At 48.7% G+C, this 70,266-nt stretch overlaps 4 protein-coding genes across 16 annotated transcripts in view; 2 read left to right on the top strand and 2 right to left on the bottom strand.

Moving 5' to 3' along the window:
• The window catches only part of efna3b (ephrin-A3b), a 36,026-nt gene extending 21,906 nt beyond the window's left edge, over nucleotides 1–14,120 (bottom strand). Inside the window, exons 1-2 of one of the 4 annotated variants that reach the window (XM_029839306.1) lie at nucleotides 13,658–14,120; nucleotides 13,241–13,547 (exon numbers count right to left, since the gene is read on the bottom strand). In XM_029839306.1, coding sequence (XP_029695166.1) covers nucleotides 13,241–13,347 — 107 coding nt within the window. In that variant the 5' untranslated portion in view covers nucleotides 13,348–13,547; nucleotides 13,658–14,120. The remainder of the gene's footprint in view (nucleotides 1–13,240; nucleotides 13,548–13,657) is intronic. The other 3 variants (XM_029839307.1, XM_029839308.1, XM_029839309.1) reach the window with 3 other exon arrangements.
• An 18,300-nt stretch (nucleotides 14,121–32,420) lies between these two features.
• Nucleotides 32,421–56,849, top strand: efna4 (ephrin A4). Its single transcript, XM_011605821.2, has 5 exons — nucleotides 32,421–32,943; nucleotides 47,021–47,319; nucleotides 49,634–49,702; nucleotides 54,944–54,970; nucleotides 55,369–56,849. Exons 1-5 carry the CDS (start codon nucleotides 32,822–32,824, stop codon nucleotides 55,455–55,457), a joined length of 606 nt encoding a protein of 201 aa, XP_011604123.1. The 5' UTR covers nucleotides 32,421–32,821; the 3' UTR covers nucleotides 55,458–56,849.
• Nucleotides 56,850–61,720: 4,871 nt separating this feature from the next.
• flad1 (flavin adenine dinucleotide synthetase 1) lies at nucleotides 61,721–66,342 on the bottom strand. Of its 4 annotated transcripts, none has more exons than XM_011605819.2 (11): nucleotides 65,884–66,342; nucleotides 65,254–65,324; nucleotides 64,952–65,120; nucleotides 64,369–64,746; nucleotides 64,027–64,140; nucleotides 63,678–63,945; nucleotides 63,114–63,261; nucleotides 62,800–62,898; nucleotides 62,377–62,566; nucleotides 62,165–62,238; nucleotides 61,721–62,074 (listed from the first exon to the last, which is right to left on the bottom strand). In XM_011605819.2, exons 2-11 carry the CDS (start codon nucleotides 65,259–65,261, stop codon nucleotides 61,939–61,941), a joined length of 1,584 nt encoding a protein of 527 aa, XP_011604121.2. In that variant the 5' UTR covers nucleotides 65,262–65,324; nucleotides 65,884–66,342; the 3' UTR covers nucleotides 61,721–61,938. The 4 variants fall into 4 exon arrangements, with proteins under 4 accessions (XP_011604121.2, XP_011604120.2, XP_003966281.3 ...); XM_011605818.2 differs by having other exon boundaries at nucleotides 65,973–66,342; XM_003966232.3 differs by lacking the exon at nucleotides 65,254–65,324.
• A 777-nt stretch (nucleotides 66,343–67,119) lies between these two features.
• The window catches only part of shc1 (SHC (Src homology 2 domain containing) transforming protein 1), a 17,497-nt gene continuing 14,350 nt past the window's right edge, over nucleotides 67,120–70,266 (top strand). Inside the window, exons 1-3 of one of the 7 annotated variants that reach the window (XM_029839302.1) lie at nucleotides 67,120–67,325; nucleotides 67,868–67,941; nucleotides 68,035–68,136. The gene's annotated coding sequence lies outside the window, so the exon portion shown is untranslated. Of the gene's footprint in view, nucleotides 67,326–67,867; nucleotides 67,946–68,034; nucleotides 68,137–70,266 lie in introns of all 7 variants that reach the window. The other 6 variants (XM_011605814.2, XM_011605816.2, XM_029839303.1 and 3 more) reach the window with 6 other exon arrangements.

Genomic DNA, 70,266 nt, shown 5'->3' with positions numbered 1-70,266 from the left:
CGTTCTGTTTATTCAGCCTGCAGCCAAATTTGCTTCTGCATGCTGAATGTTTAAACCGTGATCCCGCACCGCCATATTTAATATCACGCAGCATTAATGCGCCATCATGGCCCCACGCAGCCATACGGCGACGACACACAATTGCTAACGAACGTACACAAGCTATCAGGCGCCGGTGGTGCTAAACGGCGACGGGCAATATCGCAGGCAGGCGACCTGATGAAGTGTGCAATAGCAATATTAGCTGAGCCCTTTTCCAGTTTACCAGACACTTAACGTCTGAACAAAGTGGCAGCATTGCTTCACCACGAGGATAATCACTTCCTTATACGCCGCAACGCACGGGCACCCGTGTTCTTCCCGTCACTGGACCGTAAAACGAAACCCTGCCTGCGAGAAACGCGTGTGCTGCGCACGTGTGAGGGCAGGGGAGAGCTTAAAATGTTGCGGAGAACAAGAGAGGAAGTAATACGATGAGCGGAGTGCGTTTGTCTGGGGAGAGAGGGATGATGGATGTCGGGGAGCAGCAGGTGAAGCCCAATGTCTTCCTACAGAATTGGCCATAAAGCAGCCTCCTCTCCGACAACACAATGGCAGCAAATAACTCGCGGTGCCTCTAAACACACACGCCAGAGGTGAAAGCAACATCAGCGGCTGCCGTTGATGCTCAGGCCGTAGCGTTTTAAAGCCTCCTTTAGAACCGGGGCTGACAGAAATATAAAGATGAACGCACACACACACACACACACACGTCTCTTAGACAAACAGACTAGGAAGTGCGCGGGTGAGAGGAGGTGAAGTAAGACAAACGAGCAGAGGTTGAAGGCGATGAACAAATATAAGGAGGAAGTGGAGAAAACAAACCAAAAGTGCTCCAGTGGAAGGAGGGTCACCGATGGGACAGTCCCTTCAGGCTGTGTGTGTGTGTGTGTGTGTGTGTGTGTGTGTGTGTGTGTGTTGAGTGTGTGAAAAACAGAGGGAGAAAGCAGGGGCGCATCAATCTCGGCGAATCCGATCGTTACTTTTTTCATAACAATAAAACCGCGGGTGAGGAATGTTACAAGCGGCATCCGTCACGGCGCCGTGACGCGGCGGCCCTTTCTCTCCTGACGGCCACGGTCAGCCCTCTCTGACTCCTCGCTCCTCGCCGTTGTTGTGTCCGCCGCCGTGTTTGTGCGCGTCCGTCTGCACGTGAGACCCCCCGTCGCTACACAATGCCCGTGGAATTTCACGCTATAATCGGTTGGGGACCGGAACGCACGGCCGACCACGACAGGCCGACACAGGCAGGAACCCTCAAAGCTTTGGCCTCTTCTGCCAACTGCTAATTACACGATCAGATATGGTTCAATACTCGCCTGCATGCAAAATGTATGTCAGGATGCCCCCCCCCCAGTGGAAACTTTCCATGGAGGTACAATCGTACAATAAAGGGTCGTAAACACAACCACCAGTGTTGACCTGAGGGCCAAATTAGGATTAGCCGGTACGGCGCTAACAGCGGCCTGGAAAATGCTAGCATTGACATGGAAATGAGATTGGTCCGCCACGAATGTGTTCAAAAACAGTTGCTTAAAAAGTAAATAAGAGTGCGTACATGCACATACGCGGAGAGGGAGATATGCATATGAATGGAATCTGAGGGATCCGCCCCAGAGTTTGGTTGTGTCTATCAAAGAGTCGAGGCCCAGCCTGACACACTTAGCATTAGAATACATCAATGGCGCAGCAATGGAGGCACGCAGGCTTTCATAGTCCGACAACCCACCTTCACCCTCTGTCTTCCCCCTCTTCACCCTTTATTTTGGTCCGCGCTCGCCCTCCACCCCCACTGTCAGCCCTCTCCCATTATCTCCTGCCCCTCTCCCACCCCCCCCCCCCCCCCCCATCTCCGTCTTAAGACTCGGCTCCCCCTTCCTCTTCAGGAGGAAGCCTTTTTAACCGTGACAAGAACTCAGAGGTGCATGGACCGTGACCACATAGCCATACAGCACCAAACCGTGTGTGTGTGTGTGCGTGTGTGTGTGTGTGTGTGTGTGTGTGTGTGTGTGTGTGTGTGTGTGTGTGACATACAATAATCACAGTTAGGCCACTGCTCGGTGTTTGAACAGGCTTTGGCCATCAACGTTCCCCCCAACATGACAAACTGACAAACTCCAGTTAAGGGCATCAAACCTGGGCCGTCAAATACGTGTAAGTGTGTGTAAGCGCATGGCTCTGTGTGTGTGTGTGTGTGTGTGTGTGCCTTTCCTTGTCGATACGCACAGGCAGCTTTCAGACAGAACGGGAGGGAGAGTCGAGACAACAAACAAGTCGGCTCTTTACGTCTAATTGCAAGCGACAAAGCTGGAACCTCGAGTCAGTCAGTCACCTGATGATGCATGATAAGCTCTCAGCTCTCTGCCAATACTCAGTGACAAACATTGTGTGTGTGTGTGTGTGTGTGTGTGTGTGTGTGTGTGTGTGTGTGTGTGTGTGAGAGAGAGAAACTGACAGACTATGGAAACAGGAGGAGCAGAAATCAAGCAGGCCCTGATCAAGGACGGATTTGCGTTGACAAAGCTAGACGCTCATCTACCGCCTGTCTTCCTCATCTTCCTCTGTCGGCTGCACATTTTGTTTCTCCACCCTTCAGTCCGAGCTGTGATCCCCCCCCCCCCCCCCCCCCCCCCCCCCCCCCACACACACACTTTCTTCCGTTAGCCATTTAACACTTTGGATCACGCTGAGGTTAGCTTGACACTGTCACTTTTTCACCGGGCAAAGTTTCTCTCGCTGAATTCTAACTCAAACCGTCCACGCTTGAGGTCATATCAGTCGGCTGTTGCACATTTAAATTCGTGCTCGACCACGTCTCATGGCAACCCAGCGCGCACCAGCCCTGATTGGTGTTCCTGCTCTCTGCGTCAGTCCAGAACTATACAGAAAGACCCAAAATGTGGGAAAAATAGCCCCAATCATCATCATGGGTGCATGGGTGCACGCTACTGGAGTGAGCTTCCACTCTTTCCCATTCACTCTTAGCATTGAGTTAGCATTGACTCCCCGCTGAATAGCCGTGTGAAGGCGCGGGGCGATGTTAACCGGGTGGCACTATCGCTAGCTGCCCTGCTTCTTGGCGGAATGGCCAAGGCGGCATTGATATGGTAATGCCAGGGACGTTCTGGGGCCAAAGCTTGGGACCGTGGGTGCTCTGTGATCCTCCAAAGCCTGAAAAAAAAGGACAGATCTCCAGGGCATTGTGATTCCCCCAGTCAAGGTCCTGAGTGATCAGGATAAGCTCGACCATGCCGCTTTAGTGCTGTCACTCAGGCGCTATTGTGGTCATGTGAACAGCCATTTTCATCACAATTGACCTCGGTTTTGGCAAACCTGTTCGGCAGGGCCCTCCTTTCTCTATTCTCCTCCTCCCTCCCCTCCTTCACCCTCATCCTCCATCAATGATTCTCTTTTTTTTACCCCCCTTTCGGGGGGTTTCTCGTTGCGTGCTCCTTTTCTCTCTCCGGCGACAATAGATCCCGACAGATACGACTCACGCGGAGCTCGGCTATCACCTCTGCATCCCCGCGGTGTCACCGAGCCTTTGATTATCTGTACTGATGCTGTAGAAAATTGTGACGTGCGACGCGGCGTGCACGCCGGCGTTCACCGCTCGCCTCAAGGTGGAGAGACGCCGCGCGCAACCCTTCACGGCACGCCGAGTGGGCAGGCGGGTGTCATCATTCCGATCCATTAAATTACGGTCTCACCGACGCGGGAGCGCGGCGCCGATGGTGCGAGTTGGGTCGCGTTCCGTGGCGGGCGTGCGCGGCGGCGCTTTATTTGATCAGAGCTGGAAGAAGAAAATAACAATGTACTCCCATGAGAAATCTGTGGGAGGTAATGACAGACATTGTCCCCGTGAAACGAGTTTTTTCGCGAGCGCATGTGCGTCTGCGTGCGAAATGGGGAGGTGTGGGGGTGGATGTGTGTGTGTGTGTGGGGGGGTGTATATATGTGTGTGTGGGGGGGGCGTCTAGAAAAGCAGAGGAGGCAGCAAAAGACGAGTATGCAAATGTATGGGCGTAATGCATGCGGGTAATGAGTGTGGGTGGTAGGCTCGGCGGCTGCGGGGCGTTCACATGCACCCCCCCTCGCTTTCTTTCCACCTTACACACTCACACACATTTGATACAGCCATAAATATGCACATATTAGGATGGGAGGAGAGTTTGCCCAGCTGCAAAGAACTCGGCTCCATCACCACAACACATCCTATTTCACAACATCTCCTCTCACGCGAGGGGGTCGCTGCACACACACACACACACAAACACACACACACACACACACACACACACACACACACACACACACAATCTCTCCCCCTCTTTGGGGAAGTGACACAGAATTCTTCTAAACTGCAGTACATTCATTACAAATCAACTGTGTGTGACGCCAGGCTTTCGTTTAATCCGTGAAAGTTGAGGGTGGAAGTCTGCAGCTAGCTAACGCTCATTCCCGTGCAGACCTACAACAGGCGGCCTCTTCCAGCTCCGGTGGGCGTTGAACCTGGGGCCGGCCGCCATCGCTCAGCTCTTCCTGCTGGGCTCTTCCTCCCAACGTACCGCTGACTCGTGGACGTTTCGGACGCATCCCAAACAGGCCGCGCGCGCTTTGATCAGCAGACGAGGTGGAGCGAGTCGATGGGAGCTGCAGTAGCTGCAAATCAGCGGCAGCATTATGGTAAATATGGATTTTTTTTCCTGGTCTTTTGTGAATAAAGCGTCTGGATTTGTCAGGTATAATTCAAGAGAGGCTGGTCATCCATCAGCGAGTTCTCAATAGCACGCAGAGCGGCCGGCACGGGCACGATTCCGAACCGAACAGAACCGGAATTGATGACCGACGTTGGCAGCTGAAGGAGACGTTTGTGCTTTTTGACCTATTTCCCCTCCCATCCAAATCACTGCGATGTGTTTCTGAGACAGGAAAACCGGGCCGCTCTCATGTTTCCGGCGCACATCTCGCCATGTTAAAGTGTCTTAATCACAATTAGACGCAACACAACCGTCTGGTACCGACACAGAGCAGGTTAAATGACCAAAAAACGGCAATATTTGCTGACACCAGATCTCTCTGAATGACGTGTGAGGTTGACATTTCGTGAACGTTCACGTGACACACCTGCGTCTCCATCTATAATAAAGTCGCATCACAAATCTGTGGCTGTTTGCTTTCCAAGTGGCTCAGTTTAAATAAATACAGGATCAGGCTACAGCACTTCATAACCTGAGGGCAAAACTCAATAATCAATGATCAACAGCCCAGATAACACACGCACACACACACACACACACACACACACACGCACACACACACACTGAGAGCTTGCTGTCTGAGCTGACAGCTCGATACAGAAGAGGACAATGAGGAAGAGGACGGGGCAGCGGGAGTGGTGGAGAGGAAGGGATGCTCAGCGAGGAGGAGGACGAGGGCTGAAGCATCCAGGAGAGCAGCGCGGCGCCCCGAGGTTGCCATCGATCTGACGGAAACAGACAGAGCGAAGACGGCGGTGCCGCTGACCACACAGTCGCGCGGTCACGTGACCACCGGGATGATCAGGGGTGGCGAGCGGTCGTCAGGGATCGCAGCAAACTCCAGCTCTCCTCCACACATTGTGTGTTATGAAGACTGTTATGAACATTATAGCCTCTAATCTTCAACACCCGCTGTTTACGCACAATAGAAAGCGCAGAGTAACATGTTTTCCCAGTGTGGCGTTCCTCACTAACGCGTATTAGGGAAGCTATAAGGCATTTACATGCGATATTCAGACTTCGCTTCAACTTCAGCAGCACTTCTGCTGCTGTTATTTCCGCGTCCCTCTGATTCCAGCGTCACTATTCCTCCACCTCCAGCGGAGCCCTTTAGCACCCCCACCTTCAGAGAACGACAGCCATCTGCAGCCGTTCTGAATGCACGAGCCGCTCTGTGGTTTACTGGGTTCCTCTGACACCCCCACCCCCCCCTCCCCTCCCCCTCCACACTCACTTTTACAGACTGTTGAGCCTCCCTGGCCTGGCTGGGACTGATTAAAGCCGTCTGCCGAAACAAGGTCATAATTCACTTAGCCATTTCCCCAATTTCTGCATAATTACCCTTCTGCCTCACTAACACCCCCACAGGCACGGGCGCGCGCGTTGACACCAGCGTTCCTGGCGCAGACGCGCTTCCTCTCTGATTTGTGTCATTACAGAGAAGAGAGCAGTTAAAAGGTTTCCGACTTGGCCTCTTAGTGACAGCCTAAATGGATAAAACCTCAATTAAAGACTTCCTGGCACTCGTGATGGATGGAACAGGCGTAATTTCATGTCCTCCACAGTTTGTATAAGACGATCTTTTTCTTCGCCACCCCCCCCCTCCTTGACTTCAGGATCCAAACGTCCTCAAAATCCCCCTCAAAAAGGTAACCGACGGCGACGGCGACGATGCAGCGTTCAGAGAAAGATCAGATCAAAACGGCGCCGTGCGGGAAAAGTACAGTAAATTATGATGAAGTGTTCAAACTATATATAATCAGAGCTCAACCACGAGCACGCTTCCATCACGCCGCCGCCTCTGTCTTGATTCCCCGCGCGCTGATTAGAAAAATAACACAAGAATCCGCGTGTTTTGATGTGAGGCCACGTTGCGTTCTCCGGTTGATTCCTAATTGCCGTGTCAGTCGTGTTTATTAAGGCTCGGCCAATTTTCTGTGCTGTGATCAGGCTCAGCATATGGCCGCGGACCGCCACAGCACCGCTACCATTAACCACATCACAGATACACCATGTGAGCATCTGGTGTGTGTGTGTGTGTGTGTGTGTCTGAGGGTTGGCAATAGTACCCACACACACAAACAGGCACGTACACACGCGTTCACTTCCCAAACCCCCGTGAGAGAGGCGTCACACACCCGCACTCGCCCACATAAATGCTGCAAAACAGCTTGTAAGCATCAGCGGCCTTGTTGTTAGCACCTGATTACAGCCGCAGCTCAGGCGCCAGCTCACAGAACGGCGCTGATATCAACAGGTAGGCCGGGCCTGCGTGCGTTGATGCAGTCCGGCGCCGCGGGGACCGTCCTCTGAGGACAGTTTGTTCAGCTTTAACACACAGCCACTTAAGATCGGCCTCCAACGTCTACGGTTGACGAGGGCGGACGCTAATTTGACACCATAAAAGCAGCCGATTCACTTTTCTTTGTAGACTTTGTTCACTTTCATTCCGGATTGTGGCCCAAATGTCTCAAAACTGAAGGCTAGACGGGCGCTGAAGAGGGCCAGCTGAGGCCGAATCGATCACACCGACACGCCAACGTCCCCCACGTGTCCCACAACAACCATCAGCTGAGGTCCAGGCTCCTCTCGCCACACGGCCCGGCTCGCCTCAGAACCCCTCAGAACCCCTCAGAACCCCTCAGAACCCCTAAAAACCCCTCAGAACTCCTCCTCAGACAGCAGATGTCCAGTATTTACCGGGTTGTCTTCAACTTCTCTGTCTCTATGTAAATATCTGTGCATCCCCCATTTTTTTATTGTGTGTTTATTTTTATTATTTTTCACTAATATGCCTGTATTATTTTATACAATTTACATTTGTCTAAATAGTATTTATAATTTTTTTAAATACACATCTTATTTTCCTGCTGCCAGGTCATCAGAGGAAAGGAGAGCTGGTTTTCCAGGATAAAATAAAGCCCAAATATAAAGAAAATACATTATTGTGCAATTGTTTTTCTCATTTCTAATTTGATCGTTGTATTACCTCTATTTTTAAGCCAGGGTCAGAACGATCGGGGATATGATGTCTCATAAATCATGTAAAAGAAAAAGGGAAATATTTTTGAGAAAATATAGAGCTAATAGAGAATTACTCAGCAGATTTGGAGTAAAGCGACAAAGAGAAACGAGACTCACAACTTTGCTTTTAACACTTCTTAGCTAAACATCTTTAGAGCAGAATAAAGGATAAAAGTGGACAAAACTTGGTCCAAAATTATTTGGATTTACACTCCAGCCAAACAGCACTTCAGACCTGTCGGAGTAAAAACCAGAACAGATAAAACTGATATAAATTGGTCACGGCTGTAATCCCAGAGATAAAGTCCTGTTATCAGCATTTTAAACACTGAAAAATCACCCTGTCTCCACCAGGCTTAGCTGAGCTCCAGCTGCTCAAAGGCTCCCCAGCAGGTGGCACATTATAGGATAAGCATGCACAGACACTTGCACAGATGTGGATATAATAAATAGGCCTATAGAGCAGCAAAGCTGAAACCCTGATCATAAAAGATAGGCTGGATTTTATAGTCCATATTTACTGTGACCGATCTGATCCACCTTTTTTTTTTCCTGGCATCAGATGGCACAAATTATTACCTGCCACCGAGTGCTGCTAAGCTATATTTCAAATAATGCATCAATCTACTCCATTCTGTGTACATCTGCACAGCATAAATATACGGAATTGAGTTTTTCCCTTGTGCGCAGATGCTGTTTTAGTGGGAATCATTTGTGTTGCGTCAGTCCCAAACAGTTTTGCCCATTAGTAGGTTGGCGTCAACATGAAAAATTCAGAGCGAGATTTAGATTCTCTTGTCCGTCCAACAGGATTTTCACCCACTCGTGCTATTGCATCTCCGGGTTTCATCATTTCTGCCCATTCTGGCGCAGTCCTCAGCTCCTGAATCTATTTACCACAGTCACCTCCCCCTCCCCGGAGGCTGACGACCAAAAATACCAGAAATTCCCAGCCAATGAGGAATCACCAGCAGCGACGTGCTGCACGAAACCTACAATAACGGCTTTGGCTGCTAATTCGGTTGCTGGAAATGTTGAATAAAGGACAACTAAAACAGCCTGGTGCAATCAAGGGCTGCGAAGCATCTTTGGAGTCGACCCAACTGGACTCAGTGATCAACCCAGTCAGCTCTCACACCTGCAGGACTGTTTGGTTTTAGGCGGAGCGCAGCTCTAAAATCAGAGCATCACAGCGACCCGAGGTCAAATCTAGATGGGACAGGCTCCGGCGCCGACCATCGATGGCCCCATTTCACAGCAAGACTTCCGATCAGTCGATCAAGCCAGCAAAACAGCGTTTGAGGAAAACGAAAGAGGCAATCGGGAAAAACACCAGGCACTCCGGATTCCCGGGCTGTTGTTTCCTGTGGATCAGCAATCTGAAAGGCTAAACACAGCCAGGGAAAAATGGGAAGGAAAAAATGCACATTAAAATACATAGTTCCCAGAATACCAGCCCCCCAAGAGTGCTTTCCTGTTAGAACAGGAGAGGGTGGAAGAGAAAGGAGGGAAGTGGGAGCACACTCCAGAAATCCAGCTCGTCCTGGCTAAGGAAAATAAAGATGGAAGCATAAATAGATGAATTATTCTCCCTCCCGTCCCTCTCGCTTCCTTCTGGTAGTTCTTTCTCATTACTAGGCTCACCTGGCAGCCAACATCTGTCCAATCAGAAATACTTATTTACCCCCCCCCCCCCCCACACACACACACACACACACACACACACACACAGACAAACCTCTCCATCTAATTATGCAATCTGTCCCTCATCCATCACGCAGGTGTTACCGATTGCTTTTCAATTAATGCGTCTCCACGCAGGACACCTTCTCACACCCACGCGTGTCCACACCAATCCGACCCCCACCCCCACCCCCACCCTCCGTCACTAATGAACTGTGCACACATAACTGGCACGATAACCGCTGGGCGAGCGGATGATGGACGAGCCGCGCACGTACAGGAGCGGCCTTGCGCCTCGTGATAGTGAGTGAGCGATGCTCGCCATTGTGGTGGCGTCCACAAATGTAAATGTTGTCCTGAGTGGTGCTGGCGGACAGATGGGTTGGTGTTGCTGCCGGGGGGGGGTTGGTTGGTCTCCTCAGTCCTCTGGTCTGCGTCTGCACACTCACACGGGACGAGGAATCGTCGTGGTGGCTCGGCGACCGTTATTATCATTACTGTGACATCCCGCCCTGTTTTATTAGCATTCAACAGGAAGTGCACCTGCGCGGCCCGATGGCGCCGCTCCGCCGGCCCGGAGGTTTTCCTCTCCCCTCGTCTCTCTCCTCTCCCAAATTCTTGCATTATTTCTCTCCCGCCCTGCGTGACATGTCTGTGCACACTCTGGTGGAGCTGGATGAATATAAAACAACTTCCACCTCGGCGTCGATAAACACACACACACACACGCATACACACACACACACACGCACATTTACGAGAGGCAAATTCTGCTTGCTATTGCTTTCTCTACTCCAGTTGCATACAGTGAGGTGACAGTGTCATTGAAATCTCTCTCTCTCTCTCACTCACACACACACACACACACACACACACACACACACACACACACACACACACACACACACACCATCACACAAAGCTTGTGTTAAAAAATGATTCTGTATGTTTGTTTTTGAGCTAATTACTTCCAACTGATAAATGAACAAATATCAGCAGATATCTATTATGCAAACCAGTTAACTGCAGCATTATTAGATTACATGCACGGGCGTGCACGCGCACGCACGCGCCCCTGCTCACAGCAGTAGATAATTGCCAGGTGGTGGAAGATAATGTGTGATTTAGCAGGCTGATGGATCTGTTTGGTGTTCCGGTCACCCACCAATGAGCAGAGACGCCCGTAATGGCGCCAACGCGCACGCGCCACTGTTCTCGCAGGGGCGACAAGAAACGGACAATGTTGTCGCGTCTCGATCAGGGATATCGGTGACATGTGACTGACAGAGAGTGGCAGCAGCCTTTGTTCAAGTTTAGGTTTAATAAGTAATAAAAAGACAGAGCGGAGAGAGGGTGTGTGCGTGTGGGTGTGGGTGTGTGTGTGTGCTCGGAACATGCTCATATAACCTCTGATGTGTTAGTAGCGTGCACGCATGTGTGGGGGCGAAAGAGTTAACACCCGTGGTGAGCTGATGAGTGGCTGTGGGGGGGTCAGAAGCTGGTTGAGAAACTGCAGAGTCCCGGGGCGTTACAATGTGTTTACCAGTCAAACTGACAGCTATACTAGAGCTTATTATTGGCCTTCTAAACCTCCACGCTGCACTGCGAGCTACTGGGACTCCGGAGAGGCCGGTTGCCATCGGCTACAGAAGCAGCAGCCAGCGCTGCAACTGCTGGCTGCTGCTTCTACCTGCTAATATTTGCATAAAAGCAGGGGGAAAGCATGATCTGTTATTGTTTGCATTCTCCTTTTCCAGTAAGAAGGATGAGCGCAAGAAAGTCGTCCTCACAAAGATAAACTGCCAGCGCGCGTGCATGCGTGCGTGCGTGTGTGTGAGGTGTGTGTGCGTGTGTGTATGGGTGTGTGGTGTGCTGCACGCTGAGGGAGAGATGGGAGGATCAGAGATGGAGCAGGTCCACTGAGATGCTGTGTTCTTTAATTAACCACAGTCTTTTATAAAGACGTACACACACACAGACACACACACACACAGAGACACACACACACACACGGAGTTGTTCTGCAGGGGCTGTAAACATGCTGCCGCTGGGATGAAAACTGTCCTGTCTGAGAGCCTGTGGACTGAGGCGAGACCGCAGGGCCGGGACAGGGCTCGGCTGCTCCGCACTCTCGACATCCTCCCGCCTCTTCCTAGAGAATCAGCTGATTTTATCTGGTTTTCAACTCCCAACATCCCTCCGTGCTGCTGGATTCACCAAGGTTAAATCTACTTGTGAGGCATCGATCCGACTGCACCGAGATCCTGAATTCACCCCTCCGCTTACCCATCATAGTGTGTTTCCAAATTTATTTTGTTTTATTTTTTTAAAACCAGAATTGGCTTCCACTAAAGGGAAATTATGGACATCATTTTGTTCTTGTAGACCAAAAAAATAGAGCCGATATAGAAAACGAAAGTAAAAATGACCAAAAAAAAGCCCAAAAAAATCACAATACTCGCTCGGGGTAATATAGCTAGAGAATTACAGCGCGGACCAGAAGCTGAACAGCCCAATTTCACCTCCTATTATTTTATGCAGTACTTCAGTACTATAATTCCATTATGGGGCTCATATTCGTTTGGCTCGTGTGGTTTTATTTCATGCTGTAATGGAACGTAAGATCGCTGGGACGAACACCGACCAGAATCTTTTCTCTGCTACAGAACAGTTTTCCTAAGGTTCCTCCTATTTAAGAAGTTTATGCTCGTTAATTCATGAACACTGTATTTTCTTTTCCCAAAGAGATGCTAAAATATAGCTGCTACAAACAAAGGCGTTTTTGCTGGATGAAGAAGGGAAGGGAAGGGAAGGGAAGGGAAGGGAAGGGAAGGGAAGGGAAGGGAAGGGAAGGGAAGGGAAGGGAAGGGAAGGGAAGGGAAGGGAAGGGAAGGGAAGGAATGGGGTACTAGCGGGTGACTAAATTTGGATTGTTCGTACTCTTAAACTCTGTAATTTTAGCCCATTTACCTTCCCAACATCTGGCCTGTAGCTGCTAATTTTACTATATTTTTGGTGAGGCGAATGCATGAGAATTAATTAGCAAATTAAAATGTTATATTCAGATTAGAACCCGCTCCGTTCTTTGTAAATATCTTTGAATGGCAACAGAGATGATCCTATAGAATGTGCTTAAAGATCCAGCAGCAGAGTCATGGATTCACCAGGACAGACGTAAAAAAAAAAAAAAGAGAGAGAGAAAGAAAAGGAGCTTTTCCCCTTGAATCAAGATAGAAGCGAGGGATTAGAGGGATAACAAAAAGACCAACGGACTGAGTGTAAACAAGGAAGGGGGATAGAGAGGGATAGAAGGGGAGAGCCAGTTGGAGAGGGAGCGAGGAGGAAAGATTGAATAGTGACACTGCTCCAACACAATGGGGTCAGGAAGAAGAAGTACTCCTAATTGAACCAGATAGAGGAGAAGACAGAGAAGAAGCAGTGAGAGATGGACAGAGGAGGAAGAGGAGCTCCGAGAGGGGCTGAGAGAGGAGGCCAGAGAATGGCATGTGACCCTTCCTGCAGTTAAAGGTAGAGGAGAAAGGAAGGAAACCACAGACAAGTGGCTTCAGGAGCAGCTCCAGATGGGGTCAATTCCCAGAATTTAATGCTTCCGAAGCCCAAAAGAAAAGCCCGCAAAACAGTGTTAGTGTGTTGGTGTGAAGTGCAAATCAGGACAAGTCATTGATCATTACGCACACGGGCATCAACATGAGGAGTGGCGGGGGTGCTCTTACTGTATGTTTGAGCTGTTCCAGTACACGGAGTGTCTGTTGGCTGACACCTGCAGGTCCGCCCAGGTGAGACTCGTTAACACCCAGAGAGACAGCGCGACCACGGCCATGATCCTCTCCTGGTCCCCGTCCCTTCGGTCTCTCCGCGGCCACCTCTCTCTCTCTCTGTCTGTCTCTGTCTGTCTCTCTCTGCCTCTGCCTCTCTGTCTCTTTCTCTCTCGGTCCCTTCACCCCACCAAGCAACGCGACTCAAACATTCCAGCAAATGCCTAACAGACAGGAGAATGGGGGGTAAACAGACGCTTCATGCCTGCAGACAAATGCAAAGAATCAATTGGCTTTGGTTAATGATTAATGGTGATAAAGCTCAAAAATCTATTGTGCTGAAAGTGAGGTTCCCCCTCCTCGCTACTTCCCCACCATAAATTCTGCGCACCCCCTCCCTAACAAATCCAGGGGTTTGTGAAAGTCCTGGTTTTTTTCCTCCTCTCTGCTGCGCCTGGTCCTCTCTTCTCACCGGGATCTGCAGCTGCGGTGCCAGCCGGAGGAGCGCGGTGGGGCCGGTACGAGGTCCGAGGGCGAAACGGTCCTGCACGCTGAATGATGACTTCTGCTTTTCTTGCGCAAAAAAAATAACGTTGACAAAACAATGCAAATAAAGTCCCGTTCTTTGACAAACTAGTGCCTGTCTCTGCGGGTTCTTTAAGTCCTTCCAGGGGTGAGAAAGACGCGGCGCACACCAGCAGACTGAGCGATTCGACCGGCCAGTTTCATTAGGTCTGCAAGACTCTATCCGACAACCATCGTTTACGGTGAGCAGGCTGCCCACCCGTCTCTCCTCTGTCTCTTTCTCTCCTCCTTCTCTTCTCACTCTGTTTGGTAGGCAGAGCTCGTTCACTTTCTGACTCCGCCTCCCGCGAGCGACAAAAGCGCATTCCTCCAATGCTGAACCCGAGACGCAGCACATCAGGCGCCCCTACGCCTCCAACTTCTCTCTCTCTCTTTCTCCCTTTTTCCTCTTCTCTATTCGGCCCCGGGTCTTGGTGTACCGAGTGAAAAGCTGTGTGTCCTACCTCCGTGAGACGGGTCTGTGAACCACAATCTGCAGAGTCACAAAGTCTTTACGCACTCGAATAATTTGCGCACGCACTCAGAACTGTTTAAAGGTAAACTGGACGGAAGTATACGATATACATACATATACGATATGCATTGCTGCTCCCATATCTGAAGGCCTTATTTGCACATTTTATCTTAAAATTCATTTTTTAGAATTTAGAAGGAAAATGGCAAGAAAGTAAAAATGGTTCACGGGTCATCGCCGTTCCTCCCCACTGTGCATAAACGAAGCAGACGTCTCAGCAGGTTCCCTGCTGCCATCTTGGTTGTGCCCTTTGCAGCCCGAGTCCCCAGTCAAAGATGGCACCTGGATGTCAAAAGCCTGTTTCTTAAATAGAAGGAACACACATACATCACATGATCAAAGCCGTGTGACATTTTCATAGGATTCTGGTGCTGTGACGGATGGTGATGGACAAGATGTCCACTCTGCTCTATATAGATCCAAATGTGTCAGAATTCTGCCTCTCCCATTAGGAACATATGCCAACCGCCTCATTAACGTCATTAATAACGCGTTTGGATGAGACAGAATCCCTTAATTGGTTCTCTTAGAGGATAAGATATTAAGCCATTCATTAGTGGCATTTTTCTGTAGGTCCATCCTGCAGAGACACGGTAACATTTTCAGCAATTTGCCACTCCTCTGTCAGCTCCACTGCCACAGACGGTGCATCAAGTGTGTGTGCGTGTGTGTGTGTGAGAGAGAGAGGGAGCAGAAGAGGCCAGAACAGGAAAGAGACATAAGGGGGGGGGGGGGGGGGGGGGGGGGGTGAGAAAAGGAGAGAGGTAGCAGCTCTGAAAAGACTGTTACAGTTTTCTTGCTGCCTGCTGGGAATGAGTTGGTTAAGGGGAAGTCAGAATGATTTATTGGGAGAAAAAAGGAGGGAAATAGGGAGACGCTGAGCAAGAGAGAGGGAGAGAGATGAGGTGCCATTGGGGAACCCCGTCGTCTTCTCCAGTCTTTGCTCCCCTCTCCTGCGCTGTCCAATCCCCCCTCTGTCCTCGTCTCCTCACCTTCTCCTCCCATTTCCAATGCTAACTTTGTCCACTGTGATCCGAGGCACCTGGCTCGGCTATCTTTTGTTAGCTTTGTCTCTGGTGGTCTGCCTGTCTCCTCCCGTGCTGCCTCTCTCCATCTCGTACCGTTACAGCACACATGCAACTTTTTAATGAGCACCCGTCTGCCTCCTCACTCCTCTGCCTCCTCTCCCGCTCCTCTGTCCATCAATCGTCGCCTCAGTTTCTCAACGTCGCGTCTCTGCTTATTCACACAGGGGATTTTATAGTAACACGGTGACACCGGTGCGGTCAAATAATCTTCCTATTAAGGTGCACAGACTGAGCACTAAAACCGTACCCGAGTTGCTTTTAAACCCCAGAGAGAGGCCTGCCGGGAGAGAGCTGAGCCATCTTGAGCTGGTGTCATTTGCAGCCAACGTCTGGACGGAATTATGGAAAAGCAAAGCCGAGGTGTTGATTTCGGCTTCATACATCTGCTCTCCAGACCTCAGGCCATCAGGCGTGATGATTCACCCCATAATTAAGTTGAAAAATGAACAATTTGTTGGAAGGTTAGTCCCCCTTTTACTGTTTCCAGTCTTTATTTACAGTCTGTTGCGTGTCCCGCACTGTTCATGTGTACCGCACGTGACCTGGACTACTCTTGGTTACTTAGCAACGTTACACTTGGGCAAGTTGCCTTTGTCAAAAAAAAAAAAAAAAAGTCCATGTAATATCAAATAGAGCGGGGGGAGGCAACTTTATTGCTTGTAAATATCCGGTGGCATTTCCCACCATCAGCTCATTAAAAGGTCGCAACTTAACAGCGTTTTGTTCCCAAACATTTTCATTTTCAGAACACATCCCTGTCAGGATGGGGCTTTTCCAGCCGCAGCGCTGTTGCATTACTTTTGCACTGGGGTTATTGTGAGGAAACGACCTCGGGGCCGACGGCGTGAGGCGACATGGGGGGGCTCTTATGACATTTCCGACGCAGAGCTGGCCAACTGCACATCTGTCAAATGCTCCTTTCTGAGAGCTCCAAATCAAATCGGAGCCCTCTTGCTCGCTGATAATCAGATAGCCGGTGCCCTATAGAACTCACATCCATGAGCGGGGGCCTCAGGAAGTAAACCAGTGCATGTATGGATGCAGCAGGACTCTCCCGTATACGTAACCTCATGCGAATGTACAGTAAACACGATATTGTTGTTTGTGCTCAGAGTCGCTCTTTCTTACTCCTCCTCCTCCTCGCTTTGTGTCTTGGCCGGCTTCGCTGTTCACTGTTGTGTTAGTAAATTGTACTGACACTCCCCCCGCCTCCCCCTGCTCCTCCACCACCTCTGCTGCCCACCCGCCCTTCCTGTCCCCCTCTCACCCGACTGACTGACACGAATTTTCAATCACTCTGTTTACCTTCCACCGCTGTGCCTAAAACAACAGTGGTGGCGGCTAAGAGCGAGTGTGGGGGGAGGGGAGGGGGAGCATGGCAGAGCATCAGAGGGGGGAATACACGGAGGAGGAGGAGGAGAGGTGCCGCTAAACTTGGATGGGGGGTAAAACAGCGAGGGGGGGTGCAAAAAAAAAGGAAAGAGGTGCAAAGAGAGAGCACAGGGCTCACTCTGTGTTTTGGTTCCAGAGGAATCCAAGTGGGACCAGGGAGGGGGGGCGAGGGGTTCAGGGGAGCAGAGGAGGAGTTGATACTTCTGAACAGTCACGCAAGCTGGCGGAGGAGAGGAACACGGAGGAAGGGAAGAGCACGAGCCCGAGGTAGATGGGGCACAGAAGATTAGGAGTGCAATGAGATAGAGAGAGGGGGAGATTGATAGAGGTGCAGAAAGACAGAGAGGACAGAAAGAGTGATGCTCTCAGGGAGGGTTTTTAAAAAATAAAAAAAAGAGAGAATCGGGATGGCGGAAGGATGGAGGTGAGGGCGTGTGTGTGGAGGGGGGGCTTAGAATAGATACAGTACGCTCTGAGCAGCATGAAATATTGAACGAAAGAGGCCGAACACAAGGAGGGGTGAAGAAAATGGAGGGACTGATAAAGACAAATACGTGTGTGTGTGTGTGTGTGTGTGTGTGTGTGTGTGTGTGTGTGTGTGTGCGCGCGCACGCACTAAATATGCTTGTGTTTCTTCTGACAGGAAGATGAGAAAGAATAGGACGCGCTAAAAATATGAAGACTAATGGCTGTGGCCAGACACAAACGCACATGTTCTTGTAGTTCTATCTTTGTGAGGACTTTCATAGACATAATGCATTAACCAGCACCTAACCCTAACCATAACCATAACCTAAACCAACAACCTTAAAACCCTCTCTGAACCCTCAAACAGCCCTTTGAAGTTGTGCAGACCAGCCAAAATGTCCTCACTTCCCAAAAATGTCCTTACTTTGGTAATAGAATGAGTATTTGGGGACTCAATATGTAGGAAATACAAGAACACACACACACACAAGCACGTATTCCTTCTGATTGCTGCCATGTGTGCATGAGCATTCCGTTGCGGAAACACCGTATGTTTCAGCACCACGTCAGCGCTCACCAAGCTCCGCCTCCAGCGCCTTCATCTCCCTGCTCGCTGACCTCCAGCACCTCTCTGTGTCAAATATTTAGGCTGTTTGGCAGGCTTGATCAATTATTTCACATCAGAGGTCCTCAGCAGTGAAGCTATTAGAGGATGATCTCTCTTTTTTTTCAGCCAACAAAGGGATCTGCTGAGCTTTCCATGATGGCTTTTTTGATTCCTAAGAATCTATTTTAAGAAAATGACAATAAAATTTAGAAAATGAGCTTTTTCTTTGCAAAAGTCTTCATGGTATAGAAGATGTGAGATGATCTTTTGTGGTTTGCTGATGTTTGATTTCCCCTGAATGAGCTCACCTTGATTCAAGGACCATACTGTCACACTTATATGGACGTGTGGCATCACGTTATTACAAATGATCCTCTTCTCTAGTTACGTGGCTCTACCAACCAAACATTCTCATATGACAGGTTTGGTTTACATTCAGGTCTCTTGGACATCTAACAGGTCTCCAAGGAGAGATGTTAAGGCTGTTAACGAGATGCTCGAGCCTCTTAAGTCGGCTTCACGGACATTGTCCCTGTGATCTTTGACTGAAGAGTGTTTCCTGGGGGTGGGGTGGTGGGGGAGGGGGGTGTCCACACCTGACTGTGACCCTGGCCGATTGGTCAAGCTCCAACAAAAGAATTCTGGTTTCACTGTCTGTCCCAGAGCTTGTTCAGTCGGGTATCTGCTGACTGAAAATAAAGGCATTGAAGGAACTATGAACTCTGAGAGCTGAATCTAGGTCATAGATCAATTAGATAAAGATAAGAGAGCACTTGGCTAGCAGGAAAATCATTGTTCCACATGCACAAATCCAAGAGTTTAGAGGATGGATCACAACAACAAACTTCACTTGATGAATTAACGCTACTTTAGCCAAACATGCTCAGTTTTAAGATAACAATAACCTATAAACACACACACACACACACACACACACACACACACACACACACACATCTTATTTTAAAGTCTGCAACAGTCGTGTTTGTGTTGCTCCAGGTTTGTCCACCGCTTTAGTGTTGTTTAAACAGATGTCCCAGACTTCATATATCACGGCTCAGAGCTGCATCCGTCCAGATGGAAACAATCCTGCCGACAGTTCACATGTGCACAGATGAATTCACCATCTTCTGACCTCCAGAGTCGCCCTCAGCCGCCACACATGGAGGCAGAATGAAGAGATGCGTCCTGGAACGTCCGACGTATTTCATCTGCAGCAGCCGCAGCTCAGGTGAGGCTAAGCCCAGTGGGCAGAGGGATTAGGAGGCTGGAAAGAGCTTTAACTTCCGCCATCATCTAAGGTCAGATTTGCATTTTCTTTTTATTGTTAAAGGTTAGGCATTCCGGTGGTTAAGCTGATCTGAGATCAGTGCCTAAAGGTGACTTCCAGACCGCTCAGCGGTGCTCCCGGTGGTGACATATGCAGTAGAGAACAGGAAGTTCACAGGACAAAGGGGGCATTTTTTGGGATTCGGGCTAGCGTTGGTATACAGCTGGTGTCCAGTTTTTGCTCTCCGCCCGCCCCTCAGTTTCTTGCTCGGCTCCTTTTTTCTTTCTCACCTGCAGCTTCCTCTTTGTCATTCCATCTCGCTCCCTTTATTTCTGTCCTCGCCGCTATCTCCGTAACCCATTTGCCCCCGGCTCTCTCGTTTCCCCCTCTATCTCGGCTCGCTCTCAGCCTCTCTCGCCGCAGAAATGGCGAGGAAGTGCTGTCAGGTGAAACCCGAGTATATTAACCTCTGACCCGCAGCGGGGGCTGAAACTGATTGGCTTGTAATTGCTATCAATGCTGTGCGAGTGTGTGTGTGTGCGCGCGCGTGTGTGTGTTTTTCCAAGTCGTGAGATTTTATGTGTCTTCTCCATTCGGCTTCAGGACGCTATCTGGTCGACGGGGGCGGACAGAAAATGTAAACGGCGAAACACATTCCAGCTTGTGCTGGTGCATTATGGGTGTAAATGGATCTTTGCTGTCCATACCATAGAAGATGGGAAGAAATCAGATTTCTGCTCCCCTCAGTAAACCCAGAGACTGCTGCATCTCCTCACGGGCACGCACGTGAGCGCGCACGCCCGGTGGGTAAAGGCTGCGTATATTCCATACATCTATACAGAACAGCGGCTCGCTCTGGTAGCGCTGAGTGGCACCTGATTTGTGCAGCAGCAGATACAGAGACTCTCTTCCTGCGGCTCTTCCGTTTCGGGCCTCCGTGCATGAGTGCCCATGTGTGCAGCGGAATATTTACAGCTGTGCACGTGCGCGCGCTGGGACGGGGCGCTGTGAAACTCCCAGCAGTCTTTTGTCACACTGACTGACTGACTGCTGAAAGCGCCGGCGCAGGAAAGCCATTTCCAGAGCGCGGGGCTAAATGATGGCAGGTACTCCGATCCCTCTACAATAACACAATACGGAGCCGTCATCAAAAGCGCCTGTCATCTCCATCTGTAAATGCACTTCAACCCCCCCCCCAACGACCCCCCCTCCGCTTCCTTTCCACTCCTCCGGCTGCCATTGAGGCATTTGTTCCCCAAATTGACGATATGTTGCCCCCCGCCCTCCAAAGGAGTCGGCCGCAAAACTTTGGCCACAATTTCAGGGTCTCTCGCATCCAGGGGAGGAACGTGGGGGGGGGGGGACGTGCACGCCACGGAGGGGCGCACGTGAAAGCAGGTCTGGTCCAGGTGGGCTTCAGACAGTCACTCTGTTATTTTAGGAGGGCAGGGTGGGGGGGGATGGATGGAGCGAGTGGAAGATGGATGTTGTTAATTAAGATGAGCAGGCGGCGCAGACATTGTGGAATTACACAAACACTAATTAGAGTCTTCGTTAGGGGGCACGCGACGAGAACAGCGCATTCATCATCCTTCCTTCCTCCCTCATCCCTTTCCTGACGCCCTCCATCGCTCACCGCTCTGCTGGTCCATGCCTCGTCCCCGTATGGCCCCTGTCACATCCGGGTCCCCGTCACTTCCCATCACACCCTGATCCCCCCCCCCCCCCCCCCCCCCCACTGACCTCATCAGCACTTAACTAAATAGGAGTGACGTAACAGCCGTGGCCGCCTGCTAAATGTAGGATTTTTATGCCCCCTCCAATGTTGCCCTCACATTCAGACACACTCATCAACGATACACTGTCAGCACTATTTTTATTGCCTCCCCAGCCCAGCCAGTTCCTCCTGCCCCACTCACGCGCATCAGTAACATCCACTCAGCCTCCTCTTTTCCTCCTTCCTCTCACTCCTCCCTTCCACTCATCTACGCGACGGCCTGCAAACCCTCTTGATCATTTGTCTGTCTTGTCCCTCATTCGCTGCCCCGACTGAGGAGCCGATCGTCCTCTCGCTGTTGTCGTCTCAAATCCCTCCCTCCCCCTCATGATGGGGGGAATAATTGGGGATGTGCTGGGTTCTGATGGTGCTCCGTGCCAGTGTTTGCTTCTGGCTCTTGCTCAGGCAGCCCGTTGAAAACGCCCGCATTGCCCGGTAACACAAAGTGAAATGGCTCTTATTTTCTATGTTGGACATAGTAATATATGTAATATATGAGTTTTCATGCACGTACAGAATCATAATGGACTGCTTTTAAAATTTTAGTCCACAATTTTGCGGGTGGTTTTTGAAGGTTATGCCACAAAGATACTTCAATGTTATTTTAATATTGTATTTTTTACATTAAGAGATTTGAGGTCTGAACATATTATTTTACAGCATATTTAAGTTAAATGAATGCGTTAAAATGCAAAAGAATCTCATTTGCATGATTTAAAAAATTCCGGCTTCTGTCAGCTGGTAGCCCACGTATGGAGGCTGCAAAGCGGATGTGAAACCAAAGAAATCCTCAGTGAGCAGCACACACACCCCATAATCTCAGATTTACCTTGAGCGCTCAGGAACATTCTGCTTTTAACAGATTAATATGAAATAACATCTGAACTGAACTCTGCACATTCATCATTCTGTAAAAGAAGCCTCAATAATTCAGGAGATGAACCAGCAAACCATGTTTCCTGAGTGTGTGTGTGTGTGTGTGTGTGCGTGCGTGTGTGTGTGTGTGTGTGTGTGTGTGTGTGTGTGTGTGTGTGTGTGTGTGTGTGTGTGTGTGTGTGTGTGTGTGTGTGTTGAGAAATTTGCCAAATCCAAGAACACTGAACATCGCAGCGCTCCCAAAGTCACATTTCCGCTCGTGCGACTTCCCAAATTTATCCGCTTTCCGAGCCGTGAACATGAATTCCATCAGTGGCCTTTGTGGCACATTCCAAACTCGGAGCTACAGCTCCATGCCTGGTTCGGAAAAGCGGCGCGGTTGGTTTCATGGCTCCTCGTGAAGGTGAGGAGATCGGGTGGGGCAACTCCTGACTGTCTGTCGGAGGAGCACACAAGATGAATAATTGATCTGGAGATCTGCCGTGCCGATGAACGCACGGATGCACAAACACCAGCTCTCATCCCGCCCGTGTCATCGCCAGCCTCTCCGACTGAACTCCTCTTTCAGGAAACGGACTACATGATATTACCTCTGCGTAGCGATAACAGGCTGAAGCGTCGGGGGGGGTCACCGTCTCAGTGTTAATGTATATTTACAGTAATGAACCTAGCATGTTCTGTTGGATGCAGGGACGAGCAGCAGATCCAAACAATAGCCTGACGCTCCCGCTCAACGTTGCTTTCCAATTATTCATCCTGTTTTCATGCACACAACTTTCTTTCAAGGTCCTCCTCGAGGGTCAGACCCGGAATTCTAATTACACGCAAACACAGGGACAGAAAAAAGGACGCATGGTTCCGTAAAAGCAGGCGAGTTCTTCCAGATTTGCTTCAGTGTGCACGTGCACGTGCAGGATCAGAATGGCGGCGATGATGGTTGTGAGTAACAGGGTTTCAGCTCAGATTAGGCCAAAACTCTGAAAGGAGACGGGTTGTCGTGCTGCAACTTTCCTCCGCGTGCACACGACACCCCTGACTCAGGTTTCCTGCTGTGTCAAACGTTTGATCAGATGATTTCTCCTCAGAACCGGACCTTAAAAATAGCTCTCAGCGGGGAGAATCTCAAGTCTATTTTCACACGTTTAAAAGTCAGATCTTGAACTTCAAATTACAAAGTGAAGCCCTCGGAGGAAGCGTGATAAAAATGATGTAATTATTCCCAGATTTTTTGGGGTGGCGAGGGGGGAGGGGGGAGGTCCTTATTGCTTTCGCTTTAAAAATGCACCCGGAGAAATACAGCCTGTGTCAGGCTCCACGGAGAGAGAGTTGCTCTTTATTATTCCCTCTTCCTTCACATTTCCTGACTCTCTCTGCTATCTAGAGAATCCCTAAAAACACTAATTTTCATTGTCTCTTTCACAACGATAACTTAAGGATGCTGTGTGTGCGTGTGTGTGTGTGTGTGTGTGTGAGAGAGAGAGAGAGAGAGAGAGAGACGTTTGATTGATGTCTTTTTAGGGAGGATGAAGGAAAAGAATCAGCCACTCAAGACGACTTAAAGCATTAAAACCACTTAACCTGAAAGCCCTCAATGTCATCTTTAAACTCTGAAAGGTAAATAAAGCGGAGTGTTTGCACAGAGACGCTGTTATTATACCACTATTTTACTATTACTGATCAATTCCATAAAATGGTTCACTGGAGACAACATGCAGGGAAAATTCATGTAATCATTCTGAGATTCTTGTTTTACAACCTTTTAAACTCTGGGGCAGCGGTCAAATACTTATTCAGTTACTAAAATGATAGTTTCCATTTTAATTCCATAATAATGTGACAGCCTCTGACTCTTTTGATCAATTTTTTCCCTCCATACATTAAGTAATTTCTTTGCACTGCTGACAGGATTCAGCAGAAGAACCCTGAAGACTGGTGACTGGTGACTGGTGACTGCGGATGGGTTACATGTGTTGGGGAATCTGGAGATCTGGGGGATCTAGATCAGTTCTGTCACTTTGGAAGAATTTGAAACACTTTTAATCATTTTACAGTGTCAGTAACGTCCACCATTGTGGCTTTTGGACAAAAAACAAGATATAGCAGATGATTGGTTGGGATAACTTTGGGGCTCCTCCTCACACACACACACACACACATACACACACACACACACACACACCCACACACACACACACACATCTGCCACTTTCTCTCCCTGGATGCCATCACAGCCTGACAGCCTTGATACCTCTAACCTCCATCCATCCAAATCTTTTGTCTTTACCCCTCAGACTTCAGTTTTTAAGCTGCTTCTGCCAAACACTGGGTGAGACACATCTCGCTGCTCTTAAGAAGAAGAAGAAAAGCGTCTGCCGACTGGCTTTGATGGTGAATGAACCCCGGTCGTTCCAGAATCCCTCCCTGCTTGTAATCGGAGCAGATGAGACGTCCGGACGAAGCTCCTCTTCTCTCATCCCCAACATCAATTTCTAAAACCACTCTCTCGTTCCGTCTCCTCTCCCTCTTCCCCAATCCATCTGCTCATCAACCCCCCCCCCCCCCCTCCCAGAGTTCCTGTTTTTCATTTCCATGCTCTGTCCTTCTTTCCCTCCCCTGGATATTTAGTTTGATTTATTACCGCGCCTTGGAAAGGCTGGCATTCTAATAACTCAGCTCCTCTTCACCCCAACGAAGGGATGAGAGGAATCCAAAGGAAGGAGTATAGTAAGCACAAAATAAATGTGAAGACGGGCAGAGAGGTTCTTTCCTCTTTCTTTTTTTCTATCTCCTCGGCACTCTCCTGCTCTCTCAGGCCTTCCTGCTCCTCTCAGCATCCGCTCGGACGGAAGGCCTAAAAGCCAAGCGTGCGGCTGGAGTGGATGTCAATTTGCAAAGCAAAACACGCGAGCTAACAGCTGTAATGGACCGAGGATATGGAAAGTGACGGGCGTATGAAATACGGCACGGGGTGGAAATGATGGGGCCCTAGTCAGAGCAGGAGCGGCGGCGAGAGAGGAGCGGCGCCCAGGCGATGCGTCCACGGGAGGACGGTGCGTGAGCCCCGGCCAGCCGAGGGTTAAAGAGAGGAAGTTGGTGAGATTTCAGCCACTAAACACGGCCTTTATTTAGACGGCGATTATTCACACGGGTCATTACAGAACCGTATCGCTTTCCCTCATTTACTGAAACAAAGAGAAGGCGGCGGGGGGGGGGTGGGGGGGTGGAGAAGGCAATCATTAAGCGATATCACTTTCAGATGTCTTCTGAGGAGGGGACGAAGGGCACCACAGAAGACCGGCGACAATTATTCCACATCTTGGATAAGACCGTAAACACCAATTAATAATTCAAATCTCAGCCACCCCCCCGTCCGCACGAGGGACGCCAGCATCCACCGGCGAGCGCCGTTACAGGTGTGTTGGGTTGTTTGACCGCGGCGAGGGGCGAATCGGATCGTGGTAATTATGTCATCTCCTCCGTAGACGGAGCAAAGGCCTACTGTTTCACCTCCTGCAGCGCCGCCGCGCCAACAGCGATTAAGCGAAAGAGCAGGTAGAGTTAATTACGAAACACTAACGGGATTGTTGGGAAACGCACGTTTCCATTCAATTATTCAGGGTAATCCTGACAAGCATTACACGGCAGAAAAGATGCCTTTTAATCACATACAGATTGCGACTTCCACCGACTCCCTGTCAACCTGGATGGCGGGGGGAGGAAGTAGTTGATGGAGAGGGAAAGAAATTAAACATACATTTTATCCTCAGCCTATAATTCTAAGTGGTCTAGTCTGCAGGAAAGGTTCCTGAGGGAACAATTAACTTGCTTTTAGTTCCTACCTCAAGTCTGATCAGGGCCGCCCACTAAAACACGGTGAGATGCGGAGACTACAAACACTTCAAAGAGTCTGCATAATAACGCTGCACGCATTACCAGGGAATAAATACTGGATATAGATGGAAAGAGATCCAGACTGTTGGGTTGGGGGTGGAATAGTGGCTTTTTAATGCCTTGACAAGCACGGAGCCTCTTTAATGTAAACGATGATGACTTTACATCAAGGAGTCTCTGCCATCAGCTTCATATCAAAGATATTTTTTTAAATGTGCAACGAGTGGTGGTGGGGGGGGGGGCTGCCTCTGGTCTGAAATCCCACATGATTCATCTGAGAGGCCGTCTACGTTGTCACTTTGGTGAGGTTCACACTCCTAATCACCCGTGCCCTGCATCCTCTTTGTTGGTTTATACAAATCGCTCTTTTTTCCAGCGCAGGGAGGCGTTTCAGAAGACCGGACCATAAATCGAGGAGGCGCGATGACAAAAATTAAGTGTCTTGGCTGCAGATCAAGACGTAACCTTCCCGCTGGAGCACCGAGTGCAAACACAGCTGAAACGGCTGCGACTTTGCTCTGAAAGTTCGTTTGAAAGTTTGCTCGGTCCGTCGGAGCGACAGTTGTAGCGAGCAGGCGGAGCCACAGTCAAGGCCGGGAGGGGGGGGGGTCAGAGGCAGCCCGGTCAGACCCAGTTAGAGAGCAGAGGGAGAGAGCGAGCGCCCGATATGGAGGGAACAGAAGGGGGAAGAAGCCGAGCAGCCTGTGTGTCCTCTTTTGACTTCCCGTTTGACTCCGCGCTAGTGAGGGAAGGTGAGGGGTCATCGTTAGGAGACGGGAACGTTTGCATCACCCTGAAGGAGTGAGTAGCTTTCAACGACACGCTGCCACAGAAAGACTCCCGTAAATAACTGAAATAAACACATCAGAAAAGGCAAACGGTGGCCATGCAATCACCTGACGACGCAGGTTCACTCCCCTACACAGTCTGTCATTGTTCATATGCTGTGGAGATACTGTAACACGAGTGTTATTATGTCTGACTGGGATTTGAGCTGTCCCATTCAGGGCACTTAAGCTCACCGACGAGGAGAGGTGAGGATTGGAAATGGGTGGCAGGGGGATAAATGTGTGTAAAACCAGAGCGGAGAAGGAAAAGAACATCTGGGAAGACGGCCAGCGGCGTTTAAACAACCCTTCAGCCTCCGAGCCGGGATATTGATAGCATTAAGAAACATCTGGACCTGCTTTAATGTGCGAGATTGGCATCACGCTCCTCGTATTGCATGTGTCAGGGAGGTTAGAACTTGTTTACCTTGATCGAAGCTGACCGATCAAAGTCCCCGTTCACGCGCGCCGCCGTTCCCAGCGATGTCTCAGCATTTTCCTTGCGTGGGGGGGGGGTGTGTGAATGAGAGCCAGATCTGATTTTCCAGGAAATCTGCACGGCAAATGTCCCACCTCGAGATCAAGTCGCATTACTGGGAATTTACTGGGAGGGCTGTGGTGGGTACGATGCTGGGAAATCTCCTGCGGCGCCTCAAATTCAAATTTATTTTGACTTCTGCTCTGATCAGCCTCAAATGTTCTTTTAATGCCTCGAATAGCACCAAATGTTTTTTCTGGAGCACTCGGACGCCGAACCTGTGAGCAGGAGACGGAGGAAAGGACATTGGATCTGTGAAATATGAGCAGAGGAGGCCAAATGTCAAATTAAAGACAATGACTTGGTTCACTGCTCCTCAATGCTGCCTGCTGTTTAACCCTTATTTGGAACTTTTATTACCAGGAATTTATTTACTTGATTTAAAAAAAAAATCCTCCTTTGTGGGGTTTGATTTTGGCTCCCATCAATGATAAAAGTTCCAGCAGTGGAAAAGGGGGATGTTGTCTTCAGCTGCTGATCCAGACCCAGTAAGTGGTCCTTTGAGTGCCTGGTGGGTACAGGAGACCAGCTCCCCTCGTCACTTCTGTGCTCAAAGGCCCCCTCCAGGGCACACTTGATTTTTCCTTAAGCCTGAACGCTCTGACAACATGATCGTTTTGCACACGGCGAATCATTTCATGAAAAGAAATTCAAACCTTCTGTTTCTCTCCCCCCCCCAAACTCAACCTTGGATCACAACCTGACGGCCTGGCTGCTTCTTTTCCTATTATTTATTCGGCAACTAGTGCAGCCAGCAGTGTTGACTCTGCTCCGGGCAGCCGTACTACAGCCCAGTTCTTCATCACGCTGCTTCCTGCTCTGAGTGGATTTCTGACCACCAATCAGTCATTTCTGCTGTCGCCGGCACTCTGTGTGGTTTATTTGCTGCTTAGCTCCCTGTTTTATAGCCCATAAAACACAGGAAGCCCAGGAAAGTACGGGACACTAGCAAGATCCACAAATTCCACCAAATGCAACCTGAAGCTAACAAAAATCTTTCATCTTATTATCATGATTCCTGATTTGAATTTACCAACTTTAATGGAAGAGACGGAGTTTTAAAACAAACGCGAGCCGCTGCAGCTTTGCAAAATGAAAAGAGTCACTTTGCGAATATGTGGAGACTAAATAGATGCGAGTGAATTGCAACCATCTCAGAGTAATATTCAGTGAGGGCCATTTATAGAGTCAATAATAATTGTTAGCTTTAAAAGAGACTTTGGCGACTCTGCTTGGATGTAGCACACAGCAGCCACAATAGTCCTGACACAGTGCAGTGATCAATCTATGACTGATTCACATCTGTTCTTTTAGTGAACAAAAGGAAACCATTAGCCCCAAAAGAAGGAGCGACGGCTCCACAGACAGTAAAAGGAGCTAAATGGAGGGAAAAGAGTAAACAGGTAGAAGCTGAGAACAGGGAGGGGACAAAAAAGCAGAGGGGGGTAAGAAAGTGCATTCAATAAACATGTCTCTATAGAAACTGAGATGTAATTTGCTTGGTGTGAGAAGGAGAAAGATGGGGGGGGCAGAGAGCGGGGAATAGAAAAGCATTTACCATCACTGCTTGAGTCCAGAGCTATAATTATGGAACTGAGGTGGAGGAAAACGGCAGCGGCGCACACGAGACGAGAACAGCACACGTTGGACTACTAACAACGGGGAAAGGTGAGGACGGGAAAGGCGCGGCAGCCTCAACGACCCCCCATCAAACTGTCATTCAGCATGTCTAAGAATGGCGGAGTCGGAGGAAAGGAAACGACAAAGGTAGAGGCGAGAATAAAACAAAGTTGGGTCAGAGTGAGTTTGTTCATGGAGCCATTACAGGGAAGGGGGGGGGGCAATCCTGGTTGACCTGTCAACTGTGGATTACTGGGAGTCAGAGGCAATCTTCGTCGTGGTGGGAAGCACCGCTGCACACCTGTAAAGACAGGAAGAAAAAGATGTGCGGCGGCCAAGAAAAGAGAGGGCGCCACTCTCGAGCGATCCCTGATAGACGGGCCGAGATCTACGCAGAACATGCAGGCACACGGCTGATCAAAATAGAGCGAAAATGGCAGGATTACAGAAGAGAGAGTGGCCCTGGTCTGTGACTGACAGACGGGGATGGAGTGATAATGTGCATGTGTGTGTGCGTGTGTGTGTGTGGAATGGTTGGCTACAGCTCTGGTGAGTGCTCGGTGTCAGTCTGTATAAGTGCAGATAACAGGATTAAGAGGCTACTGATACTACGGCACAAAAGCAACGGAGACGGAAGGAGTGAGGGAAGGAGGAAAAGAAGGAGGAAGAGTTGTGCTCAACGCTCCTCTGGCACATAAATTCAATTCAAAATATTATTAATGCTATTAATGTGATCTCTCGTGTGGCACAAAAGGTCACTGAACGCAAAGATAAGCGGATATTTTCTAGCTACAGAATAGGGGAGGCGTTTTCTCGAAGCCTGCAAATCTTTGCAGCCACACGGCGAGGAGACGGGCACCACGATGGTCACAGCGGGCGGAAGGAGAGTCGCAATCAAACCTGCAGCTTTGGCCTTAATTGAACCATACTGTCATTAATTTATCCTGTGGACGGAGCGTGCTGGATATTTTTAGTCTGCAGCAGATGTGACGACACGCTGGGTTATCCATCCACCTCTCTGTTCTGTTTTTCCTTTAATGGGGTCGGGGGGGCTGGAGTCGATCCCAGCTGAACCCTGGACACGTCTCCAGCTCGTGGCGGGGCTAACGCACAACTGCCCACACTCGTTCACACCTGAGGCCAGCTCAGAGTCGCCCTAAATGCCCTTTGACTGTGGGAGGAAGTTCCCAGAGAGATCCTAAGCAGACGCATGGACATGAGGGGATTTGAACCGGCAACCTGTGCGGCACTGCACCACAGACCAGACATGATGGTCTGTAATAAAGATCGGTCCCGGAGCTTAACAGCAGAGATTTGTTTTTATTGTTTCAAGATTGGACAGAGACGAATGCCGCCCACCTCCTGATCCGCGAACCCTCGAGTGTGCGCAGCGAAACGCCGAGCTCGGCAAATAGTGATAATTACAGCACTTTACACCCGAGAAAATCACAATAAAGATGTGCCGGCTCGAGTTTAGGCTGCAGGCTCAGACTTCTGCTCACTTATTCATGAGTCAGCTCAGTCATGTGACGTCACTCCTCAGACCAGGAAGTCTTGTTATTTTCATTAGGAATACGGATTTTATGGCTCTCGCCTGTCTGGACGGAACAGAATCAGTCAAATTAGGTCGCTCCCGATACACAAACTGATTAGGTTTGTGGCTCATTTCTGTTTGCTTCTGTTTTCAAATCACTCGTGTCGTCTTGATGTTTCATGATTACAGGAAACAATAAAACTGTAATTTCATCATACTTCACTTGCAAATCAAGACAAGCACCTTCAGCAGGCGTTGAACACTTCTTTTTCACCCCCGCAACCTAAATCAAAACTACTTTTTATAATATAATAAGCTTCCACAAGCTCTTCAAGATAAGATGGAGACCAGCCATTAACGGCGTCGCCACTGGGAAGAGGGATGCAAAATTCTCCCTGGATTTGACGTGAAGTGTAAGTACAGCCAATAAGGAAGAAATACGATCTCCCGCGGCGCTTATCGGCGCGCAGCAGCGTTGTGGAGCAGACGAGGAGCCTTCAGAGATGTTTGGGCCAATCTGATACGATAGCTCTGCCCGCACCTCCGTCCTTTAGAGACAAGAACTATTGCAGGCTCTTGCAAAGCATCTGAAATAAAGCAGCACGCCGAGATGGGTTTAGGTGAGAGTTATAGGACGGAGCCCAAAACTCGTTACGAGGCCGATAACGGCGAGCGCAAAGTTGATATCAATCTTAGGTAAATAGCAGTTAGTCTGTGGGTGAGTTAATGTGTTTAGACACTTTTGGAGAAGAGAAAATGTTTGTGGCTATAAAGTGCATGAGGAGATGGAGGGAAAACATTTTTGACCAGTAATGAGAAGATCAATGGGGGAAGAGGAGAAGAAAAACAAAACGAGCTTTGAAGAGACGGCTGATGATGATGAATGAAACGAAGAAAGAAGTGAGGGCAAAGAAAAGTCCTGCTATAGCTTTTCAGTGAAGGAGGGTCGAGTATGTGCACAAACGCAGCAATCAGCACGGCTTTTAATTTAATGTGCTGCCAATGTAGATTTCAATTGGCGCTCCCGTGGGGTAAATGACGACAATTTCTCTCTAATCTGAGTCAAGGAGCAGACGTGATCCGCTTCTGGTCTGAGACAGAGCAGTTAGCCGCAGGGCTACTGAACACTTCAAATTATTATGTTGAAACCCTTTGCAGCGTGAAATATTCACGTTTTTATGGGTAGGTAAAAAAGGGAATTGTCACAAATTATGGTTAACCTTTGGAGCGAAAATGCAACCGCGGCTTCAGATCGGTGGAAACGAAAACGGGAGTTGGGGACTGCGACAGGGGAAGACCCCCGCGGAGTGACTAACTCCATCGTGGCCTCCTCTGCGTTTGCCGAGCGAGCTGGCTCACTGGGGACAAATTAGCCACACAGGAGCACTGAGGCATCATGGGAAATTAATGATCGGGACCTCCAGGAAGTGAGCTAATGAGCCCGGGTGCCACATACACAAGTGGAGCACACCCTGATTTACACAAAACTGTGGCCTGCACGAGGGCGGAGGGGGGGGGGGGGGGGGGTCCTGCAGAAATGAAACAGCCAAATGAGCTTTTACAAGACACAACACAGAGCTAACTTTGTGTGGATGAGGGATGGCGTTGGAATGATTGCAGAAATCTCTCTGTCTCTCTCTCATGCACACACACACACGCACCAGATAATTAGTGAGAACCACCACTGACTTTCACCCCATGGAGGCACAGTGATTACTGTCACTACACAATCTCCTGTGGTGAGAAAAAAAATCAATTAATGTCAATATGCGCAGTATCCATGTTGTAATAAATGCAGGGAGCTGGACAGTCTGGTGCTGCTTCTCCCCGCTGTTTTATAGTTCCGCGTGCACCTCGTCGATCATTTCGCCCTGTAATCATGTAGTTGTCGTGGAGACCGCCCCCCTGATGGATTCAACTCTGTGGGATTGTGTGGAGCACATCTCTCCTCGTGACTGTGTCTGTCGGAACTAATTGTGAGACTTTAAAGAAGTCGCGGAGGAATCCGGAAAAACTGGACTCGTGACAAGCGCCGTCTCCACGCCAGTCGGCGCACCTCGCAAGGATTTAATGTTGCGCCACACCGTCACGCGCCGCCACACCCTTGTCTCCTGATTGGTCTAAAGTTTCCCGGGCCCCGCCCTCTGCCCCACGAACACGCCCCCTGCCTGTTGCAGCGATGCCAGCTGGCAGATTTATCTCTCCTGACCTTTACTGGTTGTTGGAACTCTTATCTTTAAACTCAGGTTTTGTTTTCCTTAAGTGTGTTTTAGTTTTCCAGTTCTCTGTTTTTAAAAAGCCTGCCGGGAGGTTACGTTGAACTTTTCAACATTCAGTGTGATTTAGTTTTATGTATTTTATTTTTTTCCCGATCGGCTTTAATTATTCCTTCGGGCAACACGTCAAAATGCCGCAGCAAATGACAGAGAGCAGGCTCTTGTTTGCAAGTCTGTGAAACTCCACTAGGAAAGTTGCTCTTCAGCCGGATCCCCTCACCTGATTCCAGTCCCAGCCGCGGCGCGGTGGCGCAGCTCCTCCTCGGGGCCCCCAGGATGGGCTCCCCAGCGTGGACACTCGCGTACCTGCCCGTCTGGAAAGCCACGATTTTTCTCCACGTAATCTCATCCGCCTTAGCTAAAAGACACGCCGTGTACTGGAATTCCACCAACACAAGGTGAGAGGAAAAACTTAATGACGCGCATTTCCCAGAAGACGCGGATGCGCTTCGGTGCGCCACATCTTCCCTGCGGGTCAAATTAACGTTTGATTCGGAGAACAAACTTGGGGGTTCGTCTCCAACTCGTTTGCATGAGACCAACGCGGCTGGTTTGAACTTGCGCTGTCATGTCTTTGCACGACGGCCACGCTTCCCCCGAATGACTGGAGCTACAGAGTTTTAAAGAACCTCTTTAATGTTGTGTATCACTTCCGGGAGCAGCTATGATCACCTGAAAGCAGCACAGAGGCATGTTGGGAGCCATCTGACTGCTGTGTCGGCTCATTTAGAGAGCCTTGGCTTTAGATTTTAAATGAAGTCGGTCTGAGGAGTTGCTGTTTGGGGTTTACAGTGATGCTAAAAGTTCATTCTAAAGTTAAAGGAAAAGCGTTTGCTGGCTTGATTGGAGCCATCAGGCAGACAAAGTCAGGCTCACCTGCTGATCCAGGTGTTCCTTTCTGGATAATTGAAGGGTTGAGCTCTGAGCCCTGCGGGCGAGAGGCTTTGCTCACGACACGTTCATGCCGGCCTCCTGAAACACTGAGGGTAAGCCTCGGCCGGAGCTCGCAGGCTGATGCGAGCCGTGATTCTGTGTCCAGGCAAATAAAAGCCCGGCTCTTGTAATATGGATCCGGCGGAAATGTGGTTTAAAGGGAGCACTGAAGATTAGGAAGCACCTCCGTCTTCCTGGGATGGACGGTCACGGTGTGTGGCAGGGCCACACAGTCGGCTGTGGCAGCGCACAATCGCCGCGCCACCAGCATGGCGGCGGCGGGCAGCCCACTGTGACGGGGAATCGCTCTCATCAGGACCAGCATGCAATCACAAAGCTATCAGGGCAGCCGCGGTGCCGTGCCGGGCTCAGAATCCCCCGGGTCTACAGCTTGGACTCTCCTTCATACCTTCTCTCCTCACTCTTCATTACCTCCCTTGTTACATCCTCCTCTCCTTTTCATTTTTTTGTCTGTGCCCCCCTGCCCCCACACTCACACACCACCTTCACCTGCTTTATCTCCCTGCTGCCCAGTAATGGATACTGGTGGTGTGTTTAGTTGAACTGAAGTCATTTTCTCCTTCCTTTTTTTTTTTCTCTTAGCTGCTTGGTCAGCCAGGTTAGCTCTGCAAATGTAGCTACGCTAACAAACATGCAGGCAGAGAACCTCAACCATAAAACCACAGGTTATTTTGTGTTTACAGTGTTGTGATACAGCGTTGTCTAGTGCCAAACCTGGCGATTAACCTTTGCAAACGTGTTTCCCTAAGCCGCTCTGGTCAATATTTATATTAACAAAGCTGCGTGGAGGGTTTGTTGTTGGAAACTATGGCACGACCCTGTAATTCCCCCAGGTTTTACAAAGCCTTTTACTTTCTTTTAGTGCCAGTAATTGGATTTCCAGATTGCAACGTTATTGTTTTGATTCACCGCTTTCATAAGCAAAATTGCTCCCAGCAAAACCCGCTGTTGTCGGTTACCTGCGCGGTCAGAGGACGGGGAGCTTGATGACTAGTGGACCATTTGAAGAGACGCGTTATTCCCTCTGGAGACGGAGACTAAAACAGGCAAATGGCGGACTTTTGAAAGCGTAATTCAGGACGTTGCCAACGTTGTGGCTTTGCATGCTAATATTGGTCAGTGTCTGCTGTGCTTGTTAATGGGCGGCTAGATGCTAACACTTTCCTATGCTAACCTATTAATGCTCTTGCTTCAAATAACCATTGCAGGTTTGAATCTTGACTAAAGTCTTTTAGAAAATATTGGCTATTGGTTAGCGGGGCAACTTTTACCACCTTCAAAACAGAAATGGTTGAAGCCAAAACCACACGCTTCTCCATCTTAAGGGCTGCAGCAGGCGAGTAAAACTGTCTCCTTTTTAATACAGATGACAGAAGATGCTCTCTGGCTATTACAATTCCTTCAACATCTATTTATGGTTTTAATGAAGCGGGGGCAGCGAAGTGGAGACTGGAGGGCCTTGTTGCGCTGCTCCTCTCCAGCTAATATGGCTGTAACAAAGGCTCAGTGAAGCCTTTTAACCAGCACACATTTAGCACCCTCCAGAGTGAAAAATGGAGCTCTGAAATGGAAGTGATAGAGTGACTGTGGGGTCAGCGGTGAGTCTGATTCCCCGCTTCTTTCACCGTGCGACTTGAGCAGCTCGATTGCTCTCTTTTTTATGATTTTATTAACACGGTTTACGATCATTCTCGGTTTTATTACAGTGTTTCTCTCAGAGCAGTACTTCCTCATTCGCAGGTAGATTATTTTTTGACTTCCTGGAGCAGTTAGTAGTCAGTAAAATGTTACGAGCGAAGTTCCTGGAGCTTGTGTGTTTGTCTGCTCTCCCACCAGTGGTGCACTCCGGGGTACGCTTTAAAACTTGGAGGAAGTAAGTTGCCAGGCCTTTTTTTTTTCTCTCTCTCTCGCTACCGCAGCGTTGCCGTCTGGTGCCAGGGTCGTCTTCATGGATTTACTCGGGAAAGTTCTCTCGCCCTCTGACTTACCTCCCGGTTTTGGCACACCTCCACTCCTGCATTCTCTCCCGTCCAACACGGCAGCAGGCAAACCTGTTGCAACAGTTCTCTGACCTTGGAGGCCCTGTTTGCTCGGGCCTTTTGTCTCCAGTGCAGAATCAGGATTTAGCCTTGGTGGAGAAGACTTTCCCACACAGCGACTTGCTCCACAACGGGGATACCGTTGCTACCTTCCTTGGCTCTCCCTCTCCCTTGATCTCATAAGTTGGGACATTTACCCCATCTCATATGAACCCCCAGCATCCCTCCCGTGACACGGGCTCGCCGTGCACTCCCCACTCCAGTGGTGCACGTGGGAACGTGGCGCTGCCCGATGAATATTTGCTCGCCGTGTCTTTATTGAAAGCTCCTCGTTCAGGTCTTCTGTGTAATCTCTGCTCTGTTTATGCATCATTTCCCTCTTGTGTGCGCACTCATGATCTGGTCTAAATACCAAAGTAAATCTGGGTCGGTATAGCTCGCACAAGCGCAGGCCCGTGCACGCAGAGACGCTTGTGTATTTGAATCCTGTTGGCAAGACCATTGCGTTTCCAGGCTGAATTGTGATTTATTCACTTCTTTTTTTTTTTTTTAGCAGGTTGCTAGACTCCCCCACCCTATGCGTGCATACGTGCATGTGCATACGTGCATGTGCATACGTGCATGTGCATGCAAATGAACGCATTTCCCAATACTGTCCATTATCTCCGCTCTGTGTCTGTTTCTGGACCTGTAAATGATTAACCCACAGAACCTGGCTGAACCTTTATAAACAACCCCACAGCGGGTTAATTAACACTTTATTCCCCGTCCTGCTAACAAAGCGACCTCCCTTGCCTGACCCCCCCCCCCCCCCCCCCCCCCCCCCCTCCTGGTCTCTCCGTCATTTGTCTGGATCGCCGTCTCCCTGCCGTTAAGGTGTCTCTCCGAGTCAGCACCCATTGTCTCCGCCGCTTAAGATCTGGAGATGAGTGAGCGAGGAGCGATTGTTGGCCTTATCTGTGTTTGTAAATGTGCTTTGTGTCTTTTTGGGGGCGAGTATATTATCTGGAGGTGAGCTGGGGGGGCGAGATAGCTGCATTTATACGCTCCATCCCCATCTCTGTTCAATAAAATCAGGTGGTGTTTTCCTTATTGTCCGTACATTGAGTTGCTTGCTGGGCCATTGGTGGTAAACGCAGTAGAAAAGAGGAAGAAACCAAGAAAAGGAGCAGAGTTTCACCTTTCCCTGCTGCTCTAGAGGCGAGTTTTGCTGCCATTCTGGTTTTTTTCTTCATAGATGGCTCACCGGCGATTCTGTTTCGCAGATGTGCGACCACAGCGTTCCCCGCCGCCGTCGTCCCTTTTCCACGTGCCTGCCTCTGTGAAATTGGTAATCCTCCATCTTAGCGGTATATTATCACCCAGCGCGGCACCGACATGAAAGTTGCGCCACGACAACAGCGATGTGCACGCGGGAAGAATCGGCCACACTGTGCCGAAAATGAGGTTCGGGCGGAGGCCCGGCAGCGAGGACGTCTGTATTAAAATGGATCAGATAGTCACAGTGCAGCTCGGAGCCGTCTGAGCAGACATGATGTACAGGCATGAAAGGACGGCCGCTCTCTCTCCTCACGGTCAGGATATTTAGTCAATCGATGCCAATTTAACACCCTGATATTATCGCCCGGCTGCTCGCATTATCGCTAGGCTGCATGTGTGGACTCATCTCTTTCCCAATTTTCCCCCCACGTCGGCGTGTTCCTCTGTGTCCACGCGTGCATCAATATTAGGATGCATTAAGCTGTAATAACCCGCGTTTCATGAGCGCGTGCTAGCGGGGCGGAACCAGGCCAGGACCGCCGCCGGGGTGAGGACGGGCCCGGGTGAGCTGCGCTCATTCACGCCGCGCACCGCGGCGGGCGGCGGGCCAACTGTTTGTCGTCTCTGACGCCCCGGACAAAACGGGCGTTTAATGGCGGCGTGAGAACGGTCTCAATTTAAGCTCGGGCAGAAACGGCACAGTCTCGCCATTGTTCAGCCGGTGTTTGCGTTTCTGAGTCGCGGGCACACGTGCGCACAGAGGCGCGTGCACATACCAATACTCAAGAACGCACAACCTCGAACAATGCTCCTCCACTCAGCTCAGAAATCCTGCCAAGAGGCAACCTGGGAATTCCCTGAGAGAGAAATTGAATTAGTATTGACCCAGGCGGAGCAAAAGGCTGTAGCAGAGAGCTGGATTATTGTACCATACAAGGCCCCGGCTGCCGGGAGGACACCGAGACATGTTTTCCATTATGGCAGCAGGCTGCAGAGGTGACTAGAAGACCGTCGCCCCAGCAGATCATATTACCGACATGCTGCCACGCACGCTGTCAGGCGGTGCAATTTCTATTTAATCTCAGGGCTTTTGGGGCTGATTATGGATCCGAGTGTCCAGACCTGATGAGGAACAGGCGAGTCTTGCTCGGTTCCAGGTCCTCCTGGTACCGACTCGTGTTCCTGTGGATAGGCAGCGATGGGTTCTGATGACAGAATTGCTCGCCTCACTTCTCTCTGATTCCTGCCTCGTTTAGTGTTGCACGTGCTGGATATTAACGAGCCACGTATTTTGCTATAGTTTCAGTTACACGTTAGCTTTTCTTTCCCAATAATTTTAAGTTGTGTCACCGGGGGGGGAATGTCGTTTTCTTTGACTGAAAACAAACAAGAACATTAAAAACAACATGAAATATTAATTCCGGACCTGCTAGAGTGGAAAACGCACCCTCTGTTTCATTAACCCCCCCCCATCTAGCCCTCTAGCTCATTAGTGATTATTTATTAATTAGCATTTACTGATTTTTGCCCTCTACTGTTCATTTGGAATCCATCTGACCTGTCCAGTCTCTGCAGTTCATCCAGTGTTTTAAAAGAAAACTTGATAAAACACTTTCCCAACAACATTCCCAGGATGTAAGTGGGAGGGGAGGACCGAGTGTTTTTCCAGAGGAGGTGGATCACATGATGCATTTATGATTTTAGATTTTCTTTGCTGGAACAAAAGCTAATATTATTTTTCCATTTCCTCCCTGAATATGGCGGCGCAGCATTCTTTCCAGTCCCCAGTGAGCGTGAGTGCAAGCACGTAAATGCACATACGCCTCTTTTTTTGTTTTTTTTGGTGGGCTGGTATGCAAATACCGCATGTAACACACACACACACACACACACACACACACATTCCCTTTCTTTTCCTTTCCCCGTCCCCTAAGATTGTAAAAACATTGAAGCGGCGGTGGAGGGATCGAGGGATGGAGGCTGCGGTTGGGAGGGGACGGAAGGGAAACAGTCAACAGATTTCAATTCCCAAACCGGCTCGGGGAGACCCCGAGGGATGATGGGAAGAGGTGAGTGGGGGGGGGAAGGGGAGAGAGGAGAGGGAGGACGTCGGCAGGTATTATGATCACTGTCACCGGCAGGTATGACGAGCGGTCCCTCTCCCGTCAGCCACTCCTGCCACGCGCCCGCACATGCTGACAAGAGCGCGAGCACAGGTGTGACACGCACAGAGCAGCGCAAAGCTATGATTACCGGGGGGGGGCAGGTGTAGCACACACAGGCTAGCAACAATAAGATCAGGAAGCCTCGGGGAAGGAAGCCTCATGTACGCAGACTTTTGGTAATAATAGGATTCACACGCGGCTGAGAGATCCCTGCTGATTTTCCCTGTTGGCCTGTGCACGTCGGGCGTGTATCGGCACCAACTATGAGTGGAATGTTGTGTGATATGCATATTCAAACACGCTCAGAGTTTTGGAGGCATGACGACGAGACGTGTGTGTGCGTGCGTGTGCGCACACGCATATTTGGATACGCTATTTCTGTAGCAATAACCAGGACCACATGGTTTTCTGCTGTGCAGTAATGCGCAGCTTGATCCCCGTCTCCTGATACTTGGCATGCTATTTTTTCCCCTCTACTTTCTTCTTGGTTTTTTTTTCTGAATTTCCCTTCTCGATATTTGTTCCAATCAAAGCTGTAATGAGCTCCAGAGAACCCGAACCTTTTTTCCGAATTGACGGACATGATGTTATTGTTTTAAAAACACTGATTTAGCTTCATTAGTAACATTTCCAGCAGTTCCGTTGAATAAAACATATCAAACCTCCTGCAAAAAGTGGTGCTTGAAGCAAATTTATCACATAACACGTCTTTTACAAATGTATCTCTTTTGTTGGACGTTGTCAGAAATGATCAGTCGTAGCTTAATTGTGGTCTGAAAACGTGCGGAGAAGTGGCTCCTTTCTGGGGTTTCTCACTCAGAATTGAAGAGGGGAAATAGCCTCGTCCCAAATCTCAATACCTTTGGCCTTGCAGCAGGAGAACTCATGAATCTCATCAGCTGAAAATGGAGTTCTACTCTGCTGTTTCCCAAAACATGTGGAGCAGATGGTCCGTGTTTGTTGTTTTTTTGGTTGTTTTTTTTTAATGGTTGTGAAATTAATCATTGTGTGTTCACCTTAAGCAACAGTGACAAATGCTGGGGGAGAAAAAAAAACTTGCACAGGTTTTGGTTTTCACAAGCTGAGCTGCGTTTCAGAATCAAAGGGCCATCAGACGGCCTCTTTTTGTGCGGGTTCGCTCGTCATCTGGAAGCAAACGGCCACGCTGACCCATGTGAGTGTTAATCTTATAACTTGGGGTCATTGAGGTTCATTACTTTAAGTAGTGACCAGTCATCTTTAATCCCAAATTAATCACTTAATCCCAGTCCAGTGTCAGGATGTTGTTAGCGCTGCTGTCTGCAGCTCCACTCTTGACCCCCACCACTTCCTGACCCCCCCCCCCCCCCCCCCCCCCCCCTTCTTTCTTCCTTGTTATTGTGTCTTAACCCTTCATCAGTGTTGTGGAACTTTCCAAGAAATTCAAGGGGCATCCGGCTTTGAGGCGGCAAATGGCATCTGGTTTCATCAGCCGAAATGTTAAAAGCGTGAATTCTGGCGCTCGCGGTGTAAAGGAAGTGGAATCTGTGCTGGTCGCCGGAGGCGGAGAGTACTTTTGTACTCAAGGAAATGAACTTTTACAAATTTTAGGAAGTAAAAGACTGGAAATTCACTGATTCAAGTATAAAAGGAAGTCCATTAAAATGCAGGGCGAGTCGCGTTTACCGTTAGCCTCTCTGTCCCACTGTGCGGTAAAACGCACAAATTAATACGCAATTAAGACATTTAGAAATCTTCGGAGGATTAACAGTGAGCATTTTAGCATTTTTCCCAACATTTCCTCATAAATATGCCGCACGAATTTATGAATAACACATTTACAGCCTTCCCGGCGCTGAAGAAATTCCCCGTTTAATTTCTTTCTTTGAGGATATTAGTGTCGCGCTAATTGAACGTGCACAAGGACAGGGCGGCGGGACGGCTGTGCGTGACTAGAGCGGGACAAAGTCGGCTGCCTGGAGGGGCAACAAGGGGGGACCTTCCATACCCCCGATTGCACAGAGTGATATGAATCTTAACCAATGTGACGGAGAAAGATGGAAAGGGCGAGAGAGGCGAGGATCTGCTCGGAGGGAAGGGAGAGGGACGGGGCCAGTTTGGACTCCTGGGATTCCGACGCAGTGACCGTGAAAGTGCTTAGATAAACAGAGAGAAAGATTGTAGTGGCCTTGGTGGCGGCGGTGGAGCGCAGTGGGCGAAATGGCGGTTAAAGAAGCAGCGAAGGGAACGGGAGATGAGAAGGTGGAAGCGGGCTGATGGGGGGAGGAAACCAGACCTCCTGAAGGGAGGGCCGAAGAAGGAGTCGCAGGAGTGAAACCAAGTATAGAAGTTTCTTTTTTTTTTCATAGGAGTTCACCACAAGTCAGATGGACAAAAAGAGGCCGGCGTACTCCATTAACTCCTTAACTCATGTGCCTCCTCTTCTACTCCATCTTCTCCTTCTCCCTCGCTCCCTCTGTTTAAATAATTCAGGCCTGCTGGCTGTGTTAGCCAAGGTTTCCTGGTCGTGTGTGCGCGCTTGTCTGTATGACTGACTGGATTTTGCCCCCCAATTATTTTTTTTCCTGCTTTCAATGATCAAATACGAGCGAGGGAGTCAGACAAAATGCACACCTGGGATGCTCCACTCTTCGCATTATTATAGAGAGAACAGCAAAGTACACAAGCGCGGGGGAAAAGTGTGCACGGCATCAGACGTGTGACCTACTTAGTAAATGATGGATTCCTAAAGCCAAGTCTGATTTATTGGCCGGGGGTATTGGCTTTGTGAGTGCCCTTTTCTCTCTATGAAGTGTTTCAGAGGAAACGTGCGCGCTTTAAGGGATGAAGCCGCGTCCTCCTTAAGCCACTCGCACAGGTGAGACAGCTGACAGCTCCAGGATGCACAGAAGTGCTCATTTGTACAGCGGATGAACAAAAGGGTAAGCTGTTGTGGTACGGAGTGTACAGGACAACATTCGTCTTGGTGGGTTTCTCCTGGTCACCTGACCAGAGGTGAGCTCATTCCAACATAATAAATATAAAAAGAGATAAATCTGTTAATCTGCATATGTGAGGAAATGTTTAATGGGAAGTTGGCGATAGCCATCACCAGCACATATGAACAGCACGCATTATTTGAATGTCAAATTTTAAAAAAAATGGCGCCACCTGCTTAGTTCAACAGTTATTTATCTGCACGTCACGTTCATCCCATGTTTTCCCGTTCTGGTTTGCTGAATTCCGAAGCAGAAACGTTCCCGCGAGACAAATGATGGGAATTAGCCCTGCTGACACTTTGGGCTAATACATGTTGATAGATTTCCAGAACCGTTTGAGTCATGGCTCCCCGCGTCCACCCATCCTGGCTGTCACCGTCTTCCTCTATTGATCTCGCCACTGTCTGTGGGGCGAGCTAGCGCGGCTATATTCAGCTTTACGTATCGGAGTCTGGCACCTCTACAAATCAGCCCTATATTTACGCTGCAGCTCGATTTAGACTGCAGAAACATGGAGAGCATTCATTACTCTGAGGTTTGGGCTGTCCAATGGAAGGATGCAGGGGGGGAAAAAAGACGAATGGCGCAAAGGGTTGATGGGTGGGGCTGTTGGCTTGGCTCCAATCCCAGTTCCTGATTGGGTGTTGTCGTGGAAACTGCACGTCTGACCTTATTTACCCCCCTCCACACGCCTCTTTCCTGTACGTGCGGCCCGTTGCCGCGCTCTTTTCACCCGTCACTCGTCTCGGCGTGAGAGCTTAAAGCCATCTTTTTTTTCCCCCCCTCTCTCTTAAGTGTGGCCACCTCCACGCAGAGAGACTGAGAAAGTTGAGACGAGACACGTTTAGCGACCTCTTTTCTGACGGAATGTGCCGACACGTATTTTTTTTATCCAAACCGCTACAACATAAAGGAAGTGTCACTCCAGTCCATTCGTACCGTGGGCAGTAATTTCCTACCCCGCAGAGCTTATTTCAAGATCAGACCTGACCACACAATGAGGCTGGTGCTTATGCATGACTGAGCTCTGCCACAAAGGCCTGTGCTGGTTCCTGCAGACCCGTATCAGAATATTCGGATGGATTGGTTTCCATGCTGATGGCCTCTGTGGCCCCTAATCTTGCAATTTTCTTCAGCTCTGATGGCTGGAGCTGCGCATCCTGTTGTGCTGCTGAGTCCCACAGAAAGGATGAATACACACACAGCACACGCCGGCCTGGAAGGGTACCTGTGCACTAAGAGGCGGAAAATAGGGTCTGTCTTTAACCGAGCCTGGGAATCCTTTGGGGCCTAAACTTGAAGGTGTGTGTGTGTGTGTGTGCTGCTTGCTGCTTGCTGTCACATAGAATGTGAGTCCATGCGATCTGCAGATCTGCTTCAGTAAACTTCCCGTTGCCTGGTCAGCCAATGGATTCTGGAGAGAAATAAAGGTGCAGCCACTTGCTTCATCCAGTACCTGTTAACCATACTGACCTGGATCCTGTGTGTGTGTGTGTGTGTGTGTGTGTGTGTGTGTGTGTGTGTGTGTGTGTGTGTGTGTGTGTGTGTGTGTGTGTGTGTGTGTGTGTGTGTGTGTGTGTGTGTGTGTGAAGGAAATATTCCAGATTGGAATGCATGTCAGTTCAACATATGTGTAAACCCACAGGCCCAAATGGGTGAAGTCACATATGGAGATCAGGCGTCACAGCAATGAAAGCAGGAGGGTCTGATGTGGAGCTCCACGTCCCATTGACCTTGAAGGCAGCACACACGCCAAATACTAATTGCCGCCCCCTCACCCTCTTTTCCAAATGAGGAGCAGCAGATCGGCGTCTTAGTTTGAGGTCAAGTTGTTCACACTCTAAATCCACGCTTACGAGTGTGTTTGGTTAGAGTGGAGGGGGTGGCAAAGGCAGCTGGGTCGGCAGGATGATGGGAAGCCCAGATGGTCAGAGGTAGGGGGTGAAGCCCTTGTTTGTGCGCATTGAAGGGAGGAAGCGCCAGGTTAGACACAACACGGGTGTTTGGGCTGTGGACACAGCTCGGCTTTGTATGGGAGTATTGGGGGATGTTGGGAATGGTTGTTTTGAGCCTGCTCCATTTAACACTCGTGCACAGAAAGATTGAGGAGGAAATGGGGTGAAAAAGCGTTTGAGACGCGGAAATTCTTGGGTATGAAACGAGAGGCTTGGTGCGGCCGTAGCCCTGAGTGTGTTTACGCTCTGCCGCAGCAGGATGCAAGCAAAGGTCACCGCAGCTTTCCAGGAAGCGTTCCCTCTCTGCAGCCTCCTTTTTTTCCCCGTGTAATCCTGAATGATCCCGAATGATCATTTAAAAACTGCTTCGCCGTTGTGTTTGATGAGCAGTTGATGCTGTTGGTTTCTGCGCGTGCTGTGGTCGGCGTGCTGCGCTACCACCGGCCAAGAGATGCCGACCACCAGTGACCCCGGGGAGAGATCACCCTGGAAACGAGCCGCACTTCGCCAGGCTTTTCCGGCTCTGGCCGTCGATGCCGACGGACCCAGGCTGGTCCTCGAACCACCAGGAAACGGGTCGCTGTGACAGGAGAAACTCCAACCCACCCGGAATCTTAGCAGAATAACTTTATATCGATTTGGAGCGCTTCTTTCCATTAAAGGCATTCCGTATGCAGCGTCTGTTCAGTATTCCTGGAGCTGTGTTGTGGGATTGTTGCTCCTTTAATTATTCTCTCATATTAAAGGATCAAAGGTCTCAGCCCTCATCCGCTGCATTTCATTAGAACCGCTCACATTCCCGTAGACAACGGCTCCCGCTCTGCTGTGAGCACCTATGTGGACGTAGGCAACCATTTATGTACGGTTTCATCATTTTCCCGGGAATTTCTTTTGTTGCAATTATGCAAAAGCGAGGCGAGTTTGGACTGGTGCGGGCTGCGTGGCTCGGATTGTCCCGCTGGATGAGATTTTTTCTCCATGAAGCGAGACCTTGCACCATCTCTCAGAAGGGTGTCGCCGATCGCCCTCTGGCTTGGAGGCTCCGGCATGTTTTATTCTCCGGATTCACTTTCATGTCTTTTGCATGTGCATGTCGGACATGTGTGAGCCTCCCGCACGTGTGTACCTCCGAGACGCTGCCCTCTTCCCAGTCCTCCCTCGCCAGTCTTCTTCTTTAGCTTGGCTTTCAGAGGATTGACCCGCTGATAGGCTGCCGCAGCGCTCCGTTCTTATGACACCTGAAGCTTTGCCGACGCTCCCATGGTACCCCCGCGCTGTCACCCCTCTCCTGCGCGGTGGCTGGCAGGAGGGCGAGGATGTAGAGTGTAATTGGGGCGTACCGGAGCCTACCAGGGCCGGAGGAAAGCAAAAGGGAGGAAGGAAAAAAGGGCTGACAGTTTGACATCAGTAGAGCTAGCTGTCTCCGTAATTGCTTGAGTACATATAGCGCGGGTCTCAAAGCCGCAACCTCTGAAGCTATAGTTTGCAAATGAGTGCACGTCAGCCAAAAGTGGGAAGAGACGAGGGGCGAGCCGGGAAACCGGGACTTGAGGAGTTCAAAAGAAGTCTCGGGTGAATGACACGTATAGCAGGGGCTGCAGCGTGTAGACACAGCACATGTCTATTATTACGTGCCCTCGCACACATGCGCTTCCACAGATGGTGCACCTAAATAAACACTTCACAGCCCCAGAATGCACCGCAGGTAATCAGAAGACGGGCCGCCCACTGTGTGCTCTGCATTCTCTTCTCCAGACCATCGAGCGTCTTTGCTGGACTGTAATTAGCGCACACGGGTAATAGAGCTATCGCACACGCGCTCCCGCGCACACACACGGGAAGGGTATTGATCAGGAAAAGATGTGTGTCCTGAGTGAGGCATCCTGATCGATGGTGCCCCTGTCCCGCTGATAGATTGCCATTTTGGCACGCTCGCTATTGAGCAGGAAGCGGCTTTGGTGAGACCTGCCTCCGAGCTCTCCCAAAAGACACACACACACACACACACTTTTCTCCCACGCTTTGGTTGAAAGTAAATGGGGAATGTATCAGGTTTTTTTCTCATTCGGTTGGTCTGTTGTCATTTTGCCCCGGCGCTGCATCCGTCCCGAACACCCGCTGCAGGATCACTGGAGCATCACACACATCGCTTCCTCTCTGTTTGTTGTCAGTCTGTCTCCTTGTTTTGTGTCCACAGTCTTTTCTTTCTTCTTCCTCTTGGTTTTCCCTCCATCTGCCTTCCCTCCATCGAGCCCCCCCCCTCGTTCCCCTTGTTCTCTTCCACTGGTTTCCAGCGTTCCCTTCCTCCCTTCGCTCTGTCACCCCTCTGTAAAGGCTCTCACCGATGGACCTGAACCTTCTGCCCAAAACCAGGCTGTGCTCCCTATTCCTCGGCGCTCCATGTGACGAGGAGACCAATTAACTTCACTTAGACTCTCTGGGGTCACCGAATGAAGCCTTCCACTTTCTTTTACTACTTGTTCGCCCCAACTTTCTTCTTTGGGGCCTTCTCATTGCTTATATTTAGTTCCACCCTTTGAGCTCTGCGCAGCTCTCTTGTTGCCCTTCTACCTCTGTCTCCATCTGGGGCCCCTCATATCACTCCATCGCCCACATTGCACCCATCCATTTGTCATATTTCTCCCCTCACTGGCTCTCGCCCGCTATTTTATCAGCACGCGCTGGTATGATTCACTCAGGGTTTTAAATTTTCTTACTCTGGATGTCATCTCCCCCACTCATCTTCATTTCCCCCGCTCCGTATTTGCGCCGTAGCAGGCTGGAGGCGCATGCATTATGCATCTCCGTTCTTCTGAATCGGAGTTGTTCTGCAGCCAGTCAACCTTAGCCGAAGCCATGATCTGCCCGCATCTGCGTCTGGCTGCACAGCGTAAAGAGTTATTCCGCTCTGAACTCTCTTCCCTTTAAACAAGCGAGGGCGAGTTTCCCTGCACCCAACGCCGCCGCCGCTCGCCATTTTTATCGCTGTTTGTATTGACAAACTGCCCATCTGATGCTTCTGCAGGTCCAGATGGGTCGTGAAGCGCTGATGCTGTCATCATCTCGCTCTACCCTCGTATAATCACCGCCGCTCCTAATAAATATTCATTTTTCTCCTCTGCAGGTTAACATCAGGTAATCTGTCCATCCAGGTGAACCTCAATGACTACCTGGACATTTACTGTCCACACTACCCCAACAAGGGCGCCTTGGGCCCAGGACCGCCAGAGACGGTGGCCCTTTACCTTATAGGAGACGCCTCTTTCAAGGGCTGTGTGGAGACCAGAGGGGCCATCAAGAGGTGGGAGTGCAACACCCCGCACGCGCCCTTCGGACCGGTGCGCTTCTCTGAAAAGATCCAGAGGTTCACACCGTTCTCGCTCGGGTTCGAGTTTCTACCTGGGCACCACTACTACTACAGCTGTGAGTAGAAGACGGTGTGTGTGTGTGTGTGTGTGTGTGTGTGTGTGTGTGTGTGTGTGTGTGTGTGTGTGTGTGTGTGTGTGTGTGGGTGGGTGGGAGGGGTCGGATCATTTGCCGCCGAGCATTTTCTCCTGGTTTAACCAAATCATTAACCAAACTATTTAACTGTAATTCTGTAAATGTGAGCTCATAAATCAGAAAACTAAAATTTTCAGCTTGACGCGTACGTGGACGTGGACTCGTACGTCCATCACGTTCACTCAGGCTTGATGTTGTGAAATAACCCAGAAACAGGGAAATTTCGAGGTTTTTTTATTTTGTCGACTTTTTTTTTTGTGTGTGTTGCTGGATGGAAGGGAGCATCAAAGTTTCCAATTTATTTCATATTTAAATTTGACAGCGAATGAAAAAAAAATGATTTTATACATTCTATATGTTCCAACGCTCTTGACCTGGATAGAAAGCTGATGAATCACCATGTAAAGCCAGGGTTTGATCAGGCTGATGTGATTAGATTTTATACCTTATCTAAAACATTGTTACATGTTAGAGGGAGGAACAAGCGCTTCCATAAATCAGCTCTCTGGCTTCTGTTGCCTCAAGTTTAACTGAGTTTATTTCTGCCGAATCTCATTTCTTATTTCAAAATGGAGCGAGAACCTCAAAAAGGTTAAATGTTTGTGAAATCACCGAGACAGAGAAGCAGACGGTGCTGGTGACAGAAGGAGAGAGAGTATGGACAGAGGCGGGGGGGGGGGTGTAGAGTGAGGAGACAGAGAAAGAAAAGGGAGAGTAACAAAAGCGATGATGAGACGGACGGAAAGAAAGAATCTTTACATAAATTACGGTTGTGGTCCATAGGACAATGGAGCATTGTGAGAGCATGAGAGAGTGATCACACACACACACACACGTACAAACACACAAGTGTACACACACTGAGCTATTGTAATTGTTCAGGCCAGTTCAGAGAGGAGCAACAATGGGATTCAGCCCCCCTCCGGTCGGGACACATCGGGTTCAGAGAGATTGTGTGTTTTTGTCCACTTCAAAGATAAGGCGTAAAGTTGCTTCTAATGTCTGGCTCTGGGCTTTGGGTTCTGAATAGGCCAACGGCTCCGGAGACACTCTAATGGCATTAGCCCGCGAGGCCAGTACAATGGCATTACCAACAGTAATGGCATTAGTCCAGCTCGCCGTTCTCACAGACAGTCCGCCGTTTCGCTCTCTGTCCGTCAGCGACCGCCGGACCCGCCACATCTGGACCCTGGTAAACAGGAAACACCTTGACGGCCTCTGACAGGCAGCTGCTCCCAACATGAAACCGCTGTAGCGGGACAAACACCGTTCGCCTAGCGACCTCTGGCAGACACCGAAGCGAAAAAGTCATAGTTCAGCTAAAAAAAATGAGCGTTCGCCACGGGAGGGGGGGCGGGGGGAGTTTCGCCATCTACCAAAACATGTGGAGCTCCAGAGTCAAACGTGGCCTCGCTTCGTTTGAACAACCGTGTAATCAAGAAATAAATAGTTCCAAAATGGCCTAAAACCCATCTAACGCCGCTGCCGTCGCACAACTTTCATTTGTGGGATTATTGTTGTGTTTGCTTTATTTGTTTGTAGGTCGATCACACTCCGTTGTAGGTCTTTTTAGAAAAGCCGCGCCCACGTGCGCAGACTTCAAAACAGATTCTGATGTCGCGAAAACCTGCCGGCGTGCGCCTTAAACCCGGGTTCAAGGTGAGCAGAGCGTGGGTGATGCGTACAACCCTCCTGGTGTCAGTCAGACTTCACACAACAACCAGCGGAATGCTGGTTGGGGCTAAATTTAGGCGCCGGGAAACAAACCTCATTAACTTGCCCCTCTAAGTGACGATCGCTGCTGGTTTGGCTTCCGGGATCTGTTTCGCCAGCACTTTCTTATAAAGTGAGCCAGTGCGCGAGTGATCCCGCCCGGCTCGTGTGGCGGGCCCCCGTTGAGCGAGCATCTGTTTGTGAATAATTCAAGCAGAAAGACGTTTAAGTGAAGACTCGCGGCTGATTTGTGTTTGCGTCGGCACCGCTCGTGTGACAGGTAACGGAGCCGAGGTTCGACACGGCTCCCACCTGACCTGCGATCTTTATCGCTATCCTAGCAACCGCTAACGACTAGCGCCGCGCTGGGCGCGCTCGTCTCGGTGACGCCGGGACGGGTTTTTGTTCTTTCATGTTGATGAGAATCATGCAGAAGTTCATTGGGCACGTGCCTCCTTCTGAGCTGTTTGTTGGCTTTGAAAGGCGAACAGCGTATGTAAATCTCTCTCCTTGTTCGCCGCAGCTCTGCCGACAGATGAAGGTCCTCCTCTGCCATGTATGAAGCTGCGCGTCACAGTGTGCTGCGAGCCGAGTGAGTACTCCTCTTTTATCTCCTCTTTCTTTCATCTCTCTCTCTCTCTTTGAGACCCGCTCTGCCTCTTATTTCTACAATCAGGCTGTATAGCATGCTGTCCCCGCTCCCTTCTCTCTCTCCCCTTGTCTTTTTGAATGCCTCAGAACGTCTAATTCCCCACGTTCTCTGTGAGACTAAACGCACCTCGCCCCCTTGACAAACCTGAACCTTATCAGGTGGCGCTCGCTCCTTTTACAAGCCTTGATCTCCCCTCTCATCTGCCCTTTACGTTGGCTTTTAAACCTAATTGGATTGAAGGGTCTTTAAGCATTAGTTCCCTCTACAGCGGCTCCCTGTTCCTCCCACCCCTCCCTCTTGGTCCCCCATTCCCTCCCCGGCGATCTGTCCCCGTCTGAGATTCCCAGCGTTGATCTAATCCAGAGTGCGCCCGGAGTAATGTTAGTCTTCCAGTCCAGTGAGCTGCCCATTCTGGTTGGGAATGTTGCCCTGGCAGTGTGGGAAGCTCGCTACACTTTTGGTGTGTGTATGAGTATGAAGTGTGTGTGTGTGTCACTTTTTTTTTTCGCCCACTGTGTGCGTGGCCCTCGCATGCACGCTCTCTTGCGTGTGAGTGAGTGCGGGTCAGCGGGTGGGCGGCTGGTCATATGTGTGTCTGCGACGTCTGTCCCAGTTCCCATCCCAGTGCCATCTACGGGGGGCTTTGCGTGCTGTCCCGCGCTCAGCTAACACCCACCTTTTTGTGGGTCTCTGCAGCTTCTGTTCAGCTAAATTTGTGCACATTTGGCGTAAATGAAGCGCTTCTGAACCTCCAAGGCTCCCGACAAACATCCCAATCACGACTGGGATTATTTGCTGATCTTTGTTCACATAAAAAAGTCTTTGTTCTCAAAATATTGTAAAATTGAGCTGTGCATGTTTAGCACGCAGCAGATACGCTAAACTGGGGATGCAGAGCCGCTAAAGTGCAATTTTTATCTATCGAATAAGACAATTTTAGCTAAAAAAACCACTATTTATTTGGCTGAGATTTATTTATCAAATCTACACATTCCGAGGTGGCGGTGTTACAGCCGGCATTAGCTCGTGGCGTCACCGCTTTGGTTGTTTCTGGCGTTTCTAAAGAAGGTGGCGCAGTTGAGATTCAGAAGATGAGAAGACGAGGAGAAAAAAAGGCACCACTGTTCATAATCCCGTGTTTTTGACCACATCAGCTGGAACTGTGCATCCATCTTGTATTTTCATATATAAATAATAAACTGGCCTGAACCGTTTAAACAGGCGCTCCACATCTGAACGTGTGTATTAATAAGTAAAAGTCATTAAATGCTGTGATGTTGCTTTATTTTCCCGTCTACAAGCTGTCTGGGTCTTATAGTTCTGGTGAATTTGGAGGACAAATGTCAACATTTTACATTTACACATCTTTATCTTCAAATGATTATTTAAACAGTATAATCCCAGGTATTCCAATTGTTGATATCAGGTAAATTTTTATCTCATAGCATGCCTGAAACAAGAGAAAATTAAGCTAAATATCTTCTAAATTTTAAAACTACGGCCCAGAATGAAAGCGAGGCAGCACAGGTCTCAGATGGATTCATAAATGCCATCTCAGTCGGGGTGCGGGACGCCGAGTAATTTGCTGTGTTATTACCGGAGTGACGGCTGATGACTTTTTTTAGATGTTAATTATCCCGCTGTCATTAATTAAAAAGGACCACAGATAGTCCTTTGCTGAGAAAATGCTAATGTTGTCTTGACCTTCCAGCAAGTATTTCCTGATCTGCCTTTGTGAGACAAAAAAATCATCAGAATTTTATTCACTTTGTGGAGTCTGCAGCCCCCCCCCCCCCACACCCCCCCACCCACCCTTGACTTTACTGTCCGTTCATTTCCATTAAAATAGCCGCACACGTCAAACTGCCATTTCCTTTTTTCTCCTTTTCCTTTCTCTCCCTCGCGTCCTGTTCTTTAACCAAAACTAATCCCGACTAAATTTCAGGATCTTGCTCTCCTCGTCGTTCGCCCCCCCCCCTTCTTTCTTTTCTAGTCTTCTATCATTCCTGAAGTGGCACTAATCCTCCCCTTCTCTCTGTCTCCTCGGAAGCCCCCCCCCCTCCCTTCCTCGTTTTTATGATCTTTCGCTACTGGAGCAAAACTAATCTCGGCACCGTCCACAAGAGTCTCTTTTACTTCCTCCGCCGTCGCCGCTTGGCTCCGCCTCCCCTCTACCCGCCCTTCTCGTGTCAACGCCATCTTCTCCTGGCGTATCTATGACCGGTAGTCATTCATCCGACTCCCTTCCCCTTATCTGGGACTCGTGCTGATGAGGCTGGAGAAAGACGGGTGAACGAGCTGAACGAGGGATGAGGAGGACAGGTTGAAGGTCCGGCGTTTGATCCCAGTTGCCGGTAGGGTGGTAACACCTCCCGGGACGGGTGGCTGGGGGTGCCCCCGTCCCGTCGCTTCGTTTGTCCTCCATCTCTCATTCCTACAGTCCCTCCATCTTCAGGCCCAGATCCCAGCCCGTGTGATTAAACCGTACAGAGCTCCACACGGAGACGCCCCCTGTGTGTATTGAAATTAATTATCTGGGATGGAACGCACACACAAAGACCCACACATACACACACACACATATATACACACACACACACACACAAAGACCCACACACACACATATACACACACACACAAAGACCCACACACACAAAGACCCACACACACACATACACATATATACACCTGCCCTCCCACTGATGTGAAGGGCAGAGCAATGATGGTGAGAAGGTCGGTCAGGGCTACGCTGTCCCCCAGTCTCCTCTCCAGGGTGTGTGTGTGTGTGTGTGTGTGTGTGTTGTCCGGGCCCTCTCTCTGCTTGTTTTTTCATGTGTGCTTGAACACTGTTGTCACGGCACCCTCCAAACGGAGCTCCGCTGGAAGGTGCTTGAGCCGCCGTTGCATCAGAAAGCTCTGAATCGGCTGTCATGTGACATCTGTGGCGCCCTGCAGCCCCCCGATTGCATATTTCGCCGTCTGGCTTCGTCACTCGCTCCACGCTCACCTATTTTCCCGTTGTAGCCTCTCCTACTGTCTTAATCGCCTTCCTTGCCCCCCCGCCCACCCCTGCCTGTCTCTGTTTTAGTCTTCCTGGAGCACAGACCGCCATCCTCGTCTAATTGATACTGTTTGGTCTCTCCCCCCCCCCCCTCCCGCCGTGACCGACCCCGGACTTTGTTTCAGTTTGCACAGCTTCACCTTTTCTCCCTTTCGGTGGCCCCCGTCTGGAGAGGCTCCTTCTCATTTCCGCTCCACATTCTCTGATACTTTCAGTCTACGGGGATAAAATCCAGTCGCGCCGCTTTGGCCTAAAGAGATGAAGGAAAAAAAAAGAAATTCCAACCACTTTTCTTGACTTTTTTTAACTTCCCCTCCTTTGCTTTGTTCCGTGCATTAGTCACGTTTGGTTAGCATTAGCCGCTGCATCTAAAATGGCGGCATGAAAGATGTGGTGGGATGGTGGAACATTGTCTGTTTCTGCAGTGGGGCGTTCTGCCGACTGGAGAAGGCGTGCACGTTCGCGCGAAGGCACCCACACTCTGAGCCACGGGGTTGTGCTAGTACGGTTGCACGTGCACGCGCCTGACTGCAGTGCAGAGACAGCTCTTTTCCTGCAGTCACGCCACCGTTGACGCCATTTTGTGGCGGAGCGCCAGCGTTCACCAAAATTATGATGTCGGAAACTTGCGTTTGCTTTTAGCGCCGCCGACGCCATTATGGCCGGGTCAAAACATGCACGTCACATGCAGCTGGCTAAACACGAGGCATTCAAGTTCCGTTTTTTTTTTTTTAGTTTTTAAAAAGCGGCGCGCTCAGCGATGGCTTTTAAATCATTTCTGATGGTAGAACTTCCTCTTTTTTATAAATAAAATAATTTCTTTGTTTAAAACACAAAGTTAAACTCCGACTTTGGCGATTTATTTGCATCGCGGCGCGTTTTCAGCGGAGACTTTCTGCTTTTTCCCGCTTTTTGCCAGTAAGAGTGGCTGTTTCGAATGTTTTGGTGCGGCGTTTCCGGAGTTCGGCTGGGCCGTAATTTTCCTTATTTTGTTCTGCGAGCGCTCACACAGACACGTGTAAAACAAGCTGAGGAGCTCGGCGAGAGGCCCCGAGCCAGCGTGTTATTTAATGCTTCGTTAACCTCAGGATGATCGTTAGTGGTACCGAACCTGAGAGCGCTTCGGCGGGCGACGTGTTGCTGCCGGGACCTGCAGCAACAGGAAGTCCTGCTGAAAACATGGCGGTTTCTCTCTCTTTTTTTTTTTTCTTTTTTCAACGCTCGGCCTTCAATTAATAAAGCGGCGTCCCCTCGGCGGCTGTGCGGCACACTGGCGTCCCCTTTCTTCTGGTCGGGAGCCAGTCGGTGGACGGCGAGGTGTTGTTTTCCTGCCGCTGGTGCGGTGTGAGCGGAGGTGGGTCCGAGGCCATTTAATAACGCCACGCTTGTGCAGCCTGTTCTGACCCTTCTGTCCTCTTCCCCCTTCTCTCTCTCTCTTCTTCTCGCTACCTGCCGTTTCGGTTGTCCTCCCCTCGCCGACTCTCCCACCCCTCTCTATCCCTTCATCCCTCCATCCTTCCTTCCATTATTTCTCTCAGCCCGCCCCCTGCTGAGAGAGTGACGCTCAGACACAAACACCCCCTCTTTTTGCAGACTCTTTCTCTGTCTTTTTCCCCCATCTGTCTGACCTTGTTTCGATCTTTGGAACCTTCTTTTTTTGTTTTTTTTCTTTCTCCACCAAACTTTCTCACTCGGGACTCCGCTGCTCCTCCTTTCATCTTCTGTCCACCTCGTGGTTGCGGTCTGTCCTTTCAAATTTTCTTGTCCCCCCCCCCTTCTTTGATTTCCTGCATCCCTTCTGCAGAGTCTTGATCATTCCTTCTCCTCATTTGCATAACACCATCTTTTCCTGTTACCAAGCGCTTTTTTTATCCGACCTTTAAGAGAATTTGCATTGGGGACATATTTGGTGTTGCGCAGACGGCCACTACTCATTTTTCATGCCGTTAGGCGTTGAATAATGGTTCATTTGTCCCTGGGTCATTTGTCTGTTTCTTGCTGTTTCTGTTCCACAAAGCTTTGGTTTCATCGGGAAACAAATGACTAATCAGCGGCTTATTTTTGCAGCCCAACTTTACCGAACTCTTTCTCTTCTCTTCTCTTCTCTTCTCCCATTACAGCCTCCGAGGGCTCCAAGCAGATTCAAGGTGAGACACAATGTTTAAGTTGATTTATTCTCACGTTTGGATGTTATTATTTGCTCGGCGGTTTCCCCGGGTTGGCGTGGATATCTTCCCGATCTTCACGGAATGGACGCCGCTCCTGCTGTAGGCGGGCAGATAACCGCCGTTATCCGTCGAAGACGTGTGAGAGTGAAGGATAAACAAATGCACAGAAGTGAAATTTACATTTAGAAAGTAATGAAAGAGGAGTCGGGTGTGTCTGACAGCAGATGTCGGCCTCTGTGGCGGCCTGGAGAAGTTTCCCCTCATGAATCTGGGACCTGGCTGCTCTCGGAGCATCTCGGTCACAGGAACACGTTCTTCTTCTTCCAAAAGAAGCACTTGTTCAAGGCCGTATTTCAAACGTTTCCTCTCTCTTCCAGTTACCACATCGTCCGCTAACTCTTGCCCTCAGAAGGCGTCTTCAGCTCCGCTCCTCGCCGTCCTCGTCCTGCTCTTGTCGGCCACCTGACTCCCTCCTGGACCCTCCCGCCTGACCTTGGTCCGACCTGGCGGTCCCATCCAGACCACCACGCGCACCGTTCAGCCTGAGCTGGAAGAACGACGTAGATCTTCGTGCCAGCGGTGAAATTCCGCTGAGAATCGGGTGTTTTCCTCGGACCGGGCCGCCGGCGCCTCAGGGAGCGACACGTCCAATCGCACTGACTCTTTCCTCGTTACTTTCGCCTCCTACCTGTTGTGTAATTAGCGAGTAACCCCCACGACGAGGCAGCGACGTTGCTTGTGGGGTTAATGTTGTTTTTCTTCTTGTTTTCTGGTGTGTTTGCTTCATTCCTGCTGCCAAACAAGCAGACACGACTGTATTAAAGATGGCTGCACCCCAGGCATTCAGGGAGAACTTCCATTTGGGTCCCTCATTTTAGATGGAAATTGGAACGCTTCTGGAAGAGCCAGACAGGGCTACTGCTGCCACCTACTGGGATTTAACTGGTTTGACTGGAGTTGAACTGGGCCGGGCCAAAAAGACAGAAAACGGGGCTTTGGTGCGATCCCGAAACAGTGGGATCCCCTTTCGGACCTCCTGTCACTCTTTGCTCGGACTGCCAAAGGACAGAGAGGATCATGGGTAAAAACGGCTTCCGCTCCACTGCACTGACCATGGAGGAGGACTGGTTGTAGACCAGAACAGCTTTGCTTCTTTTTTCTGCAATGAGGCGTCGATTGTATTTAGTCGGGTTTTATTAGAGGTAGAGATATTATTTAGAGGTAATATATTCTCCAAAATTAAGCGCGTTACCTGAGAAATAAAACCGTTTTGGCACAAGTGCCGAATTCCAGATTTCTGGCTGGGTGCCAGCGGGCAGGGCGACGCCTATTCTGATGTATGTGCGTTTGCAGAGGGATGACTTCCTTTTGTGCCAAATCTTCTTGAAATGGCTTTGAATCTGTAACGGATTTATTACATTTGGCTGGTTTTATTTACAAGTAAAAATCCGATTTCAAGTTTCATCAAATCGCTCGTAAAATTCTGCACGTCGTGTCCCAGCATTATCTTAAAATGCTGACCTTTGAAAATCCCTTTATCGGACCTTTGTTTCTCATTTTTGGTTTTCCAAATCAAAGACCTCCGTATGTTTCGTTTCCTTTATCGTGCTGTCTTGTAAATCACACGGACATTCCTTTTATTTTTTCTTCTCGATGATATTTGATGTTTGTAAATTTCATCGACGTTGAATTCCGCGCTTTTTTCGCCCTGATGTGTGTGACGTTTTCACATTTTAGTGAAGGATGTAGCGTCTTCTGTGAAGAGCCGCCTGCAATCTGAGCCTTTCTGGGTGGTTGTTTGTTTATTTTTGTTTGTTTTTTTATGACCAAGAGAACAAAATAAATAAGATCCATTGAAGCCGTTTCATCATCATTTCTTTTTATTTAATTTTTTTTCGGAAATATCGATATCCTGCCCAAACCACAGCTCATGCGTCAGCCTGCACATCTTATTTGTGGAACACACACACACACACACTCACACACACACACATGGTGTAATACACGGGAGTAGGGAGATAAGGAGACTTGAGGGACTTGGAATGACCTTGTGGTGAGAAAGGCCACTGTAATGAGAGAAACCTGCTGAAATATCGAATCTTTATCTACAAACAGCCCAAGTCCGATAAGACTCCGATCCAGGCTCCTGTGTTTATACTCCGCCAAACATCCCGGCCAGTACGGGAACCCTAAAGAAGTTTTTCTCTTCACTAAATGCAGCTTTACGGTCGCGAATATAAAAATAAACAGTTTCCATCAGACATAATGGAGTCTACACTGAAGCAGCGAGGCAATTTCTTGGATAATATGTGTAATGCTGCTATTTCATGCCTTATAATCTCCTCTGATGACACGTTTGTGTCTGTTGGGCTCTTTTAGCGACTGCCTTTGGTTTTGACCTTCACGTGGACATTTAAAAACACGTGTTTTTATTCTGTTTTCCTCAACTCTAAATGCAGGAATAGACCTTAAAAACGAATCAAACCCACGTTTCTTTTATTCCAGCAGAAGCTGCACCAACAGTGTGTAAAAAAAAAAGATAAATAGTGGATTTTAGGCAACACGCTTAAATAACAAAACAATACAACAATAAAAACTAGTTGTGTTTAGGTCATTAGGTCCAAGCTTCCCAGAGGGATTTCTGGAGTTTTTGGGGGGACGGGTTGATGTTTAATAAGCGTGGAAGGTTGGAAATGACGGTCTGGGAGAGGGGAAACACCTGAATTTAGTCCAATAATGGTGGGTAAATATCGAATGTCGGCTTGTAGCGAATTTGGCTGAATTTTCATCAGGGAAGTGGCATCGTCTGAAGAACCGAGTGCGTTTCACCTCAATTTCTCATTAATTCTTCAACCGTGCTGTTGATCCGGAGCGAGGCGAGAGGCCGAGCGCCGTCTCCAGCATCGCCGGGTCCTTGAGAAGAAGACACGGCGCCGCCTGTGACATCTAGAATTTATTTTGTCGTATCGTCTCTTTTATTCAGGTCACAGCGTTCATAAATATTCATTTCTTTTGGACACTGACGTGATAGAGGAGCGAGCCGGCTTCCTTCAGGCCGTGCGTGTCCTTCAACATCTACGCTGGACAATGCAGCTCGCTTCAGCACAGAAACGTCTTCTCCCACAGGTCTTAAACCGACTGTTGTTCTCTCCTTGAGCTAAAGTTTTATTATCCTACTAAAACAGCTTTAGAATGCAACAGAACCAAGCTGGACTTCCCCAAAGTGAAACCTCTTGCACTTGTTGCGTCTTCTTTTGGCCACATGTTAATCCGATTCGGGGCATTTATCAGGGTGAATGTGTGACCCCTCGTGCGGTAGAGAGTAAAAACCAGAGATGTTAAATCTGTGGAGTGTGCCATTATGAAACTTTCACATTTGTCTGAGAGGAATAGAAGTTGAGAGTCTGCATTCATTTATTCAAGGGGAGTTGTGCTCCACTGGTTTTCCTTTTCCCTCACAGCTCATCAATAGTTGGGAAGATTTACCTCATATATGGAGAACTGGGAAGTCAGAAGTGCTAGGGTGTCATTTAAGACCCCCACAGTAACCCCAGAGGAATAAAAAAAAAGATTATTTTCCCTTTGATTTTACGCCGGTGCTAGCTTGAAGTTAGCGAGGATGTGAAATGAATGGCCCAACACTCCACCACCATGGCAAAGAAACAAAACGTATTTTCAAGTAGACTTTTTTTTAACAAGGTGGGTGTTTTGCTGTAAACTAAAGGTTATGGATGATATTTACATTTAGGTTAGCAATAGAATCCATGGGCAAGAGTCAGGAATCCAGCTAGCACAGCGGTTTCATTCTGGTGAGGCAATAATGAAGTAATTAAGACAGTAAATACTCTTTCAACTTGAAGAGTTGTTCTCTGTGGACTCTCCCTGATTGAAAGCTTTGGTTGGAAAAAAAGAAATCACAAAATGTCATCCAAAGAAAAGGGAAAGAGCTGGAATCAGAAACCTGGAATAAGACCTTTGCCTGATTCTGAAGCATTTGTGACATGGAATGATTAAATGCATCATCGCCTGGTTTTCCTGAACACAAAATCAGAGGTTTTTGTGTTGGAATTTAAGGTAGCAACCTTAGTGGACCAAAGCATTTAACAACGATTAAACAAACTGATGAACAGATTAGGGGGAAAAGGCCAAGACACCTAAAAGTATTTCCTAAGCAAAGATTTCAAGGTGCTCTGAGCAGGTCTTATCTGGAGAACCGTTCCAGGGTTGAGGGTTGCCACTGAGCTGGGTCACCATCACCCGGTTCAGGGGCCGCCATATCGGCCGACCTCGGGGCCCCGACAGGAACATTCATATGAAAGATAAGGGGAGGCGCCGATCCATTTAAACAACAACAACGAGCAGGTTTGAGTTAAAGGCCCCTGTTTAGTTCTAAGTGTTAACAGATACCCCCCCACCCCACCCCCCACCCCCAATTAATATTCCAGTGTTATCAGAAGATTCACACGACCCGAATCTCCTTACAAATTATAGCAATGCCACAATGTGAGATACGTATCCGTGGATCCCACAGCGGCGGCGGCGGCAGCACCCAGCGAAGGCCAGGATGGGGGGGGCAGGTTCAGTGTGCCGGACTGCAGTGTGGAAAATTTTGGATTACCAGACCGTCTTTTGTTCCAGCACACCAGAAGGCAGACAAATGCGAGCAAAGCCCATCACACTTCACACGGCGACAAACCTCCTCTTCCTCCTCCTCTTCCTCCTCTTCCTCCTCTTCCTCCGTCTCGCTTTCATCCACCTCTAATGTTCGGCACTTTGATACCGAACACGCCGTCTCCCATGTTCTGGTCGATTGGCTTTACACGCGAACGCCTCGGTAATCTGCATAACCTCAAAGTTCTACCTTCTCTCCTGATGTTTGCTGACACGAGACTCCGCTCATGCTACGGAGCTTCCGAGCAGCTTCCCTCGGGAAAAGAAACAAAATTTCTCGCCAAGTTTACATTTGAGGTGGAACGTGGACTCTGATATCACATCTGCTCCCATGACATCACCAAATTACACCAGTTCTCCCAGTCCTCACGCCACCAGGGTCTGGTGGTGATCATCTTCTGATCAATAACCTAAAACCTGGATTTGACAGAGAAAAAGATATATTCCCTCTCCCGAAAGTCAAAGGATGAATTTTTGGAATGGATTGAAGAGGAACCCCCATGTGGACGGGCAGGTTGGAGCAAAACCAGGCGCGAGGGATGAACACGAGGGGATGAGGGGGAAACACAAAAGCACAGATAAGAAGGTCTTAGAGCAGATGTCCTGACCTGTTTAACATCTGGAACAGCTGTGCTGTTAAAAGGCCAACCGGAGAAACGGCTCTTTCCATCTGTAGCCAATCCCGACTCAGCTGGTCTGAATAATGGACGTGAAACACGGCGAGAACGGCAAAACAAACTGAAGTTGGGGGGGGGGGGGGGGAATTCATTCATAAAGAGCAAAAAAAGGATGTTGAGGACAATGTCAGCCTATAAACGTTATCCCACATAGCCTGAGAGATTAAATGGTTGTTGTTTTTGTGATTTTGTAGTTCTTCCCTCCAAATTAGGAATTTGATATGTAGTTCAATAGGTCACCGGTCAGAAACGGATGCCCCCCCCCCCCACCCCCCCGTTCCTCATCTTTCCACCAGTAAGAGCCGATAGTTGATTTATCCGCCTTAGACTGGATCTCAGATGTCAACAACTTCACATAACTGATGACAGCAGTGCACGAATTAATCAAAGATTTGATTTATATTTGCAACTGTGTGGCTAAACTAGTGAGTAGGATCACATACAACAGTAACAGATCGACTCTTGGCGCCGGCAGCGATGCAATTTATTTAATAACCAAGGCATTAAACTGCAAGCCAAACTTTGATCACATAAAATGCTCCAAACTGCGGACGATGATTAGAAGAAAATTTTCTCCTACATAAATTGCATTTCAGACAAGGTCCCAGTGTTATTCTCAAAGTATTTCTGTTGTGATGAAGCTTCTGTTCATTGCCGCTTTTATTATTGTTATTAGAAATAAATCAAACAAGCCGTGAAGCCCCAGAAGATAAGTTAGGAGTGTGTGTGTGTGTGTGTGTGTGTGACCGTGCTGGAGGTGGTAATTGCCGGTGTAACAGTGCGTGTGCAGCCCCATGGTGGCCTCGTAAGCGACCCGTTTTATTAGATCGGCCGGTATCGATCGTCGCTGTGCCGCCTCGACTAATCTCCCGAAGAGAGAGAGAGACAGAGAGAGAGAGAGAGTAAAAGAGAAAAGAGGGGGTAGGGGTGGGGGAATCGATCCTGGATCCGGAGCTTGGATCCAATCATGTCTTGGTACAGAGGAAATAATTTGCTTCACAATCAGTCGGGCTAACAGGAAAGTTGAGAGCAACGCACCCTGGTGGCCAAGTCGCAGAACTACAGGAATAGTTTTCCATCGGTGAGACGCTCGAGGAAACAATCTGCAGTCTGGATGTTCAGATGAATCAATATGAGGCTGCTGGTTGACCTTCACCAGTGGCCTGCAGCACTTGATTTTCACACATTGACAAACAAAGACAACCTTTTCACATTAGTTACTAATGTATTTTGATACAACGCAACAGGGAATGTCCTTATTGGACTTTGAGGCAAGACAAATGGACTCAGTAAGAGGCATCATGAAGAATGGTATGGAAGTTGCTCCTATCGTCCTATCTGTATGCAAGAGTCCTCTGAAAATAGCAACAAGACAATGGGCGAGGATGACACAGATTGATGTTTTATTCAGCGGCAGGGAAAAGCCATTACTTCTCATGTATGAACAAATAGTGCACACACGTCGGGAAAAACAGAAACACACATCTTTCATCCCAGTCTCCTTGTGCCAATGGTGCCAAAAGCAAGATAAAAATGTCCGTTTTCCCCAGAGGAGGTGATCTGAGGACCGGAAACCTGCCTCCAGGTGAGGTCACATCATCAAGCGCGGGAGTTCCGCTCCTCTTCCTCATTCTCCAGGAGGTAGGCTGGCTTGTAACGCGTCACCCCCCTCGTGTCCACCATCTGCAGGGACGGGTTACGACAGGTGTTGTCCATGCTCCCCAGTGAAGTGTACCTGCCGGGTGACCGAGAACTTTTGAGGATCCTGCACTGTCAGCCGTGATGTTGTTAATAACTGGGGATACACAACGAGGGTTAAACTTACCCCTTGTCATAGAGAATACAGTAGGGCACAAATAATGTCCTCAAGAAAGACCAGATGTCATGGTATGTCCAGTCCTGTGGAGGACAAATGAAATACAACACTGTCATAATCAAGAAGTAGTCCCATCTATGTCTTGTTGCATCACTGCAGGACTTTTGACATGAGACACAAACATCACACCCAATTTCGGGCGTCTTTGTATTTGTCCTTACCAGCAGTGGGTTAACTCTCATGTAGTCTGGCCAGCCAGGGTCAGTGGGACACATGGGGGTGAGTGTTAGAGAGTAAGGGTCACTTCTCCTGGTCCCCATCAGGACGGCTTTAAGCCCCGGTCTCCTTTCCTGCACTTCGTTTAGTGCCTGCCGAATGCTGCCCTCCACAGAGATCAGCTCCAGGTCGTATCTACAGGAGACAAGTGAACCAATAATAAGGTGCTATTTTGGACCCGAGGGTTAAATAAAAAATAGTCCAGCCTCAGCTATTTGTCCTTGTCCAACACTGAAAAAAATGTCTTTCTTTGTGACATGATTTATTCATGATCAAATAACTCATTACCATAAATCTCCCACAGTGGAAACAATTCAATTTGAAAGGGATTTCTTGATCAAATATGACAATATAGCTTGGATTTTCACCTTTTTACGGTGTCCTGAAGGAATCTCTCCATTTCTGGGAATGGAGAGACAATTCTGATATACAGAGCTTTAACCTTGTCTTTGCCATCTGGATACCGCCTGAGAGTGGAAAGAAGGAGATAAATAAATGATCATCATCTATCACAATCTGATACCAGTCACAACAGGTCCACTATGGAATCAGCCCACTTTAGCTTTGTCTTCTACAAATCCCGCTGTGGACAAATCTATCATCTATTCTCTCAGGTCACTTATTTTTCCTTGATTAAATCAATTTATTCTGCTTTTCTCAGCGCGCCGTTTCTTCCAGTTACCGTTTCAGGGCTGCGTAATACAGATGGAGCAGCGCCATGCAGTCTTTGCCACCATTAAAGCCGACACAGATCTCCTCCGTCGCATACTGATCCAGCGCTGCCTCTATGGTTTTCAGTGCCGACTTCACCTTCTCCCCCAGTGGCGTGCCTGTTGCACACACAAATCCACAGCAAAGGGGATCGTTTACAATGAAAGTCAATCAGTTTTGATAATTACGTAACAGGTTTCTGTAACACTGGGTGAGACATAAAATCCACTTCACTTTATGGTGTTGACAGAACAGTTCACCTCTGCTCCTGACCAACCTACACCTCAGTTTTTGCCAAGCACCAAGAAAAACAACAAGAACAATCAGAGTGAGTGTAGAGTCCTGCTGAAAGAGGAAATGTTAACACAATCTGAGTTCGGGTGAGGCTACATATGGTTGCGTTGCTGCCTGTTTACATCCTGTTCCATAACTGTTTCTGATATTTATGGCGTGCAGGGGGACATTTCATGCAGCATTTCCTCCATATCAGTTTGACACAGTTTATCTTCCATCACCCTCTGACCCTCCCCCGTACCATTGTTGGCCAGTGCGTACACCTCAGCAGTGGCGATGGACACCGGGTCAGTCACCAAGCTCACGACGCTTCCCTTGGGCAGCTCCTCTAGAAGCTGTGCCCGTGCTTCTTCCAACTGCTCCTGGCTGTCAGAGTCCAGGACCAGCCTGACTCTGTGGTAGTTGCTCAACCAGTCTGGATACGAGCCCAGAGCCACCTTACGACCCCAACGGGACTGAAGTTTGGTCAACACGGGGGCGATCTCTGTTTCATCTGCATCCACAAACACCTGACAACAGCAGCTTTCATGAGCTCCCCTGTACAAACAACCTTCAGGAGGATTTTTCATTAAGTATGTCGATGTTGTTACCTCACGAGAATGAAACGTGGTCCCGGATCCAGCAAAGAGGTGCTCTAGCCCTTTGAAGGCCCTCTCCATCAGAGAAGGGATGCCAGGAAAGATATATACATTACGCACGCTAACCTGGGAAAAGAAGATAGAAAAATCTGGCATAGTGATTCTGCGTGGATTTTTCCCCACTGTGATGACGTCTAATAATCAGATGTTGCAATCAGTCATCTGATGAAACGTTGCCAAGACAAACTGGAAATCAGAACATTAATGTGGGAAGAATAACAGAATTTCTTTCTTTTTTTAACTAAGTATTAATAAGTGTAAATACATTAGTGTTTACATTAGATGTTTACATACCAGTGGGTAGCGAAGTAGTTTTCCTGTCTGAGGGTCGGTTCCATAGTTGAGTTTGGCTGAGCGAGGCACCATGGCCAGCTTAAAAGTGGTGCTGTTCTTATCCACCACCCCAAAGAATTCTTGTACAAGACGGGCGAGCTCAGGGTGGGAATATAACTCCTCTTGGAATGCCATGGCAACGCTCTCAAAGGTGACATCGTCGTGGGTGGGCCCTATTCCCCCAGAGGTGATGAGGTGTGTGTACTGTGTAGACAGGAGGGCCACCTCCCTGGCAATGACCTCCTGTATATCTGGTATGACCGTTATACGTTGCACAGATACGCCGAGCTTTCTCAGTGCTCGTGTCAGGAAAGCACTGTTGGTGTCCACCGTGTGCCCCTGGCAAAGGAAGGACAGCAGAGTTAAGGATGACTCCGAAGTCTCGCTGGATGAAATTTCCATGAATAAAAGAAGCAGGAGATTATGATGGGACCCTATAGGGCACCAAGAGCTTATCGAGATTCAAACATTCACACTGTTGCAACTTTAAATAGAATGTTTCCCATTACAACACAGCTATAGAATGGTAGAAAATCCAAGTCACCTTAAGTATTTCATCTCCAATTATGATAATGGCTGCAGTAGGAGCTCCCCCATTCACAGCAAAGGAGTGTGGACTGGAGGCATGGCGGTCTGTGGACATTGCTTTACAGAGATGAGCTGCCAGTCTCCTCACTCGCACTGCCTCTCTACTCAGCATGGAAACACATGAACTACAAGACAAAGATGAATGATTCATTAAGCATGTACACATTTGAAATATTAGCTTGTATTTGGAAAAAGGTGTACTGTACAGTATGTATCTTAAACTTGTATAGTGCATCACCATGTTTGTCATAATCTTACATTAACATGAAGAATCAATATGAAGAATCATCATTTCCAGTAAAGTGCAGATCTACTCCTTCAAAAAATACCTACCAGAAAGTAAGAAAAGGGGCAAAGGAAAAGAAAGAAAACAGGATGATTTTGTAGTAACTGCTATTACAATAATGTGACTAGCTGTTTTAGAAATACAAACTTGTTCTGCGGTATTATTTTCTATGCTGTAATGCAAGGATAAAAACCTCTAATAGTGCAAAAGGGCTAGAAAAGCTCAAGCAGTGCAAAGACACGCAGTTATAACACACAGATTACGTCCTTTACTTGTATCTGTGTTAATGTGAAGCAGCTTCACATTGCATGCATTTAAAAGTCTAATTTTCTGGGTATCACGTGCCCTTTTTTAAATTCCCTACTAATTTCTATAAGCGTTAACATCAAGTGACGTTGACTGATCTGTTGAGCTGGATAAATAATCTTTATAGGCGTTCAGTTTTGTAATAATCCCAGAGCATCATGCGTTACTATGACAAATCTTGTCCATCTGCATCGTCTCCTTAATAACTTAGCGCCAGTGTTACTTAAACCAATCTTGATACTCTACTTAGAATCATATGCGCATTCAAGCACATTTACAATCATGCAGTTATTTACCTAAGGTCTGTGCACTGTCGCTAACGTAATTGTGAATACTTAGAAAGGTTGGTTTTTAATATCCTTCTGGAGCTCCTTGTGTAACTTACTTCCAGTCGTTACGAGTCCGACCGAGTCAGACTACATGTCAATCAAACCTGCACCACTAACGAGCCAATCAGAATTACGAATAGGATGTCCCAGATCTCTGACAACCAATCAAGTACGCGGAATTTGCCCCTACGCTTGTCCCCCTATGTTTTACGCGGAAGTGCCTCTCGGGGTCAGCGCTGCGACATTTATCCTTGACGCGCAAAGATTTGCGCTGTTTGTCCTGAATAAGTAAAAAGAGTGTAATCCGAGAGAAGTGCAGCTTTGTCGTCAATTAGCATCTTCACTAGCACTGCTAGTAGTTGTGCTGCTGTAGTATGACTTATTCGCTTTTGCCCAAATCTCTGAGATATTGATATTGCTGTTGCTCGCCTGCCCCTAGCGGCGGGAGGGGACATTGTACCCGATGTATTATAGTCAAAATTCATTGACAGACACAACAGAACGTGTCCAGTTTAAGATTATGCTCGTTTCTTGCCTATAGATGGCACACTTGTAGCCAATTTATGCGAGAACAAACTATTCCCATCACTGATTAAAATTAAATGCTTAACAAAACTGTGATTATCGAACTCCATTTTGAGTGTAGTATTAATTACAGTCGTATGGATTTGCGTAGTCATATTCAGCATTCTATTTAAATGTTGTTTGTAACTTTAAAGTAGCATTTAATCCCAGTAACACGCGTATGTGTGACTGTTTAATGCACTGTGGGTGAAGCTGCTCCTCGCTATCATTTAAAACTTTTATGAGGAAATAGTTACAGTAGTAGTTAAAGGTAGTTACTGTTCATTGTTGTGTTGAGCAACGTCTCGAGGACGATTTTAAAGTTGTTAATGACATCAAAGGTGATGTTTCTTAAGGTCTTTTTGGCGTAAAGAGCTGAAAAATAAATCTGTTCCTGGTATTGTTTTTATTATTATCATTTTACGGTAACGTACGTGACTGTTCGTTTGGCTCCAGAACAGGGAATTAAACAATTGCGCAATCTGCGCTCAATAGGCCAGGTGCAAAACGCACGCGCGCTCACACACATCTACACGCTCACACACACATGCATACGCGCACCCTGGCGTGTCCGCGCACAGCAGATGACGTTACCATTTGCTCTGCGGAAGTGGCTTCTCTAGTGGCCGAAGAGGGGAGGGGGGAGGAGGAGGAGGAGGAGGAAGGGAAGTGAAGGGAGAGGAGCGAAGAAGTTTAGACTTTTCTCCCCTCAAGTTGAACAATATTTGCGAGCTTTGTGTCGGACCGAGGCCTTTTGCTTTGTTAAATGACCTGACCAGAACTTTTGGGCAGCGGCGGTTTGGCGGAGCGGAGGGGAGGTGGGGGGCACCTCCTGCTGGGAGCTGGTGAGTTGACCGTTAAAGTTAACCACACTTTGGGACGCGGAGCGTGCGTCAGGCGGCCAACATGCCAGCACTTGGAGGAAATCATTAACCTAGCGTCTTTTCCGCGTCCCCACGATCGTGTAATATTTAGACAGCAGTGTCGCGTCGCCTGTCCGACTGCTGTGGAAATGTTAGCTTCGCTCCTCTGTTTGCGCCACGGTTTTAACGCCTTCATTCCGGATAGTTTGTGTCCAAGATTCAACCCCCGGCTTAAACCACTGCAGTTACAGGTCGTCTGAACTGGGCAGGGGTGAAAAGTCAACTGAGTGGCCTCAAGCTTGTGCTTTTGCCATGAATAGAGAGTCAGAAAAAGTAATTAAAATGGTTATCTCTGAGGGACAGAGCTATGGTCACGTTGAGTTAAAGCTGGAATAATCAGCCGGACAGTAGAGGGGAACGATTAAGTGCTTCAGCTTCTAATCGCTTTTCCTTTAGCTTCTAAATTAAAATGACACACAATTTCTTCTTTATTGTTTTTATTTTTAACTTTGTTGTTCTTGCAGCCCGAAAATTTGACGTCTGCAAAAAAATAAAAAGGGATCCTGATAGTGTTCTGAGTCGGGAGGAATCTGTTCAGGTCTGTAAGTCATAAACACACACATCTGCGCACACACACGCATCTGCACAAAAACACTCAGCATGATTTCATTGCACCATATTTCTTCCGCAGCGGCCATATTCAATGACTGATGAGCAATCCCTGTTCAGATGTGGTAAATCAGGGTCGCAGTGGCAGAACTAAGTTCATTGTGGAGGAGTGAAGGACAGCCAGGTGATTATGGAAGGGTGTGTGTTATGATTGAGGTGACCGGGAGCAGGTGACCTCTGCTCTTATCAGGGTCAAACACGCGGCACAGATCAGCGGCCACTGACGTATTGTGTGGTGGAAGTTATAGCGGGGGAAAAGGAGACCAGTCAACAACAAATATATATCTATATTTAAAGAAAAAAAAAAAGACAGGAGATCCAGGCGCAAGTATCGACTCGCGTACACACACGCGCAACAACACAAATGGAAGGATGGCCTCATGCACCGTCTGTCAGTCATCGTGGTCACTGTCACAGCATCCCCGCAAACCAAAACCCACTCGATCAAAATTGGATCTGTCCAATTCTGCTCAAATCACATCAGTCACCGGTGAAAGCTCTCCCCCTGACTGACGGCGTGGTGTGACACGGCTTCGTTTCGAGGGCTGACGGGTGTCAATAGCCGGGGACTCGCCGTAGAAATGAGTTTCGATATCAGCCGGACGCTGAGACGGTTGCCGCCGTTGGCCTTGAGCCGGTCTTTTGGCTCTTGAAACTCGGCTGTTGCCAAAACGCGGTGGTGCATTATTACTCAGCTTTAAACACGCAGTGACTGTTGACAGGACAGAATACACGGGCGTCTCAATGCAAGGATGTTTTTGGTGCCTTTGTCTTCTGCTTGCTCCTTCTATTTATATGTTTGTGTTTTGGCTAGTGGGGGTTTCTTCTTTGGGGTGCTTGCTTCTGCTCTGCGTCTCTGGTTTGTTCTGGAAAAAAACTGTGGGTGTTTGTTTTTGAGGTTGTCGCATGTGGTTGTCCAACACAAAGTTCCACACAATGGGCCCGAGCCTCGGCTGCATTTCCTCCTGCTGGCTTGAGCAGAAGCTACTCGGCACTCGCTCGGCTGCGGCCTGATCCGTGTCCCATCCTGCGTGGTGCTCATTATTGAGAGCGAGATCACCTTTGCACCAAAGTTTACACCCTAGCAAATTTGTCTTTTCAACCCACATCTGTCAGACATTTGACATTTGAGGTCACACAAGGCTTAAGATGTTGTCTCAGTGGTAGTCGGCCGAATTCTCACTTCCTGTTTGGCTCCTGGTGGAGTTGTTATCACTGCAGCATGCATGAGATGGCCCTCCGCTACGATTTCAAAGTCAGAAAATTACCATTTGGTTAGAGGGAGGAAATTCATTTTAATTTGTGAACATGACTGAATAATAAACTATGAGAAGTCATTAAAACAGCTCTGACATTTGGGTCAGATGCTCGGTGATCAATAATTTAGTCAGCATCAGAGATATTAGATGCCAATTAATAAAAAGTTTTCATCAAACATCACATATTTTTTGCGAGCCTCACATCAAAGGATATAGTGTGTGTGTGTGTGTGTGTGTGTGTGTGTGTGCGCGTGTGTGTGTGTGTGTGTGCGCGCATTTTAAGTTGGTAAACAAAGGACAAATTCAACTTTTGAAAAAGTTTTATAATTTAAATATATATATTTAAATAAGTTAAATAGCCTGACATTAATCACCGATAAAAGTAATGAAAGCTTTTATTGCAGAAACTTTTATGTTGAAAGTAACTGAATCTCCATTGGAATCAATTTGGCAGACCTTTGTAACACATCCATATATCCTAACGCATCATTTTCACAGCGTCTCACACACAGGAAGATCCTTCTCGGCAGGGTATAAATGAACCGAACAGTATAGAAGGTTCCTACTGGAACCACAGAGACCCTCTGCAGTCGATGCAGAGATGGAGAAGAATTGAAGCAGCTTGTTTCAGTCTGTAATCGCTGTCTATCCTGAGATCTAAAGATCTAAAGATCTAAATCCAGTTAGACGCAGGTGGGAGACATGAGGGTGTTTAGAACGCCAACGTGGGCGAGGACAGAGAAGATGGACCAGGGGTCCAAACAGGCCCGAGCAGATGCTAATGTTGGTGCTAGCTGCTTTGACGTAACGCTGACACACATTTAGCCTAACGGGGAACTGAAGTGGAGAAACGGCTCTGTGATGAATAAACCGTTGTGGCAGACGGGAAGTGAAGAGAGGAAGTAGGCAGAGTGAGAGACTGGTTAAAGGGAACGATGGAAGGAGATAGGGCTCATCTAGATGTGGCCAGAGATGTGGGAGTGTGGTTAGAGGGG

The sequence above is a fragment of the Takifugu rubripes genome, chromosome 7, assembly GCF_901000725.2.
Source record: "Takifugu rubripes chromosome 7, fTakRub1.2, whole genome shotgun sequence".
NCBI classification, from domain to species: domain Eukaryota; kingdom Metazoa; phylum Chordata; class Actinopteri; order Tetraodontiformes; family Tetraodontidae; genus Takifugu; species Takifugu rubripes.
Note: the sequence above shows the minus strand (reverse complement) of the source record. Positions and strands in the feature narration are given on the sequence as shown.

Excerpts from the sequence above, each read along its gene's own strand:
- efna4 (XM_011605821.2), top strand. The coding sequence starts at position 32,822 with ATGGGCTCCCCAGCGTGGACACTCGCGTACCTGCCCGTCTGGAAAGCC. Across the intron at positions 47,320-49,633 it reads GCACCACTACTACTACAGCT|CTCTGCCGACAGATGAAGGT; the intron begins GTGAGTAGAAGA and ends TGTTCGCCGCAG. Across the intron at positions 54,971-55,368 it reads GGGCTCCAAGCAGATTCAAG|TTACCACATCGTCCGCTAAC; the intron begins GTGAGACACAAT and ends TCTCTCTTCCAG.
- flad1 (XM_011605819.2), bottom strand. Across the intron at positions 64,747-64,951 it reads TTGGAGATGAAATACTTAAG|GGGCACACGGTGGACACCAA; the intron begins GTGACTTGGATT and ends TTCCTTTGCCAG. Across the intron at positions 63,262-63,677 it reads GTACGCACTGGCCAACAATG|GCACGCCACTGGGGGAGAAG; the intron begins GTACGGGGGAGG and ends TGTGTGCAACAG.